Genomic DNA, 72,089 nt, shown 5'->3' with positions numbered 1-72,089 from the left:
AAAAGCAGGTTAAATATAACATAGTTTCACTTTAGGCCTTGGTACTTAAAGTGGAAATAACATTTTTAAACAGGGCTATAAAACACGTGAAGATGTGAATCACAAAAATTATCATTTAGTCCTATGTGCTTCCCAGATATCAGCAGTCAGAGTTAGACTAGATGGATTTAAGGATGACCGAATCTGTAGGTAGATAAGAATCATTTTGTAGTGTGAATCCCAGAAGCTCATTGTAAAAACACCTAGGTGTTAGGACAGGCCATGCTAGACCTCAGTTGAAAGGAAGAGCCATAAATGGGACTTAAGCTCAGTCAGATCTAGTATATGCTTTTTCCTGACCTTCCTAGAGGGCTTTAGGATTCACCTCGCAAAGTAATATGTCTAGCGACAATTAAGATGAGCAAAAACCCATCATCTTATACTCTGCAATAAGATGAGAGTTTTTCCACTGAACTTTTTTCTGGACTGGTGCCCATTTCCAGGAATAAAGACATGCTGACTTTTTGAAAGTGTTACACTTGGCTTCAAAAGTCCATTGTATAACTGACACAGCAATGTTAGAACCTGGCTCCATTTTAGAATAGAAACCTCAAGAAAACACAAAGTTGGCCAAGGATTTGGTGTCTGAAATATTAGACAAAACTGAAAGATTGAAAGGAGGTGGGGAAAATCTAAAGTTTAATTACTAGTGAAAAAAATTTCATGAAAATTTTGGCCAAAGGCTTTAAATTCTTTTCCTTTTTATAAATGTTACTTTAAGAAAATTTCCACCCGTTGGCATCATAATTAGAAGCAAAAGGTAGTTTCAGTTGTCCCAAGTCATCACAATCATTTGATGGTGAATTTCAGTGGTTGATTATGAAAAGTGGGAGGAGTCAATTAACTGTAAATTATCCTGAGAGTGGAAGCCAATTAGATTTGTTCTTGAGAATGGAACAGGTGTGACAGGAATTTATAATAGGAGAAGGGTATTTCAATATTTATAATTTTCAAAGTGGAGCAGTATTCAATTATGAGGAGAGCAATTATATAGTGGTGTTATTGGGCAACTGATTGGAATAGATGAGATTGTGGAAGTTGAGGAGCCAAGGTGTAGGGGCATTAGCTGGTGTGCCCCTTTAAAAGCCATGTGTCCTTGAGGCTCCTGTCTGGGCTACGTGCCAGCATTCACGATGATAACAGTCCTGGGCTTGGCCAACCCAGTTGCTTTCTCGTGAGAGAGTTAGCACCAAGACCCTCACAGTCTGAGGGAACACAGAAGCCCTCTGGGGTGTGAGGGGTCTCTGGTCCTTGGAATACAGGTGATACAGGGATGATTCCCCTTGGCAAGCATGCAGCCTTTGTTCCTCTGCCTACTTAAGCAAGCTTCTCTCAGGGGGCAGTAGCGGGTGTACACTGCTGTCCAGCTGGCCGCCACTGGACCTTCCCTGTAAGTAACTCCCAATAAACCCATATGTCTTGTTCTCTGTCTCCAGGTCTTTTCTTTGGTATCTCGGCAACCTATCCCAGACTGCTCACCCAAATAGGCATGTGGCGGAACACAAGGTGTCATTGTTATACCTGTTGGAATCTGTGATGACATAGGTAAGAGAAGGATAGGTTTCTCTGAGGACCATGAGATGCTAAGGTCAGTGAAGAGGATGGAAGAGCATCTTAGAGTCTGATAGATGAATATAATATGAAATAGGGAAGTGATTTTAAAATACGGCTAAAACTTCAAAAGGGAATACATTTTATTTTATTTATTTATTTTTTTAAAGATTGGCACCTGAACTAAGATCTGTTGTCAATCTTCTTTTTTTTCTGCTTTTTCTCCCCAAATCCCCCAAGTACATAGTTGCATATTTTAGCTGTGGGTCCTTCTAGCTGTGGCATGTGGGATGCTGCCTCAGCATGGTGTGATGAGCGGTGCCATGTCCGTGCCCAGGATCCGAACCAGTGAAACCCTGGGCTGCTGAAGTGGAGTGTGCGAACTTAACCACTCGGCCACGGGGCCGACCTGGGAATAAATTTTAAAGTGAAGACTGCAGAACTATGCTGGGGGAATAATGAAGAACAAGCATTATGGCAAACTATTTCGGTCAGAAGCAGTAGCCTCTGTTGAAAGAGGCTGTGGAGCACGTAGGTTTGGGTGGATGCATTTCTCCTGGCTAAGGAATGCAAAATTGAACTAGTTCCCTGATGACATCCTTATTACCTGTAATATACACAGGCATGTCTTGCTTGTGTTCCCTGCTGTTCTTTAAAAATTAATGTTTCAGTTACTTAGATTTATACACTTAGGGAAGAAATATAATACACACAAGATAAATGGGCGAAAATCTCTGTACACATTAAAATTTGTTGTATATTTCATCTAGTTTTTAACTTAGTTTTTCCTAATGATAAGTGCAATCTATAGGGTTAGTATGGGAAATTGGCTAAGTATAAAGAATATGCAGAAATAGAAGAAAATAAAAAGCATATCTCACACCTTAGAGATATAATAGGTCTTTGTTCCCCTATATTTCCTGCTGGTCTTTTTTCTTTATTTTGAAGGAAATATTCTAAACATGTAGGAAACTATAGAGGATAATATGACAAATATCCGTATATTCAACCAACCAGTTATAATAAACGTTAACCATTTGCCATAACATCAAATTTTTTAAAAAAGAAATAACATTTCACCAAAGAGATTAACAGCACTGCCCAAACTACTCCCCTCCCTCTTTCTGCCCAGTAATAACCATCTCGACATTGATTTGCATACTTTCTGTGTTTTTATACTTTTACTATATATGTATGTATTCATAAATGATATGTTTTGTGTTTTTAAAATTTACAAAAATGGTATCACACTGTGCATATCCTTTTGAAATTCAAATTTTCTATTCAATGTTATGTCTTTTAAAAGATTGTCCATCTTGATACATATAGATCTAATCGATTCATTTTTTTTCTGAAGATTGGCACCTGGGCTAACATCTGTTGCCAATGTTCTTTTTTTCGTCTTCTTCTTCTTCTTCTCCCCAAAGCCCCCCAGTACATAGTTTTATATTCTAGTTGTAGGTCCTTCTGGTTGTGTGATTCATTTTAACTGTTAAACAATATTCCATTGCATGACTATACCATACTTTATCCATTTTTCTATTAATAAACATTTCAGTTATTTGCATTAAAAAGTATTGCAGTGAAAACCCTTATGCATGCGACCTTGTACAAATGGGTGAAATTTCTCTAGTGTATATATCTAGAGGTGGACTTGCCAGGTCATAAGTTACTATGTTTCTAACTTTATTAGATATAGCCAAAATATCCTTCAAAGTGGCCATAACAATTTACAATCCCATCAGCAATGTATAAGAATTCCCCTTTCCCTACATAGTCATGAACACCTGGTGTTGTCAGTCATTTTACATTTTTCCCAATTTGATGACTGTAAACTGATATCTGGCTCCATTTCATTTCCCTGATTCCTAGTGAAGTTGTGCGTTTTTAAAGGAATGTATTGGCCAATATGGTTTCCTCTTTTGAGAATTTTTTTGTTCATTTTTCTATGAGTAGTTTGTCTTTTATGATTTCAGTTCTTTACATATTATGGATACTATTGTTATTGTCAGTTATATGTGTTGCAGATACCTTCTAGACTGTGTTTTCTCTTTTAGCTTAGCTTATGGTGTATTTTGATGCGTAGATGCTTGTAGTTCTAATGTAGTCAAAAAGCTGATGGTGAGCAAAAGAACTTTATGTTTTTGATAGTTCACTTATTTAACTTGTCAGCTATTTATTGAGCATCATCTATATGCTGTGCACTGATCTAAGCACTGTGTATACACAAAGAACCAACCTGTCAAAGTCTCTGAATTCATGGGAATTATTAGTGGGTGAAATTGGCAATAAAAATGCAAATACACATCCAATAAAATAATGTCACAGTCATAAATATCGTAAAGCAGGGTAAGGGGGTATAGAATGAAAAAAAGTGGTGTGCTATTTTAGACGGGGTGATTAGGGATGGCCTTTCTAAGAGGTAAGATTTGAACAAAGAGCTGAATGAAGTGATACAATTAATCACACCTGTGAGTAAAACCTTCTGAGCCGATTCCCAACGCAGAGACATCTGTAGAGGCTTTGAAACTATAGCGTTCTTGGGGCATTTGAGCAAAAGCAAGGAGGGGCCAGTGTGGCTGGAGTGCAGTGAGTGAGGGGAGATGAGGTTGGAGAGGTAAATATTAGTGGGATGGAAACTAAAGATTGGGGGATATTGATCTTCATTGGATCTTTCTGTTGAGATTGTTTCTCCTGATTGCATTTTTTTTATGGGTGGGCTGAATCTATTTAAATTGTCCATATTAAAATGGGCATCAACTATCCTGGGAACTATGTGGTATTATTATCACCAGTTATTAAGCCAAGAAAAGAAAAAAGTTAAGCAAATCACTCAAGATAACAGAAGAAAGAGACTTGTTCCTAGATCTTTTTGCTATATGACCTTATTTTACTAGGTCATGAAAGACTAAGCTAGTGGTTCTTCAATATTAGTGTGCATAGTAGGTATCTAGGGTGTTTGTTTAACACGCAAATTACTGAGCCCCATCTGAAAAGATTCCGATTCAGTAGATTTGTGGGAGATTCCAGGAATCTGCATTTTAGCAAAAACCACCATCCCACCTCATGAAATCTCATGCAGGTATGCCAGGGACCACATATTGAGAAAAACTGCCTATGCCAGTAAGCCAAGTTTGAGTCCAGAAGTTATATACAGAAGGTATAGAGCCAGTGGCAAGACAAGATCCAAATGAATGGCAAATGGCGTAGAGGTACACGTTAGGTAGATTGAAAAGAGGTAAATGGGCAGAGCTTGCTTGGAAAGTAGGTGTGAGAGACCCAGCTATAGACAGCTGAGCTACTTAGACACAGTATTTCCAAAACACTTATGCAAATCATAATCATTTGGAAAGCTTTACACATATATAGATTCCCAGGGCCTGCCCCAAACATTATCTGAGAATCTTAGGGAGAAGAAAGGGAGTGGTGGAAAGGATCCCAAGAACTCTTAAAGTCAGCTAGAATTAGAATCCACTGAGATTAGCTGTCAGTCATTGAGAGGCTGAGCTGCAGAGGATAAAAATCCAGCCCAGAGATGCAGAAATGCAGCCCTTGAAAGGCAGAGGCACAAAGGACTGAGAGCCAAGCTCACTAGGCATAGAGAAAGGCAGCAGCCACAGTGACCTGAAGCTGAGTCAGAGATCTTTCCAAATAGGAGCTCAAGTGCTGAGGTAGGACTGAATTGTTTTGGGAAGAAAAATAAATCCATCTGCTGGGATTAGAAGAGGTTAGGATGGGGAATAGGCAAGCTAAGCAAAATGATTCATTTGATTTCTCTTTATGTTTTAGCATGAGCTGAAACCTTGCTTTTGACTTTTTTATTCATTCATTTGTCTGCTGAAAGGAGAAAACTTAAAGAAGGGAAATATTTTTTCTTAATGGAAATTTGTAATTAGTTTCATGTAAGTCATTATATTAATATGTTACACGCTGTTTCAACAATTCTTTTGTTGTTGGTTTTGGGGGTGGATAAATGGATCCGACAGTGATCTTTGCTGTGAGAGCTTTTATTTTGACACAGCCTGCACTGCACCACTTGGCATCCTAAGGATGTGGACTTCTTTTTTCATCTTTCTGAATATGATGCAGCCTTTCCCCCTCCTTCCTCTGTACCCCTCTCTCTGAAATCTCATTCTTCTTATTTCACTGAAACAGACTTGTTCCTTTCAGTTTATTTAAAGGTTTTGAAAGTGCAAAATATTGTAGGTATGTTTAGCATACAGTATGTAAATGCAAAAGAAAATTGAATGTGCAGGAAATGAAATTGGATAACGCTTGTAATGTAGCTGTATGTTTATCAAAACTAGGAACTAAAAGCTAAAGTTGTTCAAGGGCAAACAAAGATCATTTGCAGCTGGTTTTGGAGTCTGTTTTGTTGGTGGTTTTTCTGCTGTTGTTGCTTTTTTGAATTGTCAGCTGCAGACAGTCCCTTTGAAACACATCCAGGCTATTGTACAATGCAACACTTGCATGAGAATAATAACCAAGTTGACCTTTTTTTGAGTTCCCCTATTCTAGCCTTATTTCTAGTTGGGCAGAATTTAATATTCACAGCCTAAAATTTTTTTTCAGGACCTTATCTTTAATATAAGTACAATAGAGATCAACATAATCGATCAGATGCCCATGGGCAAATTCCCATGCTGAGAATTGTTTTTCATTGTTTTAATGCGAAAATCATGCAAGAATATCTTGTATAATGAGATTTGACCAAAATAAGGTTTGTAGGATCTTGAGCCTAACCAGAGTGAAAATCTGAATGTAAAAATCAATCGTCTTGTGCTTTCTGCCCAGAGAATGACTCAGCAGTCCCTTCGTACGCATGCTGCCTGTGCTGTAGCTTCCCTATTGAGTTGTAGGATTATTAAATGGGCATGTAGCCAGGTCAGTGCAGGATCTCTGTTGGTAAAGGGCAGTGTAGAGACCTCTTCTGGCTAATAGATTGCTCCTTCCTTCATTTGTTCTTTTCCAGAGATAGCTATTGTAGCCATGGATTTTTGACCCATTTGCTATAGTACCAAAGGACTGTACAGTAATTAAATCTACCATCTTTGTCTTTAAAATTGTTTTTCCCTTGTTTCTAATTTTAATGACTGTCACCACACAATAATTAGGTGTTCCTGGGAAGCTATTTCTATCCACTAGAAACGGTGGATTGAATAATAACACTGTCTCCCTGAATTTAATAATTAGATTTCATAATTCCAAGAAAAGATGTAGTATATTCACATCTATTACTTTAAATATCAACTTTATGGAGATAGAATTTACATACAATAAAAGGCACCCATTTTAAAGATACTGTTTAATGTGTTCTGACAAATGTATTCACCCATGTAACTACCATCCCAGTCATAATATAGAATATTTGCATCGCTTCTAAAACTTCCCTCAAGATTCCTTGCAATCAATCCCCCACCCCTGCCCCAGGCAACAGTTTATCTAGATTAGTTTTACCTCTTCTAGACCGCAATATAAGTGGGACTCGTATAGTGTATACTCTGGTCTCTGTCTTCTTTCACTCAGCATACTGTTTTTGAGCATTATCCATGCTGTTGTTTGTATTGGTAGCTCATTCCTTTTTATTGCTGAATAGTATATCATTATATGGCTAAGCCACAATTTTTCTATTTTCCTGTTGATGAACATTTGGTTGTTTCAGATTTTGACTACTATGATTAAAGTTGCTGTAAACATTTCTTTTAAAAGTCTTTCTGTGGACATATGTTTGCATTTTAGGGGGTAAATATCTAAAAGTAGAATTGTCAGGTCATAGGATAAGTGCATGTTTAACTTATAACAAATGCCAAAGCTATTTTCCGAAGTGATTGTACCATTGCATACTCTCCTGAGCTTTGAATGAGAGTTCCAGTTGCTCTATATCCTTGCAAACACTTGGTATTGCCAGTTTATTTTTTTTTCATTTTATCCATTCCGGGGGTGTTTAGTGGTACCTCATTGTGGTTTTAAGTTGATATTCCATGGATTAATAGATTCTCAACATATTTTCATGTACTAATTGGTCATTCATGTATTTGCTTAGATGAGGTGTCTCTTTTTAATTGGGTTGTTTGTCCTCTTCTTATTGAGTTTTATAAGTTATTTATATATTTTGATATAGTCCTTTGTCAGATATGTAGCGCACATATCCCCCCCAATCTCTAGCTTGTCTCTTTCATTTTCCTAACAATATCTTTCAAATAACAGATGTTTTAAAATTTCGCTTAAGTCCAGCTTATTATTATTATTTTGTTTTGTGGTTAGTACTTTCTTTGTCCTTTTCCTAATCCAAAGTGTTGAAGTTTTTTTCTGTATTTTCTTCTAGAAGATTTACAGCTTGCTTTTATGGTCTGTGATCCATTTTGAGTTTATTTTTTATGTATGGTCTGAATAAGAGGTTGAAACTTAATTTTTTTCCAAACTGATTTTGATATATTTTTGAAACATTTAAAAAATGTTCCAAATGTAATATATGTTCAGTGAAGATAATTTGGAAAACACAGAAAAGCACACAAGGAAAATAATGCCCATCATCTCAATGTCCTAAAATAATAACTGTATACAATTATTACGTTGTCTTTAATCATGTTTTCCTTTGCTTATATAGACATACCTTTTTCACTTAAAAAAGCATCAGACTATATACACTCTTCTGTAACCCAAAATTTGCATGTAGCAATATGTTGTTTTCCTAAATTAATAAAGCTTCTACTCTGGCATGCTTTTTAATGGTTACATTGTATTCCATCATATGGATATTCTAGCATTTATTTTACCATGTCTTGATTTTTATACATTTGGGTTACTCCTTTTACTTATCTATTTTTGCCATTATAAATAATGGTGTGATTAACTTTTAAATAAACTTTACTTTTAAAACAGTTTTATATTTATTAAAAAATGTGAAGATGATACAAAGAATTACTATATACCCCACAGTTTCACCTATCATTATCATCTTACATTAGAATGGTACATTTGTCTCAGTTAATGAACCAATCATGATACATTTTTATTAAGTAAAGTCTGTATTTTATTCAGATTTCCTGTTTTTTTCCCTAATGTTCTTTTTCTATTTCAGGATCCCATCCAGAATACCACATTACATTTAGTCATCAAGTTATCCTTAGGCTGCTATAAGCTGTGATAGATTCTCAGACTTTCCTTGTTTTTGATGATACATTTTGAAAGTTTGTGGACTACTGGTCAGATATTTTGTAGAATGTCCCTCTATTAGGATGTCTGATGTCTTTCTCATAGTCAGACTGGAGTTGTGCTCTCTTGGGAGAAAGATTACAGAGGTAAGTTGCCACTATCATCACATAATATCAAGGGTACATACTATCAATATGATTTGTGATTATTAATGTTGACCTTAATCACGTGGCTGAAGTAATATTTGTCAGGCTTCTCCACTGTAAAATTACTCTATTGTGAAGTAGCATTGATTTATAACATTGTATAAATTTCAGATATACATCATTATATTTCAACTTCTGCATAGACTGCATCATGTTCACCACCAAAAATCTACTTGTCCTCCATCACCATACCAATGTGCCGCTTTACCCTTTTCTCCCTCCCCCTACCTCCCTTCCCCTCTGGTAACTACCAATCTGTTCTCTGTATCTATGTATTTGTTTGTCTCATTGTTTATCTTCCACATATGAATGAGATCATATGGTATTTGTCTTTCTCTGTCAGACTTATTCCTCTTAGCATAATACCCTTAAGGTCAATGGGCACTTAGGTTGTTTCCTAGTCTTGGCGATTGTGATAATGCTGCAGTGAAGATAGGGGTGCATATATCTTTTCAAATTAGTGTTTTCTTGTTCTTTGAATAAACATCCAGAAGTGGAATAACTGGATCATATGGTAGTTCTATTCTTAATTTTTTGAGAAATCTCCATACTGTCTAACATAGTGGCTATGCCATTTATATTCGCACCAGCAATGTACAAGGGTTCTGTTTTCTCCACATCCTCTCCAACACTAGTTATTTATCTTTTTAAAAATAGCCATTCTGGTGGGTATGAGGTGATATGTCATTGGGGTTTTGATTTGTATTTCCCTAATAATTAGTGATGTTGAACATCTTTTCATGTGCCTCTTGGCCATCTGTAATCTACTTTAGAAAAATGTCTGTTCAGACCCTCTGCCCGTTTTTTCATTGGGCTGTTTTTGTTGTTGTTAAGTTGTATGAGTTCTTCATATATTTTGGATATTAACCCTTATTGGATATATGATTTGCAAATATCTTTTCCCAATTGGTAGGTTGTTTTTCCATTTTGTTGATGGTTTCGTTTGCTGTGCAGAAGCTTTTTAGTTTGATGTAATCCCCTTTATTTTTTCTTTTGTTTCTGTTGCCTGAAGAGACATATTCAAAAAGATACTGATAAGACTGATCTTAAAGAGTATACTGCCTGTGTTTTCTTCTGGGAGTTTAATGGTTTCAGGCTTTACATTCAAGTCTTTAATCCATTTTGAGTTAATTTTTGTGTGTGGTGTACAATAATGGTCTACTTTCACTCTTTTGCATGTGGCTGTATAGTTTTCCCAGCACCATTTGTTGAAGAGACTTTCCTTTCTCCATTGTATGTTCTTGGCTCCTTTGTCGAGGATTAGCTGTCCATAGATGTGTGGTTTTATTTCTGGGCTTCCAATTCCATTTCATTTATTTGTGTGTTTGTTTTTGTGCCAGTACCATACTGTTTTGATTACTATAGCTTTGTAGTATAATTTAAATTCAGTGAGTGTGATACATCTAGCTTTGTTATTTTTTCTCAGAATTCATTTAGCTATTCGGGGTCTTTTGTTGTTCCATATAAATTTTAGGATTCTTTGTTCTATTTCTGTGAAAAATGTCATTGAGATTTTGATGGGGATTGCATTGAATGTTTAGATTGCTTTAAGCAATATGGACATTTTAATTATTTTTATTTTTCCAACCCATGAGCACAGAACATCTTTCCATTTCTTGGTGTCTTCCTCCATTTCTTACAGCAATGTCTTATAGTTTTCAGGGTACACGTCTTTCGCCTCCTTGGTTAAGTTTATTCCTAAGTATATTATCCTTTTTGTTGCGATTGTAAATGGGATTGTGTTCTTGATTTCTCTTTCTGCTGCCTCGTTGTTAGTGTATAAAATGCAACTGATCTCTGTATGTCAATTTTGTACCCTGCAACTTTACTGTATTGATTTATTATTTCTAATGCTTTTTTAGGTGGATTCTTTAGGGTTTCTGTATATAAAATCATGTCATCTGCAAATAGTGAGAGTTTTACTTCTTCCTATCCAATCTGGATCCCTTTTATTTCTTTTTCTTGCCTAATTACTCTGGCTAGGGCTTCCAATACTATGTTGAATAAGCTTGGCGAGAGTGGACATCATTGTCTTATTCCTCATCTTACGGGCATAGCTTTCAATTTTTCACCATTGAGTATGATGTTAGTTGTGAGTTTGTCATATATGCCCTTTATTATGTTGATGAATTTTCCTTTTATACCCATTTTATTGAGAGTTTTTAACATAAATGGGTGCTGAATCTTATCAAATGCTTTCTCTGCATCTATTGAGATGATCATGTGATTTTTATTCTTCACTTTGTTAATGTGGTGTATTGTTGATTGATTTGTAGATGTTGAACTATCCTTACATCCCTGAAATAAATCCCAGGTGATCATGGTGTATAATCCTTTTAATGTATTATTTTATTTGATTTGCTAACAATTTCTTGAGGATTTTTACATCTATGTTCATCAGCAATATTGGCCTGTAATTTTCTTTTTTTGTGTCATCTTTGTCTGATTTTGGTATAAGGGTAAGGTTGGCCTTGTAAAATGAGTTAGGAAGTATCCCCTTTTCTTCAATTTGTAGATTAGTTTCAGAAGGATAGGTCTTAAATCTCCTTTGAATGTTCGGTAGAACTCACCAGAGAAGCCATCTGGTCCTGGACTTTTGTTTTTTGGAAGATTCTTGATTACTGTTTCAATCTCCTTACAAGTGACCCATCTAAGTAGATTCTCTATTTCTTCTTGATTCAGTTTTGGAGGGCTTTATGATTCTAGGAACTTATCCATTTCTTCTAGGTTATCCAATTTGTTGGAATATACCTTTTCATAGTATTCTCTTATAACCTTTTTTATTTCTGTGGTATCCATCGTAATTTCTACTCTTCTGTTTCTGATTTTTTAATTTGAGCCTTCTCTCTTTTTTTCTTTGTAAGTCCAAATAAAGATTTGTCAATTTTTTAAATCTTTTTAGAGAACTAGCTCTTAGTTTCATTGATCTTTTCTATTGTCTTTTTAGTCCCTATTTCTTATGTTTCCACTCTGATTTTTATTATTACCTTCCTTCTACTGATTTTTGCCTTTGTTTGTTCTTTTTCTAGTTCCTTTACATGTAATGTTAGAGTGTTTATTTGAGATTTTTATTGTTTTTTGAGGTAGGCCTGTATTGCTATAAAATCCCCCTAGAAAATTAGTACTACCTTTGCTTTATCCCATAGATTTTAATATGTTGTGTTTTCATTTCCATTTGTCTCCAGGTATTTTTTGATTTCTCCTTTGATTTCTTCATTGATCCAATAGTTGTTTAGTATCATGTTGTTTATTCTCCACATATTTGTGACTTTTCCAGCTTTTTTTTTGTAGTTCATTTCTAGTTTCATATCATTGTGTTTGGAAAAGATGCTTGATATGATTTCAATCTTCTTAAATTTACTGACACTTGTTTTGTTTCCCAGCATATAGTCTATCTTTGAGAATGTTCCATGTATACTTCTGAAGAATGTGTATTCTGCTGCTTTTGGATGGAATGTTCCATCTCTATGTATTAAGTCCATTTTCTGTAATGTTTCATTTAAGGCTGATGTTTCCTTGTTGACTTTCTGTCTGGATGCTCTATCCATTGATGTAAGTGGGTATTGAAGTCCCTTACTACTATTGTGTTGCTGTCAATTTCTCCCTTTAGGTCTGTTAATAATTGCTTTATATATTTTGGTGCTCCTATATTAGGTACATATATGTTAATAAATGTTATGTCTTCTGGATGGATTGTCCTCTTTGTCATTATATAATGTCCATCTTAGTCTCTTATTACCTTTTTTGGTTTGAAGTCCATTTTGTCTGAAATAAGTATGACTACACCTCCTTTCTTTTGGTTGCCATTTGCTAGGAGTATTATCCTCAGTCCCTTCACTTTGAGCCTATGTTTGTCTTTAGAGCTGAGATGGGTCTCCTGGAGGCAGCACACTGTTGGGTCTTGTTTTTTAATCCATCCAGCCACTTTGTGTCTTTTGATTGGTGAATTCAATCCATTTCTATTTAGGGTGATTATTGATACTTGAGGTCTTAATACTGCCATTTTATCTTTTGTTTTCTGGTTGCTCTATATTTCCATGTTTCTTTTTTTTGTGTTTTCATCTGCGATTTCAGTTTGGTGGATTTCTGTGATGTTTTTTCCAGTTTCCTCTGTTTTTATGTTTTGTGATTCTGCTCTGAATTTTTTTTTTTGTGGCTACCATGTGGTTTGTATAAAAGTTTCTCATAGATATGATAGTTCTTTTTCTGCTGATAGCATTTTATCTTCATTTGCCCATTCAGGTTCCATCCTTTTCTTCTTCCCCTTCTATGTTCTTGTTATCACAAATTATCCCTATTTACATTGTGAATATATAACCAAATTGATGTGGTTATAGTTATTATTAATGATTCCTTTCCCTTTAACTTTTATGTTAAAATTAAATATATACTATCCCATTTCTGATATAGAGTTGTCATTTTCTGATGCTGTCTATTTATCACATTGTTCAAAGCTTTGCATACCTTTGCCTTTTTGTTTCAGGTAGGAGGGCTCCTTTCAACATTTCTTGTAAGGCAGGCCTAGTGGCAATGAACTCCCTCAGCTTTTTTTTCTCTGGGAAAGCTTTTATTTCTCCATCATATCTGAAAGATAACCTTTCTGGATAGAATATTCTTGCTTGACAGTTTTTATCTTTCAATATTTTGAATATATCTTTCCAGTCTGTGCTGGCCTACAGAATTTCAACTGAGAAACTGCTCATAGTCTAATGGAGATTTTTTTGTAGGCTGTTTTTTTCTGCCTGGCTTCTTTAAATATTCTTTCTTTTTCACTTATTTTTCAGTTTTATTATCACAAGTTTTGGAGAAGGTCTTTTTACAGTGAGATAATTGGGTTTTCTATTATCTTCATGGATTTGTATATCCAGTTCCTTCTCCAGATTTGGGAAGTTCTCATCTATTGTTTCTTTAAGTATGCTCTCTGCTCCCTTCTCTTTCTTTTCTCCTTCTGGGATATCCATCACCCTTATGCTGTCCTTTCAAATGAAGTTGGATAATTCTTGTAGAATTTCTACTTTTTTGTTAAGTCTTAGTTTTCTCTCCTCTTTTGTCTACATTATTTCTAGTTTTCTATCTTTGAGCCAGCTAATTCTCTCTTCCATGTGTTCTGCTCTATTTCCAATGCTTTCTAATGCATTCTTCATCTCGTTTTTTGAGTTCTTCAGCTACAGAATTTCTGTTTCATTCTTTTTTAGAGTTTTAATCTCTTTGATGAAGTATTCCTTCTGTTCATTGATTTTATTCCTGAGCTCATTGAACCAGCTTTCTGTGTTCTCTTATAGCTCATTAAGTTTTCTCATAACAGCTATTTTGGATTCTTTATCAGATAGATCACAATCTTCCATGATTTTATCATTGGTTTCTGGATAAAATTGTTTTCTTTTTGTAGTGCCACGGTACTATGCTTTTTTGTGGTGATTCCTGAGTTAATTTTTTGCTGGTGCATTTGTTGTAGCAAATATTTTTTATTTAGGTATAGCTTCGTTTTGATTCAAACTTTTTAACTGGTTGTTAGATTAGAGGCCCTTCTTTGTTTTTCAGTAGGTGGTGTTATAGCACTAGTTTTTGGCTGTCTCTTACCTGAGCTGCCTCTGGCTATGTTTGAGAATCTGCATACTCCACCCTCCACTGCCTCTATTTGGGGTGTTGCCAGTAACACTTGTTGTTGTTGCTTAAGCTTCTGGGGGTCACTGATGCCTTACTGTTGCTGGAGTTGCTGTGGTCACTGGCTTTGCCACTGTGGGCACAGGTATGACTGATATCTTAGCCACATCCAGGATCACCTGGGTCAGAATCTCCACTACTGTGGTTGGAGGAAGTGGGACTGTGGGGAAGGAGCCTGGTATGTGGGGCACTGTCTCATCTGCTGCCCATTACCTTGTGATCATAGGTGCTGCTGCGATCAGGATGTTGGGGTTTGTGAGTACCTCCGCTGCTGCTACCAAGCTCTGAGCCAAGGCCGGGGTTCCCAGGATCACAGGGCTCTGCCTCTGCTGCTGCTCTGCTTCTTGTGACCACAGGTGCTGCTGTAAGTGACACCTCAGCTGGCTGGCTGGAGTCATACATGTGCCTCTACTGCTGCCCACCAAGTTCTTTGGGGTTGAGGGCAGCTGGCTCAGTCATGGTGGCTGGGGATCCAGGATTCTTGGCTCTGCCTCTGCTATTCCCCCATTTAACCTCCTCTATGTGCTTCAATTCACCTACCTTTGTATGTACCAATGTGTGTTGTACACTGTAGCCTTTGTTGGGTTATGGATGTTTTATTCACTGTAGATTGAAGGGGAGAGACAAAAGGATCCTCTCATACCACCATGATGGTATCTCCCTAAAATTGCTCATCTTTCCATATTATACTCTTTGGAAAGAAGCCACTCTGCACAGCCTGCACTTAAGAAATGGAGAGTGTGATTAATTTTTGTATATGCACCTTTCCCCATATATTTGATTTTTCCCCTTAAAATCACTTCGTAGAAATGAAACTATTTGGTTTAAGCGTTGGGGCAGCTTTAAAGATACAATTAATTCTTTCATCACAAAATTATATAAAGTCAGAGGGAAAAATAGAATACCACAAAAATGTAGAATGTAATAGAGAAATATTTTCCCTCATGTCATCTACAACACTTTGGTGTATACCCTTCCAAATTCTATTTGCTTATGCCTTCTGTACACATGCATGCACGCACGCACACGTATACGCACACACAAACACAGATCACAAACCATGCACACTCCATACATACTCTACACATGCCACAAAGCCTCTACACACCACACCTGTGTGCTTGCACACACACACATACATACATGGCTTTTAAAAACACGTTTTGCAATTACTTCTTCACTTCCCATTTAAACAGTAGAGTGTAGTACTTAAAGTATAGGCTATGGAGACGCACTGTTCTAATCCAGGCTCTGCCATTTGCTACCTGTGTGACCTTGAGCAATTTACTTAGCCTCTCTCTGTCTGACATTTCTTATAGAGCAGTTGAGAGATTACTAAATTAGAATACACATGGAGAGCTTATAACAGTGACTGAAAAGTCACTCAATAAGTGCTCAATAAATGTTTTAGTGAGTAAGTGCTTGATAAATGATTTAGCTATTTTTCATTATTGTTATTTTTCATGTAATTACATAAGCTCTTATTTCATTCTTTCCAATGACATCATAGTATTCCATTGTATAGGTATACTAAATTTATATATCTAATCTTCTATTAATGTGGCTGCCTTTCTTTTTGCTTTAAGGTAGATTTTTACAGTTAAAATAGTACCTGTACATTATTAAAAATTAAGCAGAACTCAAATCATATTAATAATCTAAAAGTAAAAGTCTTCACACTTGCCTACTCCCCAGAGGTAAACACTTTTAAACAGTTTCTGTGTTTTACTTTTACAAATTGTAACAATTGTAAATTTAAATAATATATTTTAATATCTATTTCTCAGTATATCAGTTTTGGACGCCCTATTTTGACTCTCCACGGTGAAAGGTGACAATTTACCGCATTTACACAGCTTCTCACCTCCCATTTTGAGACCACGGAGAAGGAAATGTATTCTTCTACCTTTAAACCTCTCACACAACAATATCTCAAGCATGCACAAGGGCCGTGGGTTTCTTTTTTAATTTATTTTCACATTTCTTTGCTTATTCTGGGTCACCCTGAGCTGCTGCAGTTTCCTACACTGTTATTACTTACAATCTATTATCAAACCACCCTGGAGAAAAGTTGTACCAGTTTATCTTCCAACACACAGTTTACAAGAGTGTCCATTTCCCCCCATCCAGGGCTATATTTGTATATTTTAATTTTTCTTTAAAATGCCTACTTGGTAGGTGAGTGGTGGTACTAGGTGTTTACATTTATCTGATTTCTAGTGCAGCTGAACATAATTTTATTCTTCAATTGGAAATGCAATATACTATAGTGATTAAAAGCTACAGCTCAGGAATAAGGGAGAACTGGGCTAAAGTACCAACGCTTTATGATCCAGGCAAGTGAATTAACCTTTCTGAGGCTCAGTTTACTCATATGTCAAATGTAGGTAATTATAATATATTCTTCATAGGATTGTTGTAAGGACCAAATAAGAAAATTCTTGTAAAGTTCTTAGCACAATATTTGGCATATCATAAGGATTAAATAGACATTGGCTCTTGTTATTTCATGTATCACTTCTTTTTTGCATCACCTTTTCATTTATTTTTTATATTTTCATTTTACTGACTTTTAGGAGTTGTTTATATATTTAGGTTATTAAACTTTGTCATATATGTTGCAATTTTCTTTTCCTGGTTTGTAATTTCCTTTTATTTTTGTTTATAATTCTTTCACATAGAAACATTTTAAAATAATATAACCATAACTATTGCATTTCCTTTATGGATTCTGCCTTTAATGCTATGCTTAGAATTGCCTTTCCCATTCCAAGATGTGTATGTATATAGATAGACAGATATAGATATAGATATAGATATAGATCTCCTTATATTTCCTTATATTTATTTGACAGTTTAATTTTTAACATATTATATATATATATATATTTTTTTTTTTTTGGTGAGGAAGATTGGCCCTGAGCTAAAACACCTGTTGCCATTCTTCCTCTTTTTTTTGATTGAGGAACATTGGCTCTGAGATAACATCTGTGCCAATCTTCCTCTATTTTATGTGGGATACCACCACAGCGTGGTCCAACAAGTGGTGCTAGGTCCATGCCTGATATCCAAACCTGCGAACCCCAGGCTGCTGAAGCAGAATGTGCTAACTTAACCACTATGTCACCAGGCTGACCCCTAACATATACATTTTTAATTCATCTAGAATTTATAAATTAGAGAGGTTCACTGTATGTATTTTTTCAATGGCCAGCTAGTTTTTTTCCCATAACTATTTATTGAATAATTGATCCTCATCCTACTGATCTGAAATGTCAATTTTATTATATATGAATTTATAATAGAGATGTGGGTCTTTTCTATTCTGTTCAATTTCTCTATCTGTCTGCTCCTTGCCATATCCATACTACTTTAATTTATTGTATCTCTTGTAAAGTAACTGCACCCTTAGTACTATTCTTTCTAATATTTACCTGGCTAATATGAACTGTTTGTTTTTCCAAATGCATTTCAAAATCACATGTTAAATTCCAAAAGAAATCTCATTGGGATTTTTATTTCAATTATGTTAAATGTATAAACGAATCTAGGGAGAATTTTCATCTTCACTAAATTGAGTCTTCCTATCCAGGGACACAGTGTTGCTTTTCCTTTGTTCAATTCTGCTTGTCTCTTCATCTGAATCTAAATGAAATGTAAAACTCCCCACACCAATCGTGAAACCCTTCCAGACCCATTTCAAGTTGCATTTTCTTAATTAAGACTTCACCAATGTCTCTGATTAAATGAGCTAGTGAAGTTCATGACATACTGAAGTCATTTAGAATTTATAGACAGTGCATTGTTTATTTAGTAGATGTCCCATAAATTTTAGTTTAGTCTGAACTACAATATATCCTGTGCTAAACAATTTGCCCTAAATAAAATGCTCTCTTTTGGAAACTTGTACAAAGGGTATCTTGTATATATTCAAGAGCAAAATAGAATCCAGATAGTGTGCATTCAAGTTGTGGTGCTGCTTCTGGCTATCTATGTGATCTTGACAAGTTATTTAATCTGTGACTTTCATATACTCATCTATAGAAAATAAGAGGAAGGATTTAAAAAATACTGACCTCACTGGGTTCTTTAAACTATGATATCCTGTACAAGCATATGCTCTTATCTTTATTTTCCTTCATTTCTTATGAGCAACTCTGTGTGCTTGTGTGTGTATTCCGGTAACTTTATTTGTAAAAACGGGTAGTGACGTAGATTAGGCTCATATGCCATAGTTTGCTGATCCCTGGTTTAAAGAAGAATTTTAAAGCAAAGGTCTGCATAACCACCACCCAGGTCAAGAACATAGACAACACCCCAGAAGTCTTTGTCTGCCCCTCCTAAACAGGATAGCTTATTTTTGAACATTAGATAAATGGAACCATACTTAATGCATTCCTTTTTTTCCCTTCTCCTTCTCCACCTCGTTTTTCTTGGTTTGCTTCTTGTATGTTTGTGAGATTCATCTACAAGTGACCATAGTTTGTCATTTTATTACTGTACAGTGTTCCATCGTATAAATACACATTTTTCTTTTATCCATTTCACTACTGATTGAAAATTGGGCTGTTTTCAGTTGGGAGATATTATGTAACAATGTTGCTATGAATGTCATGTGTCCTCTCATATACAAGTGTGTACACATAGGAGAGGAATAGTGGGGTGGTGGGCTATGTATAGCTTTGGCCTCACAAACTCATTTCCTAACTGGTTGTATTCATTTACACTTTCAACTTCAGTGAATGAGTGTTCCTGTCCATCCACAGTGTATGCGAGTTTCATTGCTCACATTCTTATCAACACGTGTATTGTCAGACTTATTTTGCATATCTGGTGAGTGTGTAATGCTGTCTCATTGTGGTATTAATCAACAACTCTTAATCTTTAAACATATTGAAAATTTGTAAAGGACAGTGGCTCTATTGTTATTTTTTTTAATAGAACTTATAATAGTAAATTCTGGTAGATTTAGTTTAGGTAATACAAATATTATAAAGCAATTAAAATATTTTATTTTAAGATAAACTAAATATTCAAGCACGTAAATATGGATAGTATAGCAGAGTAAAAGCATTTTCTAAATAAAACATTTGTTACAATATATACAAATTTCAGAATTTTACTCTTTAGATTCAGAAAGTGATTTTCAAAGTAAATATTTGTTTTGCTTTTGGGACAAATGAGTTTTCATTGTAGCAAAAGTCATAGGCCTTGTGGGGCAGTTAAGATGGTCAAATCAGTTTAGAATGAAATGTTGGTCATTAATTTTTCTCCCAATCTATAATATTTCTGGTTATCTAATAATCCTCCTAAAATTTCAAGGAGTGAAATGACTATGTAGTAACTAGCATACTGTTATTCAAACATTTGGGATATATTTTATTTTATTGTTTATAAATGGAATCTAACCACTTCACAGATATAGGGGACCAGAATTTGCCACCCCAAAATGTATCTGTTTGGCTTGATTATTTTTAAGAACAAAAGACTCAGGAAGAAACTTTGATCTTCCTCCTAACTGCCTAAAAGAATTTAAGATAGGAGACCTGTTTCAGGAAGGAGCTATCCACATAGATAACTCCAGTATAATATGAACTAGGTGGGGTAGACAAGGAAGAACCTAGGAAGGCCCATTTGATCAGAGTTCTCTCCATGTCCCATTGTCTCTACAAGCCAAGGCAAACATTTGCTTTTCCATCTCCATGTGAATTACCTTTGTTGCCTTTGAAGTCCCAAACCTCTACCCACAACGTGCTCTTTTGTCTTTAGCTGAAGGTGATATTTAAGGTGGTGGCTTCAGTCATTTTGGCGAGTTACTCAGTTTTCCTGGGTTTACCTGGAATTATGTATACCTGCTATTAAATTTTGTTTGATTTGCTCCTGTTAATCTGCCTCAAGTCAATTTAATTCTTAGACCAGCCAGAAGAATCTAGAAGGGTAGAGGAACATTTTTTCCTTCTCTGCATGGACTATATGAAAAGAATTTAAAATAAAATTTTAAAATAGAAATAAAGTATAACTTTACCTTTGTAACACAATTATCATTTTCTCATATTTTCTTCTTAGTTTGCTCCTGTACTACTCATCTTCAAGGTTATGGTACCTTAACCTCGTTGAAACCTTTCAGGTATTTGAATGAGTTATAATTGTGGTCAAAAATAGGTGATATTTAAGTATTTCACACAATATATAAACACCAGGTATTACCAGTATATATCATAAGAATGTTTCTATATTGATACTGTAACTATAACCATACATTTTCATGGCTGAACTTGTTGAATCAGTGTATCTTTTTCTCAATTTCTCTATTGAAGATGAACACTGAAGTTATTTCTAATGTGTTTTCACAGAGCTTTTCTTTCCTCTAGCAGAAAAGTTGAATTTGTATTGATACTGCTTAACTCTTGGCCTGGCCTTGTTAAAATAAAGTAACGGACAAGGGCTTAATGAAGGTCTATAACATAATGCATACAAATTACTCATTTTTATTGTTATTAAAGCCAAAAGTAAATAAGACAACACATATAAAATTTTATTTGTTCATTCTCTCTTCAATGTGAGTGTCTGAAGCCTTCAAATATTATTGATTTACTATGTAATCTTAGAGTGACTTTGGGAAGAATTTCAGTCAAAAGGAGGAGTTGGTGATGGACTTTTTGTCTGGCACCAGTACAATAATTCCCCCAAATCTCTTACCTTATTTTGATTGTGTAGATCTAGTTTGTGCCGCTTGTATGCTAAATCTATATCAGTATGACCATGGGCAAACTGTACTGGAGCTTTTAAAGGTTGAACCAATTTACCAGGGTTTGTCATAAAGCTCTGTGCTTTAAGATTATCCTGCAGAGCAAGTTACAGAAAATTGGACTTTTGAGCTTCGTTCTCTGCCTTCTTTATTGTACTGCTCTTGCATTCAATGAAGGAATAGGGAGTATGAACACAGGTGGAGGAGGTGCAGGTGCAGCTATAAATAAGGAAACAAGCAGAAGGGAACGAAATTCTACATGGTGAATAAAAAACGAGGGAAATGAAAAGAAAGCTAAAAAGAGACTCAATAGGAAGTCAATAAGAGAAAAAGTAAAATAAAATAACAGGAAAAGGAAAACATAAAGTAAAGAAATGAACCAAATATTTTAACATCATTATTTAGGTAGCTCATTATTACCAAATGATATTTGAAGTAATTTTTCTTAATGCATTTTCAGAACAGAATTCCATTTGCTGTGTGATGATTAGTGATGACTGATCTCATGTAAGTTGTTTCTTAGAAGCAATGTAGTTTTGGGCTTTGAAAGACTACTGTGAACTATTTTCTGCCTACTCATTCATTTTCTTCATGAAGCTACATTTTAATTAGTGTGTTTTTCACTAATGACTTTATAATGTCTACATTTGCTCACTAAAATCAAAAGGGCTTTTCTTTTAAGTATTTTTTTACTTCAAAACAAATATTTTTATGAATTTCAGAATTTTTCTTTTTTCCTTAAAAAATAAGCTGTACTATATCAAGCTGTTTGATATTTTATACTTAGGGAACCAGTTCGTTATTAACAAAAATACTTTGCTACTTTTACATTTGATTTTAAGCCTCTCTTTAATTAGCTAGGCTTGCTTTCACCATTTGCATATAGTAAGCCCACTGACGTTACACTGGAACAAAAATAAAGCAACTCATAATAGCAAGATATGTGGTTCAGGAAAAAAAATAGGATGATTTTTTTCCATCAATGGCTGCTACTAAGATTGAGCAATTAAAGGATGACGTTATTGCTCATTACTACATCTGTTGTAGCCCTCTGAGTTACTGCACTCTCACCTCTGAGTGGGAAGAGGCATCCCTTTGTGAGGCCCTATTTTATTTTTATTTGGTTTTGCTTGTTTTTCCTTTGCTAAAACGAATCCAAAGATTCATCCAGGCTAGTTTGCCTGTGTGAGTTTACCTTTTAATCTTTAATGCCAGGGGACTCCTGTTTCCTTCTGTCTCGCTACCTCCTCTCCATTAACCTCATTTCTCACCCAATGACACATAAATCTTTTGATCTGGGGTCATGGTATGTCCTGATTATTCAATAATTGCATCATTTTTCTCTTTTTATCTTTCTTATATTTCCACAGTTATTTTTAGTTAATTTATTTAGCCCTTAGGTGGCGCATTTAACACAGAGTGCATACTCTGTGAGGCTCTATTCTTAGCACTTACAAATATTAACTCTTAAGCCTTATTTTGAAGTACCTTGCTTGACTTTGCATCTCATTCTTATTCTGGTATTGACACTCTTAGGTTCCAGCAATAGCTTGAGTGATAGATCCCTGACTGTTTACCAAGGAAATTATCAGGCAGAAAAGGAAGAGGGGCATAATATGAGATAGAAGATAATGGGGTTGTTTTCTACTTTTTCAATGAATAATATCTACTTCCATTTTGCCTGTGTTGTAGGCAGGGCACTGAAGAGGACAATATTGATAATATTTATGGTTACCATTTACAGAGTGCTTCATGATTTAAGCATTTTATATGTATTATCTTTGATCTTGATGACAATGACCCAATGTAATTTAGCTGGTATCATCTCCAGTTACAAAAGAGACAACTGAGACTCAAAAAGTTTAAGTAACTGGAGCTGGGATTTTAATCCAGTGGGCCAGATTCCAAAGCCCATTCTCATTCCATTTATACTAGGTTGCATTTCATAGATATGACAACTGAGGTACAAAGCAAAAACAGCATTTGTTGGTGCCAACCCTAAACATACATTTTCTCAATTAACCCTCTTTACAACTTATGTGATAGGCATTGGTACTTGCCAAGATTACGTATTAGGGGACAGAGCCAGTTTTTGAAATTAGACTTGTCTGATTTCAACTCTTGGTAGCATTTTGACAGTAAAAGAGTGTCACAAAGGGTGACAGTGCATTAGATGAGTTCAAGTGATCTATGGAAAGTTTTTATTTTAAAAGTTATGTATTTATTTTAAAGTATGTTGGAAAGATATAGCTAGCATATTACACTTGATATTTTGCTTATATCATTTCTTAGGATAAGTATGAGGTTATAAAAGTTAGTCTTGTTAAAGAAAAAGTATTAGTAATAATATAGTATAAAATATATGACATATATGAGAGTGTAATAAGATAGTGTAGAGATATGGCAGAAATTATGAAGATACTATTCACATGACTGAAGTCTGGGGAACACTGGAGAACGTTAGGCCACATTTACAGATGAGTAAATGGAAAAATGGTTGATGACTTGCCCAAGCTTGTAAAGATGACTTACAAAGAGTCTAAGGAAAAGTTTACACTTAGGTGGATCCTGAAATAAATGGACACAGAGGAAAAAGAGTGGCATAATAACAATGTCCAGAGATATTCTCAAATTATAGAAAATTGAGTCACTTCTGTCTAGGGCCTGAATTTGGATGTGGTGGTGGTGAGTGAACCTATATTACTGCCGTGACTGGCAACAGAGCAAGATTTTTTCCCTTCCAGTGGGAGGCAATGGCAGGTGTGAAAGCTATAATTTTTCCCATTCCCCCTTTTTTCCTTTCTCTTCCCTCTCCTCCTTTCCCCTCAGACTGACGTGTTCTTGATATTCTGATTTCATCTGTCTAAAAGTGTTGGCCAGAATCAGGATGGAGGATGAGGCACAAAGTGTCACTTGTCTTGGGGCTTTATATATTCTTTTTCTTTTTTCCCTTGGCCATCCCCAACAATGCCTTTTCAGATGATAATTTCTGTGCTGTGGAAGAAAGCTATTTCAATTTTACTGTGCTTATGCTGAGGCAAGAACAAAGTAACCTCACTTAAAGAATGACAGGTTACGTATCCAAGAAACGTTCAAAGCAAATGGGTTTGTGAAGAGATTTATTGCAATTAAAGAGCAAATGTCAATTCAGAATTAAAGCTGGAAACAGCTATGCAAGTTAAAGACGCCTCTGAGCACTTTCTTGGCAGATAACAAAATGTCTGGGTGATTTTTGGCAAGAAAGGAAAGTTAATCTTTATGTAAGTATGAACCATTCCCAACAAAGTTCTCAATTAGTTTTGTTCAAGAAAACTTTCCAGCAACATCAAGTATGGATTTGCAAATCTATTCTTTCTGCCTCAATGCATATGAAAAAACAACCTGGAAAATACCACTTCTGCAAGGGCATTTTTTCGTATGAAAAAAATAGCAGCATGTATCAGGGCTAGTCAACCCCTGGCAAAATTGTGAAGCAGTAAAGTTTATGTTGAGATGGTGACTTCCCACCAGCAATGCAGGAGCCTCATTCAGCAGAACCTTTCTCAGTCTGAGAAAACAAAAACTGACAAGTTCAGTCACATTAAGGTGTAAATCACTTAATGTGTTAATTCTCCTTGGGGAATTTGCATTTTCATAGAAAATCTACTAAAAAGAACAGTGCTTAACACAAAAGATTGACTTTATGATCATGTGATCTCAGGCACTGTAGAGGAAAGTGTGTGTGTGTGTGTTTATTGGAGTGATGGTAGAGGCGACAAATGGTATTTTTGAGTGAGAAAACCCTGCAGTTTCCTCACATGTTAAAAAGGAAACCACAGGTCCAAAATGGAGTTACTTATTCTGGCCATATTACCAAACAAGAGCTGAATACTTGACCTAATTGCAGTTATAACCCCCAGAAATCTAGTCTTAACTACTCAGTATGAAATTTTCTGGTTAACACCAATGAGGTAATCTGTCACATGGGCCCTTTCCACTTCTCAAAGGAAAATGATCTAATCTAAAATCATCGTTTTTTTCCATTCATAACTTCCTTGTCCTGCCTTTAAGAGCCTTCCCCTTGCTGTAGTCCTTTGGAGCTCCTCTCTACTTGCTAAATGGGATGCTGCTCAATTCATGAAAAGTTCAATAAATCCGATCAGATCTTCTAATTTACTCAGTTGAATTTTATTTTTTTAATACACATACATCTGGTCCTGGCAATTGTTACTATAGCAGTGGTTCGCTCTCCACTGGTTATTGAGTATAAACACACTGTTGAATGATTGTGGTTAATTTGCAGAATGCTCACACTATTCAAGAACCACTTCAGAAATATGCCAGACAGAAAAAAATGCCCCAGGCTTCACAGAATGATAATAACAGTTAATGTTTATTGAGGCCTTATTGTGCCAGGAATTGTTCTAATAAAGTTAAATCTATTAACTCATTTAATCTTCACAGCAGTCATACAAGTAGGAACTATTATTTCATATATGAAAATTGAGGCCTTGAGAGGCTAAGTAATTAGTCCAAGACCACACAGCAATTGGTAGAACTACTAATTGTTGCTGTTTATACTCTTAGAAGCATACAGTACCTTAGTAGTCATTTATGTGGAAGGGAACTGATGTACTCCATATAGGTCAAATGACTTGCTTATAATATTGTTTAAATTGGGGGAAAAGCTAGAATTAGAACGCAGGTCTCCTGATTTTTCAGTGCTTTCCACATTCTCTGTTGCCTGTGGATCTTATATCTTTTTTTCTTTGTTTCTCTTGTTTTATAATGTGAAGTTGGGGCTTGTAGAGGTACAAAATAGTGAGTAATTTTGTACAACTGCTACAAGTACAAGAAACTCTGATACCGACCAGAAATTAATAAGAAGTGGTATAAGAAGAGTGTAATTTGTGCTGGAGGGTTTTAAAGGCTAGAGAATTTTTGTGAAAATGGAAGATCAAGGAAGCTTTTTTTTTTCAAGCTGGGGGACTACATAATGTTGATGCAAATAATCCATGATCAATCTGTACACCAAAGATTGGTTGAGTTTATTATGAGCCAGGTCTGAGGACTATAACCCAGAGCCTTCTTTTCCCAAGGAAAGAAGGACACCAAAGAACCGGGTTGTACAGAGTGGTTATATACCATCTTGGAACAAAGAGCATACATCACATATGACAGGAATATCTCTTTTACTACTGTCACAAGATGCTTAGTTGGCAAAGAAAGTCAGTGGTTAGCAGGTCAGTGGTCGCAAGGTGAGCACAGCATGTCAGTAATTAATCCTTAGTTTCTAGGAAGAGATGTTTATCCTTAAAGAAATGTTGATATGGGAGAAAGCTATAGCCCTATCTTTAAGGGCATCTTTCTTGTCTTTGGGACATACTAAATGTTTAAAGCAGATGTACAATGCATGCTCAACAGGCCCCATCTGGCCCTTTTGGAAAAATAAGATCAGGCCAAATTAGTTTTATACCAAATGGCTTTTTCATATACTCCAATATATCCTATTGCTTTTCATTTATTTATCAATAACCAGGTCTCACTTCACTTTAGGAATCTTAAGTGAAAAGCAGTGTATAGGATGCAACAGAACTCATAGAGAGGTAGAAAGTGGAGAGACCAGTTCTGAAGCTATCAGAGTAGCAGAAGCATGAGGTAATTAGGGATAGTGGGAATAGAAGAGAGGTGATAAGGTTGACAGATGCAGCAGAGGTAAAAAACCATCATTACTTGGCACGTGTCTTCCTGTGGGGGTGATGGAGAAGTTGGAACCAAAAAGGACTTCCAGATTTTAAATCTGACTGACTATTAACATAAATAGGAAAATCAGGAAGAAAAGGCTCTTTGGAAGAGGAGAGGATGAGCCCAGTCAACAGTGCAAGCAGGACATCTTGTGGGAAATGTGCATATAGAGACACAAAGCTAGTACCCAGAAGAAAAGGTAGAGTTAGCCATAGAGATTTGGAAGACACATTCATGGGAGTGGATGGGATTTCCAAGGCGAGAGTAGGGGCTGGACTGCACTTAGCTTGGGGGAGAGGGAAAGTGTGAGAGCAAGAACAAGAGCAAATGTAATTGAACCTTGGCAAACATAATAAAGCACTATTTTTTTTTAAATTTTTTTATTAATGTTATGATAAATTACAACCTTGTGAGATTTCAGTTGTACATTTTTGTTAATCATGTTGTGGGTACACCACTTCCCCCTCTGTGCCCTCCCCCCACCCCCCCTTTTCCCTGGTAACCACCGATCAGATCTCCTTATCAATATACTAACTTCCACCTATGAGTGGAGTCATATAGAGTTCTATGCTTTACACTTTGCACATTTATCACATGCATGATCTCATCCACTCACAGAACTCCCCTCTGACACAGTATTACCTGAATTTTACAGGTGCAGCTAATAAGGGACTCTGTGACTCCCAAGCCTCAATTTAGTCATTTCGCTACTCAGCAGTACCAACTAGCTGCTTTTTATATCCCAGCAACCTTTATAAAACCTTCTCTTTAAATCTGACTACCTTAAAACTGACTAAATGCGCAGTTGAGCACAGGAAGTCTTCAGTATGGCCCTTTCACTGAGGACACTAACCCAACACAGAACACCTAGGTGTTATTCCAGCCTAGGCATATATACAGTCATTTATGTCTTTCAAGAATTATTTATCGAGAACAAATTGAGGGTCAAAGCTTGAATTCAAACAAAGGAGATATTGACTTTTTAAATTTTTGACTTCTGGGTTTTAATGTAATGAAGAATTATTATCTTAGATTTAAGCATTTGGAGTTGAGGTAGTGACACTTTCTCTACCCAATCAAGAGAAGAGGGCCCTGTGCTTTTGGTAGCTGTGCAAAGGAGCAGTCACTTCGCATTTTACATAGTAGAATCAGAGCCCACCTTTGGCAATGATGTAAAATGTAAGTGGCTAGACAGCACTCCCCTCAACACTATTTTTTGGCAGACTTCTTTTTATCCTTTGTTCTTAGTCCTTGTCTGTCCAGTATCCCCTATTGCAGCCCTTGAAAGTGTTGCCTCACCTTTAACTCTGAGGGAAATAGAAGCATGTATTTCTTTGCTGTGTAAATTAGGAAGAAACAGGAAAAGATATTTCAGGGTTGTGTTCTATGGGATTTAAAGGATATTTTGTTCAGTTTTTAGTTAAAGTTGAATTTTTGAAAGAAGACCAATTATCACTGGAGGATATGTTGTGTCTAATAGGAGAGAAGGAAAATTTAACTTGATAAGCAATTCCTAGCTGATGTGGAAGAAACAGACCAATAAAAAAGACAGAGGGAGCAAAAGAAATCGTTTTGAAAATGCCAGTACCCCAATTAAAATAAGAGCCATTAAGCAGTCAGGTATACAGTAAAAATGTCTATTTATTTGGTGATTGCATTGTTCACCCTTTTAGTTACATAAATTATCACTGATATGTGACCTCAGTACATATTGACTCTGTGGTTTGTGATAGATGTCTACATGACCAAATTTAGCCTCTTGGTAATTAATAACTCTTAGTTGGGCCTTGAATGCAAGGCCCCCAAATCTCCTTCTCAGAGAAATCAAAGGAAGCATATGCTAGTTGAATCCTGGAATTAAAGAATTCTGTGCTTGATACGTCTTAACATAATTTGTAAGATAATTAAAATATCTGAAATACCATGTGAAATGTGAAACAAGAAATGTGAAATATTTAATTGTTGTGTCAGCATACAATGGTCTCATGCCCATAATAGAAAAGTATTTATTTTGTATGTAAAGGGGTATATAAAATATGAATTGTGAATATAAATAGCAATATTTTGATAAAATTAAGGGTTAATAAAAGGAATAATTTTTCAATTTTTGCAATACATCTATTTTGATTTTGAATCCCTTTGTAACTGTATCATCTTACCAGTAATTTATAAAAAGTATGAATTATTTTAATTTTTTTCTACAATTATTCACAAACTGATAGTGAAATATTAAGGGCATTACTCTTGAATACTCAATATTCCATAGTGGATAGGATAAAATGGTTTATTTCAGCCAAAGAATGAATTATATAATTACTCACTTTCATCAGCTCATGAAATTTGACTTCATTTGTTGTGAGTAGAAGTAGGAGGATGGGACAAAAAGGAGAAATCTACTAATATTTTATGAGAGTAATGAACACTTAGTTTCTATATTTCTTTTTTTGTATTTTGTTTAAAAAGTGTGTCACCATGTAGGCATTCAATAAATGTTGGTTGAATGAACAAAAAATGGCAATAAATGGCAATCCTAAGTCAATTCTCAACATTTTCCCTGCCCAAGAACCTTGGAAGGATATTCCAAACTCTTATCAGCAACAGAGGGTTGAGAAGAAATTCTCAAGTAGAGAGTAAGGTATGTCCTAAGAGATGGAGGTCAGAATTTAGGTTGGGACCTGGAGTGGGGGATGGGCAATATGCAATTTGAGAAGCCTCCCAGGGTGATTATGATACATAGACCCACCTGGATAGAAAATCCCCAGCTTAGAAAATTCCTTATGACAAATTACAAGGAAGCTAATGTTTCCTGTGTTTTTAGAATTTCTGTATATATTTTTTTGATGACAAAAATCACTTTTTTCTTTTATTTTTTCCCAATTTTATTGAGAAATAATTGACATACATCACTTACAAGTTTGAGGCATACAGCATGATGGTTTGATTTACATATATTGTGAAATGATTACCACAATAGGTTCAACTAACATCCATCTTCTCCTATGGATACAATAAAAATAAAAGAATGAAGAAAAGGACATTTTTCCTTGTGATGAGAACTCTTAAGATTTACTCTCTTAACAACTTCTTGTATATCATGCAGCATTGTTAGCTATAGTCATCATGTTGTACATTGCATCCCTAGTACTTATTTATCATACAACTGGAAGTTTGTACCTTTTGACCATTTCCTTCCAATTCCCCCTTCTCCCACACTCTACCTTTGGTAACAGCAAGTCTGATCTCTTCTTCTATGAGTTTCGATTTTTTTTTAAGATTCCACATATAAGTGAGATCATATAGTATTTTTCTTTCTTTGTCTGACTTGTTTTATTTAGCATAATGCCCTCAAGGTCCATCCATGTTGTCACAAATGGCAAGATTTCACTATTTCTATGGCTGAAAAATATTCCATGGTGTGTATATATATATATATATATATATATACATACCACAACTTCTTTACCCATTCATCCTTTGATGGGAACTTAGGTTGTTTCCAAATCTTTACTATTGTGAATAATGATGCAATGAACATAGGCATGCAGATATCTTTTCAAGTTAATAATTTTGTTTCCTTTGGATATATACCCAGAAGTGGGATTACTTGGTTACTTGGTCCTATGGTAGTAACTTTTTGAGGAACTTCCATACTCTTTTCCATAACGGGCATACCAATTTGCATTCCCACCAATAGTGCACAAATGTTCCTTTTCTCCACATCCTCGCCAACATTTGTTATCTCTTGTGTTTTTGATGATGGCCATTCTAAGAGATGTGAGGTGACATCTCATTGTGGCTTTAATTTGTATTTCCCTAATGACTAGTGATGTTGAGCATCTTTTCATATACCTGTTGGCGTTTCATATATCTTCTTTGGAAAAATGTCTATTCAGATCCTTTGGCCTTTTTTTTTTTTTTGAGTGAGGAAGATTGATTGGCCTTGAGCTAACATCAGTTGCCAATCTTCCTTTTTGCTTGAGGAAGGTTGTCTCTGAGCTAACAGCTGCTCCAATCTTCCACTATTTTTTGTTTATCAGATGCTGCCACGGCATGGCTTAATGAGCAGTGTGTAGGTCTGCCCCCGGGGATCCGAATCCATGAACCCTGGGCTGCCGGAGGGGAGCATGCGAACTTGACCACTACACCTTCAGGCCAGCCCCTCTTTGCCCTTTTTTAAATTGGGTTTTTTGCTTTAGAGATGTATGAGTTCTTTGTATATTTTGGATATTAACCCCTTATCAGATATATGGTTTGTAAATATTTTTTCTCATTCTGCAGGTTTTCTTTTTGCTTTATTGATGATTTCTTTTGCTGTGCAGAAACTTTTTAGTTTGATGTATTACCACTTATTTATTTTTGATTTTGTTGCTCATGCTTTAGGTATCATATCCAAAAAATTATTACCAAGGCCTGTGTCAAGGAACTTTATTTCCTGTGTTTTCTTCTGGGAGTTTCACTGTTTCAGGTCTTACCTTTAAGTCTTTAATCCATTTTCAGTTAATTTTTGTGAATGGTATAAGATATGGGTCCAGTTTCATTATTTTGCATGTGACTATGCAATCATCCCAGCACCATTATTGACAAGAATGTCTTTTCTCCGTTGAACATTCTTGGATCTCTTGTCAAATATTAGTTGGCTGTATATGCTTTGGCTTATTTCTGGGCTCTCAATTCTGTTCCATTGGTCTATTTGTCTGTTTTTATGCCAGTACCATACTGTTTTGATGACTATAGCTTTATAATATAGCTTGAAATCAAGAAGTGTGATGCCTCCTGCTTTGTTTTTCTTCTCAGGATTCCTTTGACTAGCCAGGGTCTTTAGTGGTTCCGTATACATTTTAGGAGTGTTTTTTCTACTTCCGTAAAAAAAAAAAAAAGACATTGAAATCTTGAGAGGGATTGCTTTGGGTACTACTCATATTTTAACAATATTAACTCTTCCAATCCATGGACCCGGGATACCTTTCTATTTGTGTCTTATTCAATTTCTTTCATCAATGTCTTGTAGTTTTCAGAGTAGAGATCTTTCACCTCCATAGTTAAATTTATTCCTAAGTATTTTGTTTGTGATGCTGTTGTAAATGGGATTGATTTCTTCTTCAGAAAATTTGTTGTTAGTGTATAGAAATGCTACTGATTTTTGTGTGTTAATTTTCCATCCTACAGCTTTACTGGAGTCATTGATTAGATCTGTTTTTTGGTTGAGTCTTTAGGAGAATCCATATTTTTTTTAACACAAGAAACTAGAAACCTATCATCGTAATGGGTTGAATTATTCCAGAATTGTAATTTTATATCCTTCCAACAGGGATGCCAGTAAAGGGTTGGCAACACATGTAGTGAGTTTAGATATCCTAGAGATCTAATCCAATGATTTATCTAAAACCCTATTTGTTCTCAAATTTTTGGATAATTCATACAAAGCATGTGGAAGTTTTATTTTTTACTTCTGTGTGTGTGTGTGTGTGTGTATACATCTGAATTCTCTTTATATTCTTGGAAGTTTGCAAGTCAGCCTCAAGCCTGTGATCTAGGACTTAAACAGTATGTCAAGAATAAGAAAAAAACTAGGGGTAAGCGAACAGTTGGGAGGTAGGGAGCAACCAGAGGTCAAAGCCAGGAGGCACTTACTGAGTACTCAGAGCTGAAGTCTACCATAGAACCTGGGAGATAGGAAGTAAAATAGGTCCAGGGCCAGCTCAGCACAGCAACCCAGAAGACTGATCCTTATTTCTTTGTGAAAACTTAAGGGGCTGGCCAATCTAAGGGTGATGACAAAGTGGTCAGGAGACTGGGTATGAATGATAGTATCTAATTGATGAAAACTTATGAATTCGTACTGATTTTTGTGGATATAGTTTTAATTAATCAACAACAAAAAACTTTTTTCCTTGTTTTATTCATTGAATTTTAAATCCTAGGGCATTATCCAAGTAAGAATTAAAGATTGGTTCCTTTACTTTAACAGTATGGGTAGAAGAATGCACTGAAAAATCTGTATACCTTAAATCAATGGCAGTAGATTGCTGTCTGCCACACTTTTGAGGAAACGGCTGTGCACCACTTTGGGCTATTGCTGCTCCCTGGTGTGGCTTTATGCAATTTTTTTCTCCATTTCCCCCCAGGTTTTGTTGTGTTTTGTATAGATTTTCACAAATGACAGCACCTTAAGCAAACATGCATTTTGCACATATCCATAGAGGGCCTGTTTCTGTTGATCATTCTGATAAATTAGAAAGTTTTCAAACTTTCTTATTAATGAGATATTGACAGATGGATCAATTGATTGACCTTTAAATAAAAGGATGAAGGGTTAAGAAGTCAAACTGTCCAATTCTTGTGAGCGGTAGCCTCCTTGTTTGGGCGAAGAAATGACCAGTCACCTCCCTAATGAGTCAGGAAATGGCTGAGAGGTGCAAAGATGGCTTGGCATTGCATAACACTGTTTTTGAGCTGCTGGGGATAGCTACTTGGTTTAGGGCATCATGACCTATGAGTAGCTGTGGACTAAACTGCCTAATGTATGAACAAAACTGCTGAATGGTAGCTAATATTTTTGAGTGGTTGTATTATTTAATCTTTGCAATATAGGTTATTATTTTCATTTTACAGACTAAGAAAGTGAACCTTAGAGTGATTAAATAACTTGTTCCCGTTACAGAGATATCTCGTAACAAGGTGAGGTTTTTTCAACTCAAGTTCGTCTGACTCCAAATCCAGCATTGTTACCCATTATACTGTAGTTGTTTTGATGTACCACAAGTACAGTAAGGCCAAGGCCACCTTGATGTATTAAAGGTGAGTTAGGTGACTTTCCATGGCCCTCTGGTATCCACTGGTGCTTGGATGAGTCATAAGGAACAAAAAAAAGGTGGTGAAGAGTTTGACATTAAGAGCAAAAGTGATGTACCATCAATGAGATGCTTGTACCTCGCATTTACTGCGTGCGAATCTATTTACTAATCTCCATCCTGAATAGCAATGAGTACCAGGAAACATTTGCATTCTTCAGTATGTGACTGTGTTGTGCTGATGAGTCAGTGTTGTTGATGTATTTCCAAAAACCTTCTGTGATAGACTTATAAAATTTTTTTCTATGCAGTCAGTATCCAATCAATCAGGGAGTCCAAGATGAATCATGAAACACATTTGTTGACAAATAAAACCTTGTGTTCAGTGCCAATCAATCCAACTGTGCCACCACTGTTCCAATTGCCAGCCATGAAATATTACTCTGAAACACAAGATTTATTGTTGGAAAGAGCCAGTATCAATCTAGTTATCCTGCTGCCTTTCAGCAGGTGCATCTTGCTATTCAGCAAGCGTATCCAACTGTATTGATTCCAAGCGTATATCCATCTTAGCCTTAAACTCATTTATGCTGCCTATTCTGACTATATTATGTACTATGCTGTTCCCAATTCCAATATCTTTCTTGGATATGGAACCTCTTCTGAGCTTAAATATAGCCTGCGCTTTTGCCTGCATGACACCCAGGCCTGTCCTTTTCATATTTTTTTTAAAAAAGAATAAACACAGATTCAGGTACTAGACCTTTGTGTCAATTTAAAGCGAGGGATTTTAGATAAAAGAAATAAAGCATCAGATGCTCACAAAGAAAGCTTTGAGTGAAAGAGCTGTTTAAATTCAGGGCTTTGATGACAAAAATAAGTTGAGGAAGAACTAATCACTTTCATATTTTCAACTTAACCAAATGAATATTTTTCAAAAATATCTATAAAAGTATATATATTTCCCTGTATATGAGAAGACTTATTGTGTTTTTTTCCTCCTTTGTAAAATATTAGTTCGATTAGTGGTCTTATCTGACATGGAGAGGAAGTGCTTAAGTGTTTTATGCTCTATCACTAAGAATATTTGGGTGCAATTTCAGGCTATAGGATGGTATCACATATGACATACATGGATTTAACTTCAGAAAATGGAACTGTAAAGGAGTTCACAGAACCAAAATAATGCTGCTCACAATTTCGTCTCTTTGTAGGGACTGCATGAAGCATCTTGCAGTGACTCTGGAGCATCATTTTGCGCTCCAGTGATTATTGTGTCAGGTAATTGAGAGCTTTTTTAAAAGTATTTTTGCTTCTGCTATGCAGTTAATTTCACTAATTTTTGCTGACACTTTGTTTACAAAACCAATCCAACATTAGACTAATGTGAAATGCTTGATGGGTTAGTTTTCTTGAGACTCACAAAACGACAGAGACACTAATTTCCATGATATCTGCCTCTCCTAGAGCTATAGTAGGTTGGTCAGAGAAAAGCATATTTGCCACATAGACTTAGCTATTGATGAGGAATATTATGTTATACTACAAAATTTGCTTTGAGTATTTTATATCTGGAGATTATGAAAACACCAGGCCTATATGAGAGTTGCAACTAAAGAGCCTCATTGGTATGGTACCTAGAAGCATGAGTTCAATAAATAATAGTGAAATTATTTGGTGAATTGAAATAGCTGATCTGGCACACAAAAAGGCATGATGAGTTATTTCTATTTGATTGTATTCACAAAACTTCCAAATCTAGGCCTGATTGTCCACCTGTGTTTCTTTCATTTATTTTCATTTTCTAACGAAATTTTGACATCACTTCAAATACAGACCACTCTAAAAGAAACCCATTATTGTTCTCCTAAGCAGCATATATTAAAACTGTGCTTGTCCTGTTGATTGCACAAATTTCTTGGTCTTCTAGGTTGGAAATCTTGGATTCATCATTTAACATCAGACTTTATTACCCATTTCAATTCTCTTAACTCACCTTTCATTTCTCAACATGTATTCTTTTCTATCCTAATTTGTCAGCTGAATCCCTAATCATTCTTCATGGCTCAGCTCAACCTTTACCTCTCCTGAGAGTCTTTTCTGATGTTTTCCACCACCATTCTCAGTTGGATGTCTCTTCTTTGTCCTGCCATAGTACCTTGAGCATACCAGGATTATAGTACTGTAGTTGCTCTACTATCCCTGCAGTGGGCCTAGTGTATAGTTGTTGCTCAGTTAATGCTTATTAAATGATGAAAAGTGTTAGCCTCTTCCCTTCAACTACATTATAAGATCAGGAAAAGCCTTATTCTCTTTAATATTTTCATAGCACTGGATACACAGTAGATGCTCACTAAATATTTGATTGTTTTTTTAAAGGCCATAATTGTAATGCTGCCCTTGCCTAGAATCGAGACTTCTGTATATGCAATAACATGTCTTAAAATATAATTAATGAAAATACTAATCTTAGTGGAAGAAGAGATGTTTGGTAGCCAGTGTTTCTCTTTATTTTGTCAAGAGTACAGATTCGGTAAGTGATAGCGGAAAATTGAAACGATTGTTGCAGGAATTTTGACTATTGTTAGACAAAAGTCATATCCCCTGCATTCTGTGGAGAACAGCCTTAATGTTGAATGACCGGATCTACGAGAATGGTTATGTTGAAATTTGTAACAGATAATGCATAAAATGCCAGAAAGGCATTTCAACTCTTTGCTTTTAGACATCTGGCACTGTGTACATCCACTGAATCACTATTAAGAATACTGTGGATGAAAATCTTCGCAGTTCATTATCAGCACTATTGCTTTTGGGCAACAGATCTGTACACATTTTCATCACTCAGTCAAAGCCAATCAGCATCTCAGACATTTTCAGTCCTGGAATAATTTTGCTTGGTGTTGTCCAATATAGGATGTTTCTACTTGACACTTTGTTTGAATTGTTTGTGAAGAAAGTGACTCTTTAGGCTATGTTTATTGAACTGACATTGGTGGTATCCAGTCTTCTAAGCAAGGAATCACTATAAAGGTAGTGTTAGGTTTATTAAGGTAGTTTGAAATGGCAGCCCAGAGGCTCAGTGTTGAATAAATAGCATAAAAACAGATCAATCCAATGATGTATGCTATATTCCTTTATGTGAAAAAGAATTATTCAGAATAAAGTGATGAAGAGAAGTTATATTCAATATCTTTCTATGGAAGTTGGTGAACTTCATAAACAATGGATCAGCAATTGGCAATGAAATGAAATTTCTCTACCTGTTATACTGACAGGGAAATACGCCTTTTAACCAAAAGGCAGATGAAGGCAATGTGAGAATTAGCTTCTCCTGGCTCCCAGAGGCAGTAGAATCCTATAAATTATTTTTTTGGCATGGAATTAATGTGTTATATTTGTATATTTTCTGATAGGCAGAATACATCAATAAGCTATTCATGTTTCTGAGCCTCAATGCATAAGGGCAGGGCGGCTTTATAGCCACTTATTATAGCAATTACATAGTTATATTGGACATATTTTTCTCTAGTTTCTGATACAAACATTTACCTGGCCCCAGTTACATGATTTTTGCCTTTAAACACACACACAGGTGCATATATGTTTGCACTCACATGTACATTCACATCACATATGTTCAAAAGGGAGAAATATCTGGCAACTAACTTATGAAGATACTCTACCCTACACAGAGACTTCAGTGTCACATGTATACACAAACACAAATGTACTCTATGACAAGGCATAAAATGAATATACTTAGAACTTATTTTGCAATGGAAATGGTACATATATAGGCACCTTCAATTAATTATGAATAAATATTTAGGGCAATTGGTTCAACAAAGAATGATGCTACTTCCATACTTTCTTCCAAAGTATTGTCCAATAAAATATAGTTTAAAATACTTTCCAGGTAAATAAAACTTGACATGAGGACACCTTGTTTGGGTCTCTGGAAGCAAAAGCTTGAAGACCACCCCTGTTCTAAATTATAATAGCTTCAATATACACAATCATAACTATATGACAGGCCCTGTGCTAAGCACTTAATATGTGATATCTAATTCAGTTCTTACCACACTCTGGTATTAGAAATGGTTACCTCATTTAGCAGATGAATAAACTGAGTCAAAGTCCATGCTCTGAACTTTGCACTATACTGTTTCCTTTCTTGGAAAACCCATTAGAATAATTTCCATTTATGTGTTCTGATTTGTTTTCATCGTAAGTAACAGGTTTAAAATTATTGAAAGAAAGCCTTTGGCACTTTAATTTTTTTCTTACTTCACTTCGTTTTAACATTATCTCTAAAGCCTAAAGTTTCTAAAGTACATCTATTCTCATGTACTCTTATAATAGGCTGGTGCCACTGCCGCTGTGGATAAATGAGTTGACCTCGTTGATGTTCCTGCCTATCGCAGAGAATTGAAAGCCCAGCTGAGATCAATTACAAGCAATATTACTACCTTGGCAGGAGATGTCAAGACTCACATTCCTGGTCAGATGCTGGATATGTGTATGCTGAACGACAGTCAAAGAAACAGGACATTTCCAATCATCTTTAGAAATGGGAGAAAGTCATGAAGTTCTAAAAGCTTTGTTTCCATGAAACCTACGAACAGTGCAGATAAAGTATATTTTGTGTGCATATGCATATATATGTACGCGTGTGTGTATAATCTCCCTGAATTTCTGAATAATGCTATCCTCAAGCTCCAAGAGAATAGAAGAGATCCATGCATTCTGAGCCCAATATAGTATAATTCCATTTACCCAGAATCCAAAACACCAAAATAATGAAATAACCAGAATTTAGTTTACAAGTGTATAGAACAATTGTTGCTGTTCATAACAATAACCTTTTAGGTATTCAGATACATTCTAAAATAAAACAAACAGGCATTCCCATTTTAGTTTCAGAAAAGTATATTTTATGATATTAAAATTCTTATGTTTATATATTTACTATTCATTAATGGTATATAACAGTTAAACACAAGAGTTAACCATCTGGAATACTCTGTTACTCATTATTTTCTATCAACTCCATTTTTTGATTCCAAAAGGAATACATTTACTTGATTTATTTGAGATTGGTTTGTGTGATAAGCCTCCAGAAAAAAAGTGAATCTTTGGATTTGGTGAATTAGGATTCTCTAGTGAATGAACACAAATAACAAGGGTAATTTAGGCAAAATCAGTGTTTTCTTTTATGTTTATATAAATATATCATAGATTGCAAAGTCAAATTTCTCACCAAAAATAAGGCATCTGTACTTGAGACATTAATGCCTGAGCCTGACTAGTAACCTTGAATCAGCATGGCAACCTATTGGGAGTTTCAGTTAAGCCTGGCTAATCTAAAAGTGTAAATGACTTGGGTCCTTATTCTCAATTAGGAAGTAGGAACATGTGACTCTTTCCGAAGAGGTTTTTGAGTTATTTCCTAATGGGATTTTCTTGTGGAGGAGTTATACTGCATGGTCATAGCCCAGCTTCAAGACACGTCAATTGTGTGATTATGATGTGGAGGAATGCATGGTGATCTCAAGCTCCTTGGGAAAGGATATAAGTAGGAGTGTGTACAAATTGTCCTTCCCTAGGCTCACATTGCATAAATGCAATTATGAAACAAAAATAATAACATGAAAATATTTCCTCTAGAGTCACCTTTTGGTTGCTGCTTCAGGGATATTGGTATTACCCTCATCATAGAAGATGCTCCTCACTTTCTTTCAAATTTTAATAGACATCATGCTCCTTGTCCAACCAAAGTCTTCTCTTCCATAGGGTAAATGGCCATAGTTCCTTTGACAATTCCTTGGTTTCTTTATTTTTAAGCATCCGTTTGGACTTCCTCTGGATTTTTTTCCATAAAACTGATGTTCAGAGTTGGACACAATCCTAATACGTAATTTGACCAAAGTATTGTACGCAGCATTACTTGATCTCTACGGTATATTTTTCCCCCAAAGAAGCTTAGGATATTTTATTAGTTATCTGTCCTCTATTGGTCTGTGGCTGGTTCAGAGAGGAAAACTTAAAGAGACTGTTTTAATTCCAATATTATAGTATCTTCTTCAGTCTCCCTAAAAGTTCACTCTGTCCCATCAGCTAACAAAAGATTGAGGAAAGATGATCCACAGGCTTGTCTCTTCCTTTAACATTCCATGATTTATAGCAACATCACAGACAATACTTCTGGGAGTTAAAAATTACTGAAAATATACCTGTTTTCAAACTGGGTCCTTATCTAGCTGAATTGAAAAATAGCTTAAATCTTCTTAAGCAAATAATTGCAAAAATAGAAGACAGAAAAAGGGACCGATGGTATGTAGATGTCTGGGCAATCAACTGTATTCCACCTTGGGGTGAAATAGGTAGCTCTCTGGTTCTCAAACCTGTGTACATATTAGAACCATCTGAGGAGCTGTTAAAAATAATGACTGTAATATTTTTTTAAATGTTAACAGTTTTATTGAGGTATAATTGATGTAAATAAATTGCACATATTTAAAATATATAGTTTGACAGTCTTAACATATATTTATAATGGTGAAACCATCACCAAAATTAACATAATGAATATATCCACCTAGCCAAAAAAGTTCCCTAGTACCCCTTTGTAATCCTCACCCTTAAACCTTCACAGGCAACCATTGACCCACTTTCTGCCATTACAGAATATTTTGCATTTTCTAGAGTTTTAAATAAATGAAATAATGCAGTATTTATGCTTTTTATGTCTTCTTTCCCTAAGCATAATTATTTTGAGATTCCTCTATGTTGTAACCTACATTTACAGTTTGTTAATTTTTATTGCTGAGTAGTATTCCATTGTATGCATTTCAAAGTTTGTTTATCCACTCACTGCACATTTGTTTCCAGGTTTTGGATTACAAATAAAGCTATATGAATATTTGTGTACAAGTCTCTGTATGAACATATACTTTCATTACTCTTTGATAAAAACTTAGGAGTGAAATGGCTGAACCATATGGAAGGAATATGTTTAACTTTTTAAGATATGTAAAGCTTCTTGTTTCTGCACCATTTCCTGAAAAGACTGTCCTTTCTCCAATGAATTGACAAAGCATGTTTGTCAAAATTAAGTTGTCTGTATATGTGTGAGTTTATATCTGAACTCTATTCTGTTTTATGTCAATCAGATATTGTCTTAATTACAGTAGCCTTGTAAGACTTGAAATAAAATAGCATTAGTATTCCAATTTTGTTCTTCTTTTTCAAAGTTGTTTTGGCTATTATGGATTCCTTTAATTTCTATATGAATTTCAGAATCAGTTTGTCAATTTATACAAAAGGCTAACAGAGATTTTAATTGGGATTATGTGGAATCTATAGATTTATTTTGGGAGAATATCAACAATCTTATCATTAAGTATTGTTAGCAGTATTATTAACAATCTTAACAATTCTGAGTGTTTCAACCTATGAACATGATGTACCTCTCTGTTTATTTAGTTCTTTAACTTCTCTCAGGGATATATCGAAGCTTTTGCTATACTGGTCTTTCATGTCTATTGTTTTTCTTTGTTCTATCATATTGGTTTCCATGTTGATCTTAATATATTTCACTTTTATACCTACTTTGGGGTTAATTCACTCTTCTTTTTCTAGTTACCAAAGGTGGAAGCAGAGGTCCTTCAGTGGCGACTTTTCTTCTTTTGTAGTATAAGCATGTAGTGCTACAAATTTCCCCCAAGCACTGATTTAGTGGCATCCCGCAAATACTGGTATGTTGTATTTTCAATTTCACCTAATTCACGATCTCTTCTAATGTAACTGTTGAAATCAGTGTTTGCCCATGGATTATTTAGACGCGTGGTGTTTAGTTTTGATGGAGTTCAGGACACATTACCTCAAAATACGGCGCCTTGGCATATTGAATATCTTAAGCTGAAGGAGTTTGAGAAAAACAGCAGAAGAAAGGTCACTTTGACTTCACCCCCACACCTCGCTCTTCTTCCCTGAAAGGAGGAGATAAATCTCCCATGTGAAGGAAAGGAGACATTTTTGTCACAAGAGACAGGCAATTTGGGGCCAAAACAAGCTGTATAAACAAACCTTGTTGAGCTAAGCCTTATCTTCCTAGTTACTTATTCACCATTTATTAAGCCTAGCCCAAACCCCTTTGTTTTGTCATTCTTCACAAATTTATTGTTTCTTTGTCTAAAAGGTATAAAAACTTCCTACTCTGGTCACTTCTTCAGGTCTTCATTCTCTTGTGAAGGCTCCCATGTACATGTAAAAATTTAATAAGATATGTATACTTTTCTCCTATTAATCTGTCCTTGCGAGTTTAATTTTCAGACCAGTGAGGGACCCTAAGAGGGCTGAAGAAAACTTTCTCCTCCTCTACAGTTTGTAAATACTTCAGGATTTTACAGAAAATTTTTATGTTATTGATTTCTAATTTAATTCCATGTGATCAGAGAACATACTTAATATTACTTGAATCCTTTTAAATTCATTGAGACTTTTTATTACGGCCAAGAATATGATCTATCTTGGTCAACATTCCATGTGCATTTTAAGATAATGTATATTCTACTGTTGTTGTGTGGAGTGTATTGTAAATGTCAATAGGGTCAAATTGCTTGATAGTGTTGTTCATCTACTATATCCTTGCTGACTTTCTACTTGTTCTGTCAATTACCAGGAGATCAGTATTAGAATCTCTGGCTATAATTATGGATCTATTTCTCTTCCTGTTCTATCAGTTTTTGCTTCATGTATTTGGCACCTGTTATTATATATATAAATGTTTAGTAATGTTATGTCCTCATTATGTATTGATGACTTTAATATTATAAAATTACCTTCTTTATCTTTGGTAATATCCTTTGCTTTGAAATCTACTTTGGCTTATGTTAATTTAGCCACTTGAGCTTTCTTTTGGTTAACGTTGGCATGGTATATCTTTTTCCATATGTTATGGGTTGAATTGTGTCCTCCCAAAAAGATACGTTGAACTCCCAAAGCCCAGAACATCAGAGTGTGATCGTTGGAAATAGGGTCTTTACAGAGTTAAAATGAGGTCCTTATAGCGGGCCCTAGTCCGATATGATCAGTGTCCTTATAAAAAAGAGAAATTTGGACACAGAGACAGATATGTACAGAGAAAAGATGATGTGAAGACAGAGACACAGGGAGAATGCCATGTGAGGATGGAAACAGAGATTGGTCTGATGTAGCTGTAAGCCAAGGAATGCCAAAAGTTTCTAGCCACCACGAGAAGCTAGGAAGAGGCAAGGAAGAATTGTTCCCAGAATCTCAGAGGGAGCATTGCCATGCTAACACCTTGTTTAAAGACGTCTAGCCTTCAGAACTATAAGATAATAAATTTGGTGTTTTAAGCCACTCTAATTTTGGTACTTTTTTACAGACACTTCAGCAAACTAATGTGCATCCTGTTACTTTTAATGTATGTTGTGTATTTATATTTACAGTAGGTTCCAATTAGGCAGTATACAGTTAGGTTTTGCTTTATTTATCCAATATGAGAATCTCTGACTTTTAATTGAGACATTTAGACTGTTGCATTTAAAGTAATTATTGATATGTGTGGGGTTAAATCTATCCTGTTGCCATTTGTGTTTTATTTGTATCATGTGTTCTTTGTTCCCATTTTCCTCTTTTTCTGATTTATTTTGGATTAATTGAATATTTTAATGATTCCATCATATTTCTTTTGTTGGCTCATTACATGTAACTCTTTGTTTTATTATTTTAGGATATATATTAGCCTTTTCTTTTTAAACATCCACACTACAATGTCAGCTCAACTAAGCATTGTGCAACTGAACACCAGAATAGAGGCGATTTTTAGAGGAACATCATTATCTGTGTTGATGAAATCATAACTTTGGCTTAAAATTTTTATTGTTGCACAGTAGTTAAGGTAAGGAATACTTATATTGTGTTGTGTTTATTTACTGCCTTTAGAAATAGGCAAAAAGTCTATTAACCAGTTGGTTTTGTTTCTATGATGTTAAACAGCCAGTGGGCCTAATCCTTTTTGTTGAGTATGTGTGTGGGTTGTGTGTGTGTGTTTTCCCCTGGTCATTTTGGTGTCTCATGGAGCAGGGGTACCCAGATGTTTATATTTCATGTAGAGTTGTCCAATTTTTATTTTTCCAAGTAATTATATTTTTAAAATGTCATTTACTATCACGAATTTCACAAAGAAAGGATCTTCGAGCACTAAAAACGTACAAAGAATGTTACTTCAGAAAAAACATATTTCTTTAAATTGAATACACAGCTTTATGTTGATGCTCACTATATCACCCTTATTTTCTCATTTTTCTCTGTGTAAAATATACAAATTCAAACATAGTCATGTGACCCTTGAACCTGTCACTTAGAGGACAAATCGTATAATTGAGTTCAGTTTTCCATATTTTGAGATACGTGTTTATTCAGCTTGGTGGGATTACCTGGAGAGTCCTAAATAGGGATAGGTGCAGCATAGTGACATTGGGCATTTGCTGGATGGGGAAGGATTCCAAAAATAGAAAGGAATGAGGCAGAATATAAATTTGACTTGATTTTAATGTTAATTAGGATATGCTTTGCTGTCCATCTTCAAGTATGATTTAGAAATGTGAAAATTAATAAACAGAAACCTCATTTAAACTGGAGTCAGAAGGCCAGAAGGAGGAGCTCTCACCCCCTACAAAGATTGCAGCGTCCAACAGGAGGAAGAAAGACTTCCTTTTCCTGCCCAGCAACAGCTCAGCCAATGAGAGACTGTCACAACTTAGCCAATGAAAAGGCACGACACTCCTAGTCTTCTCCAATGGACCCTTTGTTTACAATAGCCCTCCAACTTCCTCCGGTCTATGAAAAGAGTTTCTCCTCCCCTTGTTGCTGGGGTCTTGCACCTGGCTGGCGGCCTTGCAGATGTGGAATTGCAATTCTTTGCTGATCCAGAATAAACCCATTTTTGCTGGAGACATAACTGAGTATTTGCTTAAGATCAGTAGAAACTGTGGTTAACATTCAAGTAATCCTAGACTTGGACTGCTTAACAGAATTAAATCAAGTGCCAAGTACTTTGTGTTTTAAATATCTGCATTAATTATTTAAGATTTCTCTGAGTTTGAAAGCTTAAAAATTGGTAAGCAAGCTAGCTTTTTGTTTTTCATTTTCACAGTTAGTTGCCATGGCTAGATTCAAAGCAATATTCTAAGATATTTGAGAAAGACACTCAGCATGTCTAGAATAAATTAAACTAGTAGTTCTTAGAATTTAGGTGGGAGTGAGGCACAAAATCAAAACCTTGTATACATGATTTCCAGGCTCAAATGGAGATTTCAACTTTTGTTCTAAAATATGGGCAGCATTTAGCTTTTAGTAGTAGAAGTCATTATTTTATGGCCTTTCAAAAGAGCATTGCTTTTTAAGTCTTGCTCTGGCACTAAAAATATATAACAAAGCAGTTAATGAATGTCAGCGATAAAATGTTGCAAACTAGTAAAGCAGTAAAAATAAGTTCTGAGTTTTCAGCTGTCAAAAAATGCGTGTCTGAAGCAGAATTTTGACAATTATCTTGGCAGCAGTCTGTTACATACATCTATATAAATCATTAATCTCTCAAAATTCAAAAATGACATTTCCTTATAGCAGTTAGATAAATCACTAAAATAATTTTATGCACACATACCCACACACTCATTCACATATACACAAGGCTTGCTTTTAATCAGTTATTTTGACTTTGTCTTTGTATTTAATAGGTATTTTTGCAGTCTGGAAGAATTGATAGATAAATAGTATATTATTTTAAATTATGATGTTAGGAATGAGACTTAAATTAGCCTGAGTCTCTTCCATTGCTAAGGCTTAAAGACAAGCTCATAGAGACATTAGAAAATATAAAAGGGCCACAGAAATTTGTCAGAAAAATAAACGCATCTAAAGGAAAAGCTATCCAATGGAATTTGCAGGACGTGTTATTTAGGACAAGAATTGACAAGGGACAACAATTTGCATTGCACTTGAAATATTTCTTTTTGAGTAGGTCGCTGCTTGGTATAATGCTATTTCTATGCATGGGCTATTGAGCCACATTCTCGTATTGCCTGAGGCAAGAAGGAGTCATTTAGTGCATTGAAGTAGGAGCATGCCTTTCCAATGAACTGAAAGATTTCTGCACTGTGTGAAAAGTTTAGTCTGCAAAGTTCACATTATTAATACTCAAAGTATTAATACAAAAATATAATATCATGCTAAGTATTTTGCACATATTATTTCCTTTAATACTAGCAATAACCTTTGGAAATACAGTTGATTCTCATTATTTCTAGTGGTTATGTTCTTTAATGTCACTGCAAACACCGAATTAGTGAATACTGAACTGTCATTCCTAGGCAAAATACAGGGTTAGACTCCTGGTCACAAAATTTCATCAATGGATCAATACATCGTCTTGTTTTATGTGTGTTTTTGTTTAAAGACAGCTTATTTAGTATACATGGTTGATTTATTAACATTAATCTCATGGCCAACAGCACTGCAAGTCATGTCTGAACGAAGCTTATCTAATACGGTATTTTCTCCCAAATTGGTACATATTACAGGTTTCTTGTGCTTAGGAACACTGGACATCACTTCAGCACTATACTTGGGGGCATTTTAAATAGAAAAATCACAAACAGCATACAGAAGTGAAAAATATGGCACTAAACAGACCACGAAAAGGACACGTTTACATGGTGTGAGTTGAAACAAAAAGGCAAATGGTCATCTTGATCAACCTCAGCTGGGAACATGCACATCAGGTGAGTCAAATTTTTCACCACTCTTCACATGTCCAAAAATGACCAGGAAAGTACCGTGAGTCTTGATTTTGGGGTTAAAAAACATGTTAGTGAGTGGGTGAATTTGCAGATATGGAATCTGTGAATAATGAGAATCAATTGTAGATACAAATGATTTCCATGAGGAAGTAAAGGCTCAGAGAGAGTGCATAACTTGCCTGTGGTCAACAGCTAATGGGTGATAGATCTGAAATATCCAAGCTCAAGTTTAACTCCAAAGTCTACGCTCTTAAACACCTAATACCAATTATTCACATCACTCAAGCATTGATATAGCAGTAGCGTGTATAAAAGGGCTTCCAGAGATTGCTTCCTGAACTACGTGTGGGATATAGTTAGCATGCTTGCAAACCTTCTTCATAGATTCCATTATTCCAGGAACTGGAGCTCACGGAATTATAGGGAGAACATATTAGTGATTAGTAGAGCATAAAGTACAAGAGGATAACAACTAGTATGGCAGAAAAAGCTCGGCAAGGGTCAGCTAGAAGGATGAGTTCTTGGCCACATGTGTCTAGCAGTGGTTAGCAATCTTGAAGGCACATCGAAGACCACTGTTTAAAAATATTGGTATCCAATCTTCACTCCTGGAGAAGCTGATTCAGTTGATTTTGGATGAAATCCATGCACCTTTGCTTTTCCAAAGCTCCACAAGGCTGTCTGATGTACAACCCAGGGTTGATCTAGAGTTGTCTAGGTCTTTGGATGTCTACAAGTGCAATTTTGAGAGCTATACTTGCACCACTCAGTGGGCACCTTTGTTATATCCCAAGCCATGTTCTCTTTGATGTCTGTGATTCACTTCTGAGATCACTCCCATAAAGCTTCATATAGATTTATGCGATTTTTTCTGATGATTTGGGATACTCTGGAGGGGCTATTAGAGTTGTTCATAGTCACAAGAGCTATTTGAAACTTTTATTTTGGACCCACCAGTCCCAGAGTGTGCACCAAAACACCCCAGAGCAAAACAGCAAGCTCATAGTAGTGCTGCAAGATGTTTTAAATTTTCAAGAGAAACACAGCAAAACTCAACATCAGTCTGACACTGTGTGAACTACCTGCTTGAAGTAGTTCACCATTTCAACAGTAGATCACTACATTCCTTGTTATGATGTCACATCTTTTACAAGCTGGGTTTTCAGTGGTTGTTCTGATAAATAGCAAGTACCACGCAAAAATCAATGTGGAACAGGAAATGAAGGTGGCAGTGACCAATCCAATTCCAAGATCTGAGAAGTTGTGCTGTGCCCAACAGGCAAACACATCCTATTAGTAAGTAATTGTGGTTATTTCAGAATGAAATAAAAATATGAATTCTTTCAATTTATGTGTCTTGTTTTAAATGGCTACTAAGATTTTAGGATAAAAATACTCTTTACTAAAATATAATATGACTCTCTCTTTACATATATATCTTTAATATAAATACCTTTTACATATATATTATATCATATATATATTCTTAATAAGCAGAATTATTAGACATTTCTTTTTGCCTAAAGGAGTTATCAAGAAATTACTGAGATACTATGGGTAGCATGAAACCAGAAACTTTGGGAATCTCTTAGAAACTACTAAAGCTTCCTATTCTCATTTGGACCAATTAGTTTCTAAGGGAAACTTTATTCAATAAACACAAACTCTGTTATAAACTCCATCCTCATAAATGTGTCCTATTAGAGACAAAAGGAAACAGAAGAAATTGTGAATGTATTAGTATAACTCATCAACAGTATTGCAAATTCAACTAATTGAAAATGGGCTAGTGAATTAGTACCTTGATAAAGGAAGGGAAGGTCAGGGATAGGTGTCACCACAGTATCCAGATTCCTCTTTGGAAGCTACTTACTCCCCCATGGTCATTTTACTTACCTGAACTGAGGAATCAGATATTTTATGATGAAATATTTCAAATATCATAAAAGTACAGAGAATAAAATACGCAAAATCCACAAATACTTGCCGTATTTGCTTCAGATCATTGAAATTTTCATAAACAATTCATTTTGGAAATGCAATAAACATTATTGGCTCCAGAAATTTTAAGCAGGCAAGCTTTAGACATTTTCCTATTAAAACATTGAAGGTTTTGGCTCTTCTCAACCTTTAGATCATTCTGAAAACAAGATGGTATCCAATGTTTTGTACTGAACTACAAACTTTCACCAGAAGCTTTAACTTTTATTTATTTATGAGCAAGGCATCTAGAACTACTAAGGCAGTTGTGTTATTATTTGATTAATTTTTTCTTAAATAGAAGTTAACATCATTTTTGTATCAGTTTGTGGAAGGCAACTTCCAAAAGAGCTTCCAATGATTCCTCCCTCCTGGTGTTCAGGCCCTTGTGTATCCCCCTCCCCTTGAGTGTGGGCTGGATCTTGTGACTTGCTTCTGATGAATAGAATATGACAAAAGAGATGTCACTTCTGAGAGTAGATTACAAAAAGACTCTAGTTTCCTTTTCTCTTGTTATCACTTTACTGCTCTCTCACTTTTGCTCTGATGAACCCAGGCACCATCTTTTGAGCTGCTCTATGAAGAGGCCAATATATGAAGAAACTCACGGAGTCCTTTGGCCAACTGCCAGGAAGAAACTTGGCCCCTTAGTCTAGCAACTCCAGAAGAACTGAATTCTGCTACCAACCACGTGATTGAACTTGGCAGCAGATTCCCCCAAACCACCCCGGTCCAGCCTCGAGATGCCTTCAACCCCTGCCCACACTGTTATTTGCAGCCTTGGGAGCGACCCTGAACCAAAGGACTCAGGGATGTCATGCCCAGATTCTTGACCCACAGAAACTGAGAGGTACGAAATATTTGTTGTTTAAGCCACTAAGTTTTAGGACAAGTTTTTATACAGCAAGAGGTAACTAGTACAACCTTCTACCGTGACGTAGAGTAAGATATGAATTTTAGATTTTAATAAGATGAAGAAGTCAATTTAAACTGTTCGGCAGTGCCACAGGACTAAACATAGTGTTATCTATAAATACTACATACTCCTAAACCACCTCCAAGTTTCTTTTGAACGGTTGTCAGTGTTTGAATAATTTATTATCAAGCCATGATCTTGTATTATAAGAAGAATGCCTAATCTTTTCTCAAAGGGCAGTGCAATTTTAATTCATTGATGTGAGATTAAAAACTAAGGGCTTAACGAACATTTTCACATTTCAAATTGAATATATTAGTTTTGATACGTTATTATATTTGATAATTTCACAGGTCTTGTGCAAAGGATTACTAAAATTATACTATTTTCTTAACAAACTGTGTTTATGTCACCACCCAATGAAAGGAAAATCTTTCTTATTTTATCTTAATCTAATATTATACATAGCTGTTAAAGACACCATTCTATGTGTTTTGATCCTTAGCAAAGGTGATGTTACTAATATGACATCAGTATATTTATATTCTGATTAGAAATAGGTTTACTGGGGCCGGCCCCATGGTCAAGTAGTTGGGTTCGCACGCCCTGCTGTAGGCGGCCCGGTGTATCATTGGTTCGCATCCTGGGCGCGGACATGGCACCGCTCATCAAGCCACGCTGAGGCAGCATCCCACATGCCACAACTAGAAGGACCCACAACTAAGAATATACAACTATGTACTGGGGGGCTTTAGGGAGAAAAAGGAAAAAAAAATCTTTTTTAAAAAAAAGAAAAGTTTACTTTTTATCATTTTCTTTTCATAAGCAATGTGGAGTACAAAATTCACTTATCCAGATAAAACCCAATACATAAACGGTTTTTAAAAGTTCATGATAAAGGGGAATGTATAAAAATCTTCAGCTACTGCTTAGCTATTGTTTTAGGGTATTCTGTTAATAAGTAGTAAAATGGATGGAATTGTGTTTCGCCACTTTTTTGTGCTCCCTCTTCACCTGTAGTGAAGGTAAAGATAAAAAGGGAAATGACCAGAAGTAGGGAAACCAGGAGAAAGAGTACTAAGGGTTGATAATTATTAATGTAAATAGCCCTATCATGAATAATCATGAATTTACTGAGTTTGTATTGAACTGCTTTTTCCACTTAGAGTACAACTACCAGTGATCATTCATATCAGAGTTTGCACTCCAATGCTTTTAAAATCATTTTCAATCTACCCAACCATTGTCGTTTCCCTGAATCAACCATGAATGCTGTTGAAGTCTATTTGAAACCATTTCTTAAAAGCCTAGCTATTTGCTGTTCTGTTATTTATAATTTGCCTTTGGCAACCATTACCTGCATATCATTAATATACTATGTCCTAAGAAGAAAAAGAATGACTATGCCTTACCCTATTTCTTTTTCTATGTGTTTCAACTCTTGTTTGTTCTGTAAGACACTGTAACATGAGGATCGGCAACTATGGGGCCTGGGACAGGAATTTTATACAGATTAATCAACGGAGCCGAAGTCTACAACTGCAACAGCATAGGTCTTCTTCAAGAAGAGCTGGCTCATTAATAAACCATCCAAATAGCTTGCACCTATAACTTTCCTGGTCAATTTTGAGCACATAAAAAACCCTGTGACAATACTACTTGGAGAATGACCCTTAGTAAATAAGTAATTCAGATCTTTGACATTGACATTGTATTGCAGAATTTTCTTAGCTTTTTCTGAATTTTTCTTAGTGTCTTATCATTTACCTTGCCTTTGGGAATTTATGTCAGTTAATTCTATATTCTTGTACTAGGCAAAAATTGAAACGTTCTATGTGACTACAAATAATCAGTCATGTGACTTCAATATAGTGGTGCAGAGAAAGATGTGGAGGTGGATAGATGACGTGGAAATTATTCATCTAATACTTCAAGTTTCAGGGATCCTTAGTTCTGCTCCTTTCCCTTATCCCTCATCCACCTCAGTGGAGAGTGATAAAGGTAACCATAAGCATAAGCATAACCGTAAAGATAGCCATACCAAATGAAATACCCAATTTCACCGTCTACTACAAAAAGGAATACTCACACAGACGTGGTGGTCATGTTCTTATTTCTTGTACCAGAAACTGGACTTTCTATCTATAATGCAGTATTTCTCAACTTTTTTTTTTCGTTATGTCCCTCCAAGGAGATATTTACACTTTTTTTCATAATTACCATCCCCCATGAAATTTTAATACCACAGATGTACTGTATATCTGTTTATGTGCTGTGGCCCTTTAGAGAGCCACGAACTATTGTGATATCAAATATTTTTTGTCACCCAAGAACCAATTTTTGCCCCCTTGAGGGAAAGAGCACCCCTGTTTAGAAGGTATGATAAAGTGTCTTTCATATATTATTCAGTGTGATAGAACTTTGTACCTTGTAGTTACAGACCTCCTAATACAGGCTTAAGGTTTCTGTAGCAAATCTTGGTTCCCGTGCTGTCCTTGTTAAATATCATTAACCTTCCTTACCAACTCAAAGCATCACCCAAACCATGACAAATATGCCAGAATCTAGTGTACATGTACTCATCATGAGTGCACATTCAAACATTTTGGTTACTTAACATTGGTTATATTGGAGGCCGAAAATACTTTAAAGTAAATACACTCACTGGAAAATGTAGATAAACAGCTGGATGTTTTTAAAATCATAACTTATGTTATCATATAATCATGGCTATCATAAGGGCTTATTATATATGAGTATGAAGTATTGTTGTCTTTATGCCCACCCTTAACAATTCTCTTTTAGAAGACTACCAAGCAAAAGAGTCCTGTATGATAACCAATCAGAATATTTCATGTTTATTTTCCAGTACGGATGGGGAGTGTTTTTCTTTCTTTCTGTTGAGCCAAAGTAGCTTAGAAGATTATAAAATAACATTCGTGTCCAATATCAGTTATGTTATTTCATATATAATACTTGACTAGAAAGCAATACTTGAAACCAAGTAGAATCCACGCTTGTAATGGTTTTCCAGAGTGCAATGCCTGAGTAAATAGTTGGCTAGGAATACATTAAAGAATGAAAGCCAGAAATTATCGTTTAGCTATAGAATTTTAATGAAATCTTATTTAAATGTATCTGGATCATTGTTTTACTTTGCTTGAATGTATATATGAAGGAGAAATGATGTGCAAGATACTCCATTTCTATTTAAGCTAGTAACTCTTAAAATATAGTATTATTCATAGCTGGATAGATGCACACGAACTTGTATTACCTGAGATATAGTATGTTTTTTGTTTGATTTATTTGTTTTTTAACTAATTCTGAGTTCTTGTGAGTGGAAATAAAGTTTAAAGTGAAGGTGCTCAACAGGTTGCGAAAGGTGTTTTAAAGGATTAATCTAAAATATTCTGATCTAGTAAAACAATATAGCAATAAAGTGTTGTTTTTAGGAATAACTGTTTTTATTAAGTTCTCTAGAGTTTTAAGATGAAATAAATTAAAATCACATTTTTTTCTCTTGGAGAATTTTTTAAGTCTGTCACAGCAGGAGAGTGATTTTTACTTTTCAAAAATCCTTAGAAAATAAATATATTTTTAGCATTAGATTAATTAATGGCAAAATAAAAAGATTTCATATAGAGATATGTTTGTCATTAGGTTAGCTAAAACTGAAATCATTACTAATTCTAAATTAGTCATTTTATTTTGCCATTTAGAAAAATAGTGAATTACTTTCTCAAGTATGTTTATAGCCTTGTACTTGTGTGGATGTATATACATATATACATATATATTATATGTATCTTTATTGAGGCATAATGTGGCATACAATACCTACACATATATGAAGTAGTCAATTTGATAAATTTGATGTATGTTTACGCCCGTGAGACCATAACTACAATCCATATAGTGAACATATTTATCTCTCCCCAGAAAGTGTCCAGATGCCCCTTGGCAATCCCTTCCTGTCCCCCCCATCTCTCATGCCCAGGTAACCACTGAACTGCTTTCTGACACTATAGATTGGTTTTCATATTCTAGAATTTTCTATAAATGTAATCATATAGTATATATTCTTTTTGCCTCATTTCACTCAGCAAAATGATTTTGAGATTCATCCATGTTATACTGTGTATCAATAATTCATTACCTTTTATTGCTGAGTAGTATCTATTATAGATTTATACCATTTATCCCTTCACTTGTTGAAGGATATAAGGGTTGTTTCACGTTTTAGGTTATTACAAATAAAACTGAATGAATATTTATAAGTATTTGTATGGACATAGGCTTTTATTCTTCTTCTTAGTACTTAAGTACTTATTCTCGAGTACTTAGCTATGGAATGACTGGATCATGTGGTAGATAAGTCATTAACTCTTTAAGAAACTACCAAATTGTTTTTCAAAGTGGTTGTATCATTTTACATTCCCAGAAGCAGGGTTTGAGGGATCCAGTTCCTTCACTGCCTCACCAACACTTAGTATAGTCAGTTAGTCAGTCTTTTTAATATTGGTCATTCTAATATGTGTATACCTCATTTTGGTATTAATATATATTAATATATATTTGCCTGGTAATGAATTATCTTGAGTATCTTATTATGAGCTTATTTCCCATCCATAAATCTTTGCTAAAATGTCTGTTCAAATCTTTAGCTCATTTTACTATTGGGCTGTGTACTTATTTATCTAGCTAGCTAGCTAGCTATCTATCTACTTATTTAGTGAGGAAGATTGGCCCTGAGTTAACATCTGTTGCTAATCTTCCTCCTTTTGCTTGAGGAAAACTGCTGCTGATCTAACATCTCTGCCAATTTTCCTTTATTTTGTATGTAGGACACCACCACAGCATGGCTTGATAAGCAGTGTGTAGGTCCACGCCCGGGATCTGAACCTGCAAACCCTGGGCCGCCAAAGTGGAGCGTGCAAACTTAACCACTGTGCCACTGGGCCAGCCCATTTATTTTCTTATGTTTGGGTTTTGTGGGTTCTTTACATATTCTAAATTCGAGTCCTTTATCAGATATAATTTGCAAATATTTTCTCTCAGTCTGTGGCCTGTCTTTTTATTCTCTTAACCGTGTCATTTGAACAGTAGACATTCTTAGTTCTGATGAAGTCCAATAATTTTTCTTCTCTCTTACGAATTATCCTTTTGGTACCATCTATAAGAAGTCTTTGCCTAACTGAAGGTCAAAAATATTTTCTCCTTTTTTTTCTTTTAGAAGTTTTATAGTTTAAGATTTTGCATTTTGTTCTATGATCCATTTTGAGTTAATTTTTGTATGTGGTGCAAGATATGAATTAAAGTTATTGGGGTTTTTTTGGTATATTGATACATGATTGTTCCAGCACCATTTAATGAAAAGACTAGTGTTTCTCTGCTGAATTCTCTTTGCACCTTTGTAAAAAATCAGTTTTCCATATATGTGTGCATCTATCTGGACTTTATTTGGTTCCATTGATCTACTTGTATATCTTTATGCTAAATGTACACTGTCTTTATTACCATAGCTTCATAATAGTTTTTGAAATTTGATAATATTTGTATTCTAACTTTCTTCTTTTTCAAAGATGCTTTGGCTATTATAGGTCCTTTGCATTTATAATCAGTTTGGCAATTTCTATGAAAAAGTCTGCTGAAATGTTTTTGAGGATTGCGTTGAATCTATAGATCATTGTGGGGAAGATTGACATCTTAAAAATGTGTTTTCCCACCCATAAGGAAGGTATATCTTCCCATTTAATTAGTTCTTCTGTAATCTTTCTCAGTATGTTTTATGGTTTATAGTGTACATATCTTAAATTTTTTGTCAGATTAGTCCATAAGCACTTCATATTTTTGGATGCTATTGCAAGTGGTATTATTTATTTATTTATTTATTTTTAAGATTTTATTTTTCCTTTTTCTCCCCAAAACCCCCTGGTACATAGTTGTGTAATTTTTAGTTGTGGGTCCTTCTAGTTGTGGCATGTGGGATGCCACCTCAGCGTGGCTTGATGAGTGGTGCCATGTCCACGCCCAAGATTCGAACTGGTGAAACCCCGGGCCACAGGGCCGGCGCCAACAAATGGTATTATTTTTAATATCAATTTCCAATTATTTGTTGCTAATATATAGATAGTTGATTTTTGTATACTGATCTTGTATACTTTAACATTGGTTAAACTCATTTACTAGTTGTTGTAGCTTTTCTGTAGATCTCATCTGATTGTCTATATAGACATTACACCAATTATTGAGAGAGGGATATTGAAATGTCTGACTATAATTGTGGATTTTTCTAATTCTCTTGCAAGTTCTATAAGTTTTAACTCATGTCTTTTGAAGCGCTTTTATTAGTTGTGTAAATGTTTAGAATTATGTCCTCTTGGATGATTTGACTCTTTTATCATTTGGCATCACATTCTTTATCTCTTATAATATTCTTTGTTTTCTGTTTTTAAATAGAAAACCACAAGCTGATTCTAAATTACTTGGAATTGCAAATGACCTAGAATAGCCAAAACAACTTCAAAAGAGAAGAACCAAGTTGGAAGGGTAATACTACCTGATTTCAAGAATTATTATAAAGCTAAAGTTATCAAATCTGCTTTATCTGTTGTTAATTAGCCACTCTAGGTTTCTTTTGATTAGTGTTAGCATGGTTCATCTATTCCCCCCCATTTACTTTTAACCTATTTGTATGTTTTTATTTAAAATCGGTTTCTTGTAGACATAGGCAGCATATAATTGGGTGCTCCCTTTTTGTCCAAACTGACACTTGCTGACTTTTATTTGGGGTGTTTAGACCGTTTTTATTTAGTGTGTTTGTTGCTATGGTTGGGTTTAAAACTCCCTTCTTGGTATTTGTTTTCTGCCTTCTTGCTAGTTCTTTGTTCACTTTTTCCATTTTTCTTATTCAGATTAAGTATTTTTTATGATTCTATTTTTCCCCTTATTTTGGCTTATTACATATAATTAGTTGTTTTGGCATTTTAACAGTTTCTATAGAGTTTATTCTATTTATATTTAACTTACCACAATTTAACTTTAAGTGATATTACACAACTTAAGGTATATTATGCTATTTTTGTCATACATTTGACTTTTACCTGGGTTATAAACCTCGTACTACATTACTGTGATTTTTGTTTAGAGAATGTATTATATTTGAATAGAGTTCAATAATTTTGAAAAAGTCTTATATAGTCACCTATGAGGTTACCATTTCCAGTGCTCTTCAGATTTTGTGTAGATCCATATTTTCCTGTGGTATCATTTTCCTTTTGCACAAAAGCATTCCTTCTACTATACTTGTAGTATAGATTTGCTGGTGATGAATTCGTTCACCTTTTTTATGCCTGAAAAAGTCATTATTTTACCTTTGCTTCTGAAAGATATTTTCTTTGGTCATAGCGTTCTATGCTAACTGTATTTTTGTTTTATTACTTTAATGATCTTGCTCCAATGTCTTTTTGTTTCTGTTGCTTCCAACAATAAATTTGCCATTGCCCTTTTCTGTTTTTTTCCCTCTAGGTGTAAGGTTTTTCTTGTTAGTGACAACTTTGAACATTTTCTATTTATCACAAGTTTTGAGCAGTATAATTATTATTTGCCTTGGTGTAGTTTTCTTCATTTTTTTGTGTGTTTGTTTCATTGAACTTAGATCTGTGGGTTTATAGTTGTTGTGGTCTAAATTATGTCCTCTAAGATCATATATTGAAGCCCCAGACACCAGCACCTCAGAATCTATTTGGAGCTAAGGCCTTTAAAGAGATGATTAAGTTAAAATGAGGCTGTTTGAGTGGGTCTTAATCCAATCTGATTGGTGTCCTCATAAGTGGAAACTTGGAGATACAAAGAGATACCAGGGATGTGTGCTCACAGGAGAATGACCATGTGAGGATAAAGTGAGAAGGCGGTCATTGCCAGACCAAGAAGAGAGGCCTCAGGAGAAACCAAGCCTGATCTTAGGCTTCTAGCATCCATGATTGTAAGAAAATAAATTTCTGTTGTTTAAACCACCCAGTCTGTGGTATTTTGTTATGGCAGCTTGCGATGGTTAATTCTATGTGCCTGCTTGACTGGCCATGGGGAGCCTAGATTAAACATTATTTCTGAGTGTATCTGTGAAGGTGCTTCTGGATGAGATTAACTTTTGAATTAGTGTACTCAGCAAAGTACATTGCCCTCCCCAGTGTGGATGGGCATCATCTAATCCACTGAAGGCCTAAATAGAACAAAAGATGGATGAAGGAGCAATTCACCCCTTTTGTCCTGCCTCACTGCGTGAGCTGGGACATCTTATCTGATCTTCTACTGCCCTTAGATTGGGATTTATACTGTCGGTTCCATTAATTCTCAGGGCTTCAGTGTCAGACTGAATTACACCACCAGTTTTCTGGATCTCCAGCTTGCAGACAGCAGATCGTGGGACTTCTCAGCCTCCATAATTGTGTGAACCTGTTCCTCATAATCAATCTCTCTCTCTCTCTCTCTCTGTATATATATATATCTTATTGGTCCTGTTTCTCTGGAGAACTTTGACCAGGGGCAGAATGTTATGCATTAAATGTTTGTGTCCCCCTAAAATTCACATGTTGAAATCTTAACTCCCAATGTGATGATATTAGTAGGTAGGACCTTTAGGAGGTTATCTGACTATGAGAGTAGAGCCCTCATGAATGGGATTAGTGCTTCTATAAAAGGGACCCCAGAGAGCTCTTCCGCCCTTCCACCATGTGAGGACACAGGAAGAAGACGGCCATCTGTGAATCAGGAAGTGGACCCCCACCAGACACCTAATCTGCTGCTGCCTTGATCTTGGTCTTCCAGCCTCTAGAACTGTGAGAAATAAATATTTGTTCTTTAAACCACCTGGTCTGTCATGTTTTTGTTATAGCAGCCCGAACAGGCTAAGAAACAGTCTTAGCAAACTAATCTAATAATTGTCATTTAAGTTGCAGAATTTTCAGCTATTATATTTTAAATATTTTTCCTGCCCCTCATTTCTCTCCTTTCTTTCAGGTACTCCAATCACACATATATGTCTGATTGATGTTGTCCCACAGCTCACAAATAATCTGTTTAATTTTTTTTAAATGCTCTTTTTGTGTTTCATCTTGGGTGGTTTCTATTGCTATGCCTGCAAAGTCACTAATCTTTCTTCTGCAGTATCTAATCTGTTTTCAATCCCATCAGTGTATTTTTCATCTCCTATATTGTAACTTTCATCCTTAGAAGCTCAATTTAGGTGTTTTTTAAATCTTCCTTGTCTCTATTTAACTTTTTGAACATATGGAATACAGATGTAACTGCTTTAATGTACTTTTAACCTAATTCCAACATCTGTGTCAGGCTGTGGTCAGATTATTTTTTTCCTTATTATGGGTTTATATTTTCCTGCTCTTTGCTTGCCTTGTAATTTTTGATGAGATGCCATACATTGTAAGACTTTATTGGGTTGTAGATTTTTGTGTTCCTGTAAATCTTCTAGAGCTTTGTTCTTGGTCACATTTAAGTTACTTGGAATCAGTTTGATTATCTTGGGTCTTGCTTTTAAGATTTGTTGAATGTGACCAGAATAATATTTAGGTTAAGTCTAATTATTTCCCAACAATGAGACAAGATCATTTTGGGCAGTTTACCCAATGCTCCATTGAGTTTTGAGGTTTTCCAATTTGACTGATGGGAATAGTTAGTATTGTCAGCTCTCTGTGAGTGCCAGACATCATTACATCTATTTTTTTCTGATGATTCTTTCCCTGGACATAGGTAGTTTCCTCACACATATATACTAATCACCATATACACATCTACTGGATTTTTGAGGAGAACCCTATGAATATTTCCAGAGTTCTCCCTATGTACCAATCTCTCCTCTCTGGTCTGTCCTATGAGCTCTAGCCACCTTGTCTTCTTTGCCTTCAACAATGTATCCTCAAATCAGAGGGTCTCCTGGACTCTGTCTGGGTTCCCCTTCTTTGTAGCATGACCTGGAGATTCTCTCAAGACAATAAGCTGAGACAATTATAGCTCTCATTTGTTTCATGTCTCTCAAGTATCATTGTCCTTTTTTGCTTGATGTCCACTTCCTTGAAAACTGTTGTTTCATATATTTTGTCTAACTTTTTGATTGTTTCAGATGAGTGGGTAAATCTGTTTTCTGTTACTCCATCTCGGGGAAGTATGAGTCTTGATTTATATTTAATTTCCTTCTTGGCTAGAAATAGAATGCTTGAGTCTGTTTAGAAAACAGGTTTTGAGGGAAAGGTAAAACAGCAATAAGATCATTTCAGCATATTAAATTTAATCTAATATAATATTGGTTTAAAATATTTTCTTCATTACAAGTCAAGAATATTTTCTTATACACATAATTATCTATATAAATTATGCATGAATCTTCACCTAATGAAATATATTGGAATGACAATATTTTAATTAAATAATTTAAAATGCTTTTCATTTTTCTACCTTTAGTAAATGCCTTATAAATTAAAGATAGTTCATTAAGAAGTACCATCTGACTTTTAGATATAGTTGAGATGTAAATCACAATACTAAGAAAGACTTCAAATCCAAAGTCTTAAAGATTTTATCACCTATGAATCTTCTCTGTATCTTCAGTGATGTGATTATGACTGAATTACACGTGACTGAGGAACTTTGCTTGTCTTAGTTGTTGCACTGGTTGTTGCACTTATGATGGACCACTTAGCAAAAGGACTAGTACTTTTTCCTTTTTAACATCTTTGGCCTATGGAAAAACTGACCAAGCTTTGTGAAAAGCCAATCATATCAAACCAATTTAATTTCTGTCCACAGAGATCCACATAGACAAGTGAGAATGAATGATTCCATTTGTTTAAATTCATTCAGCACAATATTTTTTGATGAAAACCTAGAAAGGTATGGTCATAAAATATTGCTGTTTAGGAAACAACTTACCCTTAAATAGGCCAAATAGGATAAAACAATGGGATAGCATCATTTTGGGGAATAAGAGATAGGATTTTGAATATATTAAGTGGCATCTCATGGGTCCCTTGTGTATGTAAACTCATGCCAAAGAGATCCAGGAAATGGATTTTCAAATTGCTATCTTATTTATCTTGTCTTTATTTTCTTCTCTAAATATATTTGTTGAGTGGTCCTATCTGTTGCCAGTACCTAGACAGAAAGTATGTAAATAGCTTTAGCCCCACCATTGAATAAACCTCAGGATCTTGTGGTCCAATCATAGGTGTTGGACCCCCGTGCTTTCCAACCTTCGTTTACCATCCCCATCCCCTGAATGTTTTAGCTGCCAACTAGTACCTGGGATATGGAGTCCATGAGGAGTGATGCTTAGTTATTTGTATAGTCCCTAAATGTCAGCACTTTTGTTCCACTCTTATTTTGACTCAGTTAATAAAGCTAGCTGTCTTCAGACTCGAACCTATAAAGTCTACCCAGTTACCTGAAATTCTAGTCCCCTGCTTGGTCTTGGGCCTTTTCTCCAGCCTGGAAGTGAGCCCAGTTAAACCACCCAACTCCTACTAACACTTCTGAAACTAGATCCTGTCCACAGGCCACAGGTATTTGTGTAAATTACAAATATCTCACAAAGCCTAGGCAGAACTGTCATTTTGGTATATCTGACCCCCAATGAACAGGGATGAAGAAGAGGAATGGTCCACAAAAACAAGAAGGAGAACTTTGTTTTGCCAAGCTAATTCAGATAATAATAACAACTATAATCTACTATTAATAATACTTACCAAAATACTACTTACCTAAAACCAATATTCCATTTAGGAACTTCTGTATCATAAATGTATGTTAATCAGCTTTATGATACACTTTAGCTATTCTGAATAAAATAATGTTCCACTTTTGAAGATTTTGAGACTTTTGAGTACTTACTATGTGCCAGGCATATTACTATTTTACATGACGACACATTCAGTCTTCACAATAATTATTTGTGTTAAATACAATTATGCTGATGAAACAAAGGCACAGAAAAGGATCACACACAGCTAGTAAACAGAAGAGCCAAGATTGCAATTCAGGCACCTAGCTCTGAGAATACAGAGAGGTAAAGTGACTAGCTCAAGATTATACCCCTAAATGGAGGCAGAGTTGGGCTTCAAATCCAGATCTGTGCATAATTCATGTACACTAATTTTGTGGTCTTTTCATTTTGTATGATTGAGTATAGGCAATATAATAATACTTTATTCTGAATAGTATAGTGTATCATAAAGCTGATTAACATACTTCTATGTCATATCCATTCCACAAGAGAATGATGTTTTTAGGTAAGGAGGTATAATTAACACTGGAAAATAGTGTTATAACCCAGGGAATGCAGATTTAATATTTGACCTTGTGTTGTCTTGAAAATTTATACCAGTAATATGTGTTTATGGGTTGACATTGATGACACCCTTTTGAGATATTAGGAGACAATTCAGTGAAAAGTATTCTACTTAAAATGTGACTACTACTGTTGAAGTAAGTTTTGATTCTACATTTTAAAATGTGTATAATTTTTTAAATGTTAAATTCACTAAAAATTCTTTGAATGATCTCATCTTATCCTTGGTATTTTATAGGGATGGACTTGGCTAGAGATAGATTTTTTAATGAGAGAAGCAAGAACCTACTGTCTTATCATCAATGTCATTTTTTCTTTTAATATTTGTGAGGAGGAGAGCCTAGCCAAAGAGTTCCTAAAACCCTTCTATCTACCAATGTGGCTAGCAACCTGTTTTCCTGAGTATCAACAGTGGTAGCCAAAATAAGGAACATATAGCTTCCTTTACTATTTGCTAAGCAGAAACTCTTACTCACAGGCAGGTAGCAATTTCAAAGGTTGGAAAAAGTGATGTTTTTCCAGGAATGTGGTCTGCTAATAAAGAACAGTATTGTAGGACTTTCTAATAGAAAATATGCTGAAAACAGCAACTTTTGCCATCACCTAACACCTTTCAGACAGTTAGGATTCTCAGTCACCTTGTTCTAAAGGGAAAAATAAAACGAGCCTGGTGTGAAAGAAGTTGGATATCCTATTATATATAATCCCTCGAGCTATTCATTCCTAACTTACACCATTTAGAAAGATTTTGTTCAACAGGAAGAACAAAAAGTAACAAATCTCACTTACTTTTGAGATAGCAGCACGTTTACACAGCAAAACTAAGAAATGGTAAACATCATTTTTCAGAAGGTATAGTTTACAAAGAAGTGCAGATGCTGTTAAAGAAAGTTTGTTATTAACTCCCCGGAAGTGAACTGGCAGTATTTGCCAATTTTACAGACATTTCATGACAACCCCACACTACTCTGTTATTTCACTTACAAAAGCTACTATTTGCAGTGATTGCTCTTTCAACTGAAAATGTTTGTATAGCGTTAATTTTGAACAGCCTGCCCTCTTCTGTAATGTAGGAGAGCCCTATCCTAATGTTGTAGTAGAGTCGTATCCCTGCTACTCTTGGATGTGCTGTTTCAGAACAGATACAGAAAAAAAAGTGAAAAATAAAAACTTTTCCAAGTTTCTTTGGACAAAACGTTATCTATAATATTAAAAACTACAAGCTTCCAGTGCCTTATAAATCTATGGGAAAATAAAAATTGCGTTAAAGAAAAATGAGAATGAATCTAGCTCTTGAATGATGGCACATAAAAGTAAATGCATAAAATATCTTAAATATATGAAAATTAATAATTTTGTACATAATGGACTTTCAACATAAATGATATTTTTATTGAAGAGAGTATTTGAGCCACATTAGAACATGATTCCTTGTAGTTGAAGATTTAATATCCCAAAATTTACTTTGGCGCCTGTTCAAGGGAGTTTAAATTCAGAGGTGTATTGATAAATACTGAACAACCAGCTGTTTCTCCAAAAAAAAGTTATTTGTAGCGTTTACTGATTTCCATGGTGTAAATACCTCCACCATGGCTGATTTCAAACCACCAACATCCTGTCACAGAAAACAGAGTTGAGAAGACATGTGCAATTGGGCTCTCACAAGCTGATGCGAGACATCGCCGGTGCACTACTGGCTTAATTTTTTTAAAGTGGAGTATCAACAGGATCTTGCCAGAACACAATTTTGTCTCTGATGACATAAATCCTTAGGATAGGACTAGAATGAAGCCTTCTGCCAATGCTTTCTTTCAAGCCTCATCATTTCTTGCTTGGACTACTGCAGTAATCTTATTACTGAGCTTGTTTCCAGTATCAGGCCTCTAATCTACCCTCCAGTCAGCTGCTGCTAGGGTGATATTTCTGAAAAACAGATTTGTAAATACCACTCACCTGCTTAAAAATCTCTTTTAGTTCTTCAAAACCTACAGGATTAAGTTCAAAGAATGTCTGGCAATCAGATTCCTTCATGAAAGGTTCTGCCAAATACTTGAAACATGAAATGTTTCCCAAATGCTAGTCTGTAGACTAGCTGCATCGGAATCATCTATGAAGCTTTGTAAAAGGCAGATTCTAGCGAGGGCTACTGAATTACTGAATCGGACTCTGGGGCAGTGCTTGGAAATCAGCATTTTTATAGTCCAGCAGATGAATCTGTTGCCGTAACCAGATTTGGGAATCCATCAAAAGGGGAAGAGTTTTGGGGTTGTTATACAAGTGTTTAAATCCTGCTTTAGCAACTTGCTACCTGAGAGGCCTTGTATAAGTTATCTGACCACTACATGTCTCACTCTTCTTATCTCCACAAGGCGATAATTATATTTAAGTTATAATGTGTTGGGATGACTAAATTTTACAACACCTGGCACATAATAGGCACTCAATACATGCTAAGCTACCTTTCCCCTATATGTACCCCTTTATGCTTGGAGTCAATCATGCCTTTACAGTCTTATTTCCAACTATTCTGCACTACCATCATGATTAACGCACTTTTCTTTTCTAGACCAGTGGTAAGAAACTCAAATGCTTATAAAGGCCAGGAAGGAAACAAGAATCAATAAATTGAAATGAGATGCCCTGCCCAAATATTGCTCTATAGTAAAGTGAATTAACTGTTATACATTCTTATATTTTTCAAGAGAAGACATATTTTTTAAGTTGAAATCTACAATTTAAAAATATTGTCAATGAATTCAGAAAAGAAAATAAATCTTTTGTGGATCAAGCAAAACACATCTCTGAGCTGCATTGAGCTCCAGGGCTTCTGGTTTGTGACTTTGAGTCCAGACTCACTGAGTACTGGTGTTTCCCATATGGTGTGTCTGACCATATCATTCCATTACCACGAATGGCCTAGCTAGTGATGGTTTCTACCAGCCAGAGTGGAAAAGCTCATAACTCATGGCACATTGGTTAGAATACTAAGAAGGGACTTGTGTAGTACTTGGAAAAGACATAACCCCAAACTAAATAAATGCAATTCTTAAGTAAGCTTAAAAGTAAGACCTGAGAGAATCAACTATGTCCAAGTAATTTAATTATCCCAGACAAAAGCTCAAGAATATTTATAGAAATACAAAAATATACACCACTCTAAAAGGAAAAATTTACAATGTCTGGCATCTAATAAATAAATACCAGGCATGTAAGAAGTATGAAAATATAACCTGTAATTAGGAGACAAATCAATTCCACATCAGAAGTGACTCATGATAATATTAGTAGACAGGAATATTCGTTTAACATGGCTGTATTCCATATGTTCAAGAAGTTAGAGGAAAGACTATATCTGTTAAGTAGAGACATCAAAGATATGGTTTTAAAAGTCCCAAATTGACCTGCTAGTGATAAAAACTACAATGTATGAAATGAAAAATATGTTGAATGGGTTAATAGCAGATTAGATATTCAGAAGAAAATATTAGCGAACCTGAAAACATTGCAATAAAAGCTATTGCAAATGAGACAGAGAGAAAAAAAGATGGAAACAACACAGCATGAGCGAGCTGTGGCACAATTTCAAGCAGCCAAATAAATGTACAAATGTAGTCCTCAAAGGAGTTAGGGCAAAAAAATATATATTTGAAGAATTAAATGTTTGCAAATTTTATGAAAATTCTAATCCCAAAGATTAAAGAATGTCAAAAAACTCCAAACACAAGAAACATGAAGAAAACACCAAGGCATCAAAATCAAATTGCTTAGAAGCAGTGATAAGGAAAAAAATCTTAACAGCTGCCGTCGGGGGGGTGGGGTGGGTAGCAGATATCTCATCAAACAATGCAATCAAAAGACAGTGGAAGAAATCTTTAAAGTACTGAAAGAAAAGTTTCTTTTTTTCTTCAGCTCAGCAAATATTTATTGAATGTCTGCCATGAACAGGCTAATCACTGAAGTAGTATAATACCTCTTGAACATAGAGTATGGTCAGTTAAAGTAGCATCACATAAAAGCTAAAGTGACCCCTAAAATAACAAAAGAAAGAATCATATTAATAAGCTAACAAAGGATAAAAAGTAGAATCATAACAGTTACTCAGTTAAAAAAAAAAGCAAAAAAGAAAAAAGAACAAAGGAAAAGATGAGACAAATAGAAATTAGCAAGAAGGTAGATTTAAACCACCTGCAAAGTGAATTCAGTAGAGAAAACATAGGCTTTTCAGCAAATGATGGTGGAACAAATTAAGATTCATTTACAAAATGTAAAAAAACCAAGCAAACAAAACTTCAATCCATACCTCATAGTATAAACAAAAATTAACTTAAAATGAATTATAGATCTAAATCTAAAGCTTAACACTTAAAACTTCTAAAAGAAAACATTTGAGAAAATCTTTGTGATACTGAGTTAAGCAAAAATTTCTTAACTATGACACTAAATGCACAATCCATAAAAGAAAAAAATGATAAATTGAACTTGATCAAAACTGAGATCTTCTGCTCTTTGAAAGACAAAGTTAAGAGAATGAAAATACAAATTGTGGATTGGGCGAAAGTAGTTGCGAATCACATAGCTAATAAAGGACTTGTATACAGAATACATAAAGGCCTCTCAAAATTTAATAATAAGAAAATTACTGGATCTCATCAAGATGGCGGTGTAAGCAAACTCTGAACGCATCTCCTCCCACGAACACAACCAGGTTACAACTATTTTTGGAAAAATTACCCTGGATACAAAACTGAAAACTGGATAAAAAGAACCCCACAACAAGGGACAGTCTTGACTAAGGTGAAAGAAGCAGAAATTCCTGCTATAGAGGAAAAATGCCACCTTCGGGAGCAGCGGAGTTTATCAGCTGGCCAGGTGGGAGCCACCCTATGGTACACAGCTCTCCCTGGAGGAGTGACGTCCAGAGTGGGAGCCCATACTGCTATAAGCACCCTTCAGACTCAGCACAACTGAGATGAGGGTCTTACTATCTGGCTTTACTGGCTATTAACTGCAGAGAGGATACCCCTAGAAAAGCTATCCAACGAAAGCCAAAAAGACCCAGATCTTAAAGGGCCCACGCACAAACTCACCTGTCTCAGCAACCTAAAATCACCAGAGAGAAGGCTGACAGTCCTTTGGTGACCAGAGACTTACCTGGTGGGCTCTGGGGGAATCTCAGTGAGAGGAGGGACCTCTCCAGAGACTGAAACATTGGTGGGGTCCATTGTTCTGAACTGGTCCAGGCATGCTGACACAGACCTCAGTGGAAGCCATTGAGGTTCTTCCCTTGCCCTGTTAGCCCAAGGATCTGCCACACCGACTAGGGCACAGATTTAATCCAGTTCAGCCAGGGCAGGCAGCCCATCCTAGAGACCAGCCCCACCCAACAGCAAACCCTCAGGCTAATTGTTGGCCTGCATTGACTGGGTGCCTTGATCCTCTACTGGCAGGCAAGTGTGTCTGCCACTGTGGGGCAGGGCGTGTGTGAGGACCAGATGAACTGTTGGGGGCATTGGTGGAGAGGTGGGGGCCTCTGCAGTGTGGCATCGGGGTACACTCCAGGGGACTGGGAAGTGTGCATGGACCAGGACTGTGTTGACGGTGTGTGTGGTCCTGTGGGGGATGAGGCTTATCAGAGGCAGAAGACCTGTGCTTCACAAATAGCCATAAAAAGGATCAGCATCACCTTCCAAAGCCTGAAATCATTTAGTGCTCCCATGCCTAAGGCCAGCCCCACTCAGCTGCACTCCTAAGAGAACTGACAAGAAGCCTTGTACGCCTGAGGCCTATCACAACTGTAGCCCCTGAACCTAGCAACCAGCTACACTTAGTACCTACCCAATTAAGAGGAAAACTGCAACAGGAATGTGCTGTCAGACTTTGTAGCCAATGGTGCTGAGGCTCCCCAAACCAGATGTACAAACAACTGGCCAGGGAAGGAAAAACTAGACTCCCTGGGTACTTGCATTAAGAACAACCCTATCACAGCAGAAAGACACAAGTAGCCCACAAAGGGGTCACTCCTGGGTCATTTGGACTGGTGACAAGAGGGAAAAACACTGCTGGGCCTCATAAGGCATCTCTTACATAAGGCCACTTCTCCAAGATCAGGAGACATAGCCAACTCACCTAATACATAGAAATAAGCACAGAGAAAGAGGCATAATGAGGAGGCAAAGGAATACTTTCCAAGCAAGGGAACAGGACAAAACCCCAGAAAAAGGACTAAATGAAACAGAAATAAGCAACCTACCTGACAAAGAGATCAAACAAAATCTCACAAGGATGCTCACAGATATTGGGAGAAGACTGGATGTACACAGTGAGCTCATCAGCAAAGAACTGGAAAATATAAAAAAGAGCCAATCAGAAATGAAGAATACAATACTGCAAATGAAAACTTCACTCGAGGGACTCAATAGCAGAGTAGAGGATTCAGAAGAATGGATCAGCGAGCTAGACAAAAGACTAGAGGAAATCACCCAAGCTGAACAGAAAAAAGAAAAAAGAATTAGACAGAATGAGAACAGTCTAAGAGAACTCCGGGACAATATCAAGTGTGCTAACATTCATATTATAGTCCCAGAAGAAGAGGAGGGAGACAAAGTGGCAGAAAATTCTTTTGAAGAAATAATAGATGAAAATTTTCCTAACGTAAGGAAGGAAACAGACATCCAAGTGCAGGAAGCACAGGGAGCTCCAAACAAGATAAGCCCAAAGAGGCCCACACCAAGACACATTTTAATTAAAATGTCCAAAATTAAAGATAAAGAGAGAATCCTAAAAGCAGCAAGAGAAAGGCCACAAGTGACATACAAAAGAAAGCCCATAAGGCTATCAGCGGACTTCTCAGCTGAAACCCTACAGATGAGAGGAGAATGGCATGACACATTTAAAGTGCTAAAAGGAAAAAACCTACAGCCAAGAATACTCTCTCCATCAAGGTTGTCATTCACAATGGAAGGAGAGATAAAGAGCTTCCCAGACAAGCAAAAATTAAAGGAGTCTGTCAACAAGAAACCAGTTCTACAAGAAATGCTGGAGGGACTTAAGCGGGAAAGTGATGACCACAAATAGGGATAAAAAAATTATCCAAAAAAACCCAAGCAATAAAATAACTGGTAAAGGTAAAAATATAGTAAAGGTGGCAGATCAACCACCTGTTAAGATAATATGAAGGTTAAAAGACAAATGTACTAAAATTATCGATTTCAATGATAAGAGGGTAATGGATCAACACACACTAAACAAGAGATTATATATGATTTCAAAAACATAAAATGTGGGAGGAGGGGAGGGAAAAAGAGCTTTTAGAAAGAAATCAAGCTAAAGAGTCTATCCATTTGATATAGACTGTTATATACATAGAATATTGTATAGGATCCTCACAGTAATCACAAATCAGAATCCTATAATAAGCAAGCAAATAAGTAAGACAAAAGAAGTCAAACATATTATTAAAGAAAGCCATCAAACCACAAGGGAAGAGAGCAAGAGAAAAAGAAAGGAACAGAGAAGAACTACTAAATCACCCAGAAAAAAAAGGTAACAAAATGGCAATAAATACATGTTTATCAATAGCTACTTCAAATGTCAATGGACTAAATGCTCCAATCAAAAGAGATAGGGTGGCCAATTGGATAAAAAAACAAGACCCATGTATATGCTGCATACAAGAGACACACTTCAGACCTAAGGACCCTCACAAACTGAAAGTGAAAGGATGGAAAAAGATATTTCATGCAAATGGCAAAGAAAAGAAAGCAGGGGTAGCAATACTTAATTCAGACAAAATAGACTTTAAACAAAAACTGTAACAGGAGACGAAGATGGGCACTACATAATGATAAAGGGAACAATCCAACAAGGAAATACAACACTTGTTAATATCTATGCACCCAACATAGGAGCACCTAAATATATAAAACAATTATTAACAGACATAAAAGGAGAAATAGACAGTAACACAACAATAGTAGAGGACTGTAACACTCCACTTACACCAATGGATAGATCATCCAAATAGTAGATCAATAAAGAAACACTGGCCTTAAAGGGCACATTAGACAAATGGACTTAGTAGATATATATAGAACATTCCATCCAAAAACCACAGAATACACATTCTTTTCAAATACACATGGAACATTCTCTAGGATTGATCACATATTAGGCCACAAAACAAGACTCAATAAATTTAAGAAGATCAAAATAATACGAAGCATCTTTTCTGACCACAAAGGTGTGAAACTAGAAATCAACTACAGGAAGAAAACCAGAAAGCCACAAAAATGTGGAGATTAAACAAAATGCTACTGAACAATGATTGGGTCAATGAAGAAATCAAAAAGTTCCTGGAGACAAATGAAGATGCAAATCCGACATGCCAAAATCTATGGGATACATCAAAAGCAGCTCTAAGATGGAAGTTTACAGCAATTCAGGCCTACCTCAACAAAGAAGAAAAATCCCAAATAAACAATCTAACAGTGCATCTAAAGGTACTTGAAAAAGAACAAACAGAGCCCAAAATCAGCAGAAGGAAGGAAGTAATAAAAATCAGAGCAGAAATAAATGAAATAGAGACTAAAAAATAATAGAAAAATTAATGAAACCAAGAGCTGGTACTTTGAAAAGATAAACAAAATTGACAAACCCTTAGCTAGACACACCAAGAAAAAAAGAGAGAAGGCTCCAATACATAAAATTAGAAATGAAAGAGGGAAAATTACAACAGACACCTCAGAAATACAATAGCTAATAACAGAATACTATGAAAAGCTATACGCCAATAAATTGGATAATCTAGAAGAAATGGATAGACTCTTAGAAACATACAACCTTCCAAAACTAGACCAAGAAGTACAGAATTTGAATAGACCAATCACCAGTAAGGAGATTAAAACAGCCATCAAAAACTTCCCAAAAAATAAAAGTCCAGGACCAGATAGCTTCCCTGGTGAATTCTACCAAACATTCAAAGAAGACTTAATACCTATCCTTCTCAAACTCTTCCAAAACATTGAAGATGAGGGGAGGCTTCCTAACTCATTCTACGAAGCCAACATTATCCTGATACCAAAACCAGACAAGGACAACACAAAAAAAGACAATTACAGGCCAATATCTCTGATGAACATCAATGCAAAAATCCTCAACAAAATACTAGCAAATCGAATACAACAATACATTAAAAAGATCATACAACATGATCAAGTGGGTTTCATTCCAGGGATGCAGGGATGGTTCAACATCCTCAAATCTATCAACGTAATACACCACATTAACAAAATGAAGAATAAAAATCACATGATCATCTCAATAGATGCAGAGAAAGCATTTGACAAGATACAGCATCCATTTATGATAAAAACCCTAAATAAAATGGGCATAGAAGGAAAATACCTCAACATAATAAACGCCATATATGACAAACCCACAGCCAATATCATTCTCAATGGAGAAAAACTGAAATCTGTCCCTCTAAGAACAGGAACCAGACAAGGATGTCCACTGTCACCACTCTTATTTAACATAGTATTGAAAGTCCTAGCCAGAGCAATCAGGCAAGAAAAAGAAATAAAAGGGTTCCATATGGGAAAAGAAGAAGTGAAATTGTCACTCTTTCCAGACTACATGATTTTATATATAGAAAACCCTAAAGAATCCACTAAAAACACTTTTAGAACCAATAAATGAATACAGTCAAGTGGTGTGATACAAAATCAATGTATAAAAATTGGTTGCATTTCTATACACTAACAACGAAGTAGCAGACAGAGAAATTAAGACTAAAATCCCATTTACAATTGCAACAAAAAGAATAAAATACCTAGGAATAAACTTAACCACAGAGGTGAAAGATCTGTACACTGAAAACTATAAAACATTGTTGAAAGAAATCGAAGAAGATACAAAGTAATGGAAAGATATTCCATGCTCTTGGACTGGAGGAATTAACATAGTTAAAATGTCCATACTTCCTAAGGCAATCTATAGCTTCAACGCAATCTTTCTCAAAGTTCCAACAACATTTATCACAGAAATAGAACAAAGAGTCCTAAAATTTATATGGAACAACAAAAGACTCCAAATAGCCAAAGGACTCCTGAGAAAAAAGAACAAAGCTA

The 72,089-nt window shown here is 35.5% G+C and overlaps 1 long non-coding RNA gene across 1 annotated transcript; it reads left to right on the top strand.

Annotated features, from left to right (window-relative positions):
* Positions 1-14,637: 14,637 nt before the first annotated feature.
* LOC124246007 (uncharacterized) lies at positions 14,638-41,027 on the top strand. The gene is made up of 3 exons (XR_006890373.1): positions 14,638-14,700; positions 14,842-14,979; positions 38,244-41,027. It is a non-coding gene; the product is annotated as an uncharacterized LOC124246007 (long non-coding RNA).
* Positions 41,028-72,089: the final 31,062 nt, after the last annotated feature.

Source organism: Equus quagga, chromosome 10, assembly GCF_021613505.1.
Source record: "Equus quagga isolate Etosha38 chromosome 10, UCLA_HA_Equagga_1.0, whole genome shotgun sequence".
NCBI classification, from domain to species: Eukaryota; Metazoa; Chordata; class Mammalia; order Perissodactyla; family Equidae; genus Equus; species Equus quagga.
Note: the sequence above shows the minus strand (reverse complement) of the source record. Positions and strands in the feature narration are given on the sequence as shown.